Source organism: Sminthopsis crassicaudata, chromosome 1 (assembly GCF_048593235.1).
Source record: "Sminthopsis crassicaudata isolate SCR6 chromosome 1, ASM4859323v1, whole genome shotgun sequence".
Classification (NCBI taxonomy): Eukaryota; Metazoa; Chordata; class Mammalia; order Dasyuromorphia; family Dasyuridae; genus Sminthopsis; species Sminthopsis crassicaudata.
The window spans coordinates 707,974,893-708,046,981 of NC_133617.1; the positions used below are offsets into that span (position 1 = coordinate 707,974,893).

At 34.6% G+C, this 72,089-nt stretch overlaps 1 pseudogene; it reads left to right on the forward strand.

The window, feature by feature from the left end:
* The first annotated feature begins 24,034 nt into the window (after positions 1 to 24,034).
* LOC141552272 (large ribosomal subunit protein eL8 pseudogene) lies at positions 24,035 to 42,065 on the forward strand (annotated as a pseudogene).
* The last annotated feature ends 30,024 nt before the right edge of the window (positions 42,066 to 72,089 follow it).

Sequence of the window (72,089 nt, forward strand, 5' to 3'; positions counted from 1 at the left end):
CTTTCTAAAACTAAATTGCCCAATGGTTACCAATCAGCATTGGTTTAGGGGGTTTCCTTATCAGGAATACCTATATCACATATTTGGTCCCCCAAAATAAAATCAATGCTTTTGAACATAGATCGTGCCTACAAGAGACAAGTGTCATCTATCATAGATTTATCCTAAGTCAACTCTCCTGAGCTCAGTATTCATTGTTTATATAGCCTCTGGGAAACAAAACACAGTCTTTGGATATAAGTTATCTTTAGTTCAAATGATCTCAATTTCTCAGAGTGCTCTGGCAGGATATACAGGGTCAGAGGTTTTAAAAGTCTTGGGCTGTCAATAAACAGAAGGTGTTTCTGAAGTAAAACTGGGAGCAATAAGAACAAAACAAAGGAAGGAGATAAGTGAGAGGTAAAGAATATGAATTAGAAAGGTACTAGAAACTTAAAATGTGAACCAAATGAGAGTACTTTCCAGAGTGCTGACCATTGATTAGTTTTTTCTCAAGTCTTGGTATGTTGAATTTCTATTTTCCTGTTTCCTTCTCTCTTTCTCAAGAGAAAAATAATATGATTTTTCAATGGAATGCAAGTCTATTGCTTCTACTTCTTGGTATTTTCTTATACACTGAATCACTGTGTGATGTTGTCACTTGAATTAATTAGTCCATTCCCCAATCCTCCTAAGAGAACTAGTATCACCAAAAAACACTATTTTTTTAATACTAAAGAATAGTTGGAACTAAACCATGTAATCAGTCTTTTAAAAAGCTTCTAGCTTTCATAGTTGATAGGTAAAGCTAATAACCAGAAGCCAGTATGCCCAATAGCTAATGTAAATTTTGATTAACATCAAAACCATGTTAATATATCACAAAACACACCAAGAACACATTTTAATACATTTAATTGTCGAGATTTTTGTGTGGCATTGCACAAATTTCATCACCTTTACTAACCTGTTTCCTAAGCTCTCAAATGAAGGGCTTTGACTAACCCATTTCCACATTCTTTCTCAATTCAACTTATTTCAGTATAAATGCAGAAAAATAAGTATGTTTTTTAAAAAATCCTACTGTATTAATATTTATGGCTAAAAGAACTAAGAAATGAAAATGAAACTGTACAGAAGATTTATAATAAAGCATGCTTCTTATCTGTTAGCAGAAAGGTGATTGCTTAAAGATGCAGATTTTTTAAGACATGCTCAATGTATAAATTTGTGTAATTTGATTATAACATATTTATGTCAAGGGAAAGTCTTTATTTTGTTATAGGATAAGAGTTGAGAAGAATAGGTAGGAAGTAGTGATGAGGCGAAAAGTGAAAAAAAAATTAAAGTGCATTAAAGAAACATTAAAAATACACAGCAGAGAGAAGGAAGTTCAATATGGGATACAGAAAAAAAGGGGTAGTATTGGAATTAATGTGATAAATTTAAAACACATTTAATAACCAGTTAGAAATTATGGAAATTAAATTTTCATATATAATCCTCTTTTTTGTTCTTTGTAATTTGAAATGTCCATTTGGGAGTATTTCTTAAGTTCTTAATAAAAAAAGAAAGAAAAGAAAAAAACAAAAATGAAAGAACTAAGTACTACATAAATTGAATGGGATTCTGTTTTAAACAAAAGCAAATAACAATGCCAAAAAAAAAAAAAACTTTGAGAACACTAGTCTCAGTAGGTTTAAAGAATCTGCCTATCTTATACATACCCCAACAACCACCAATTGTAAATAATCACTATGGAATAACAGAGAAGTTTCTGAATTTAGAGTTAAAAGACCTAGGACAAAATTCTGGTTATACATTTACCTGCATCACTTTTGGTTTCTTTTTTTTTTTCTTTGAGCCTCAAATTTCTCATCTCTAAGAGAGCCAGTGATTCTATGATCTTTGGCATATTTTGTTGCCTTTATCTGGAACTGTCCCATCATCCATCTTACCATAAAGTTCCAACCTATTGTTCAAGGCACAGCCTGTTTCATGAAGCTTTTGTCCTCCTCCCCTCATCACTTTAATCTAGTTGATAATAATCAACCTCCTTTAATATTCAAGAGTGCATCGTCCCTCTCTTAGTTATTATTGTCTGCCTAATATGGTAGTTAGTGAATATAACTTAATCTCTCTTAATAGTTTTTAAGCTCCTTAAGGATATAGACCAAGTCTTATTTATCCTTTTGTTCCACATAGGATCTAGCAAATTTTGAAAATAATGGATGCTCAATTAATAATGAATAAATGAATATAAACAGTACCCAGCACTATACTCATAAAAGGCCATTAATAAAAAAAAAAAAAGTAGGCTGTTTGTGAGGATTTTGATTTGTTACAGTGACATTGATTTTCCCTTTTATTAATGGTAAGAGATTTGATGAGAAGAAACATAAGATTTTTATTAATTGAATACTGAATTTAAGTAAATAAATACTCTTGAATAGTACTTCTAATTTTTTTTTTATTGGTGTCAATAATAATCATGTTTGTTGCCCTGTTCTTCAAGAATGGTGAGACTAAAGTTGTAAAAGATATTTGCTTTCAAGTAAACTGAATCTCAAGTTCTGGTTCTTAAATTATAATATTTCCATAATAATAGAGCATGTAAGCCTCCCAGGGAAAACACCCAGCCATGAGAAATATAACTCCTGATGATACATTGAAAAACAAGGCCAAGTGGAGTAAAATGTTATTATACAATATGAAAGGGTTCCATAGTGATAGGATAACACAGCATACATCTTGTAACATATATGTGTATTTATCTTTCTGAACAGATTGAATTTGCAACATTAACACTGTAGAATTGTTTCCTTGATAGATTACATTGTTCATATGTGGAATGCCTCAACATTTTAACTTTTGGCCCTGAAGCAAAGCTGATGTAGTGACTCCTATCATCAAAATAAGAAATATATGCTGGGCATGGGGTAGGACAGACAGATGGCTTCAGCAGGATAATAACCCATCTACCACTGAACTATTTAATTTTTATATCAACACATTTAGTGAGGGCACTTTGCCATGAAAGTCTTCTCTACCATATTCTCAATGGAATTTTACTGTTTGTGAACAGGCAAGAAAAATGGAATTTCTTGTTTATATATTCCTTTCTGGTATTGATATTCTTAAACCCAAAGGCAATTCTTAAATGCTAAATCATCAGTTTCTTTTTGCTTTGTGAGTCTCAAAACTTGATTTTTAAAATAATTTTTAAATTAAATTTTAATAATTTGTATCAGTTCTGATACCCTTAATAAGTCTATACTTCGGAATGAAGCCTTTGGTGAATTCATATGTAATAAAAGGAATTGTTTCTAATAAGACTCAAGATGAATCTTAACAAATTTACTATTTTGCTTATGTTTTTTTAATGAAGAGGGAATTATTTTTTCTTGTTTGTTATTGTTATTGTTTCTAACTTGGTTTGAATGATTAAATATTAGAATCCTAAATCTAAAAAAAAAATTCACAAATATTGAGACAGAATAGGAAGGGGAGAATTTGTCTGTCAGTACCAGATAGTGTCAATACCAGTATAGATTAGAAGAGGAAACTCTTGAATTGTAAGAAGCTCTGAAAATATTTATTTAGTTATTATCTAATGCCAGCAGGGGTATAATTAACTCTGGGCTACTTAATGAGTCTTATAGTATCTAAAAGCTACCTGGTGATATCTGAATTGGTACCATAAGAGCAAGGAATATGTAATTGAGGAGAAAGGTGGGAAGGATTTACTATTCAATAAGCTTCACTAGATATTGTGATCCCGGATTCTCAGAGCCCTTTATTTCTGTGCCAGAGTCATGAATTTCAATGTGGTGGCTCTTTCTTGAAAATGCCAAGGTGACTGACAGAGATATGTAATGTTCTCCCCCTCCCCCTATCTTTAGGCACTGAGAATGCAAGGAGACACCAGTAATGATTTATAGAATAGCAAGATGAACATCCACAGTCCTAGTTGTTTGGTGTTTGCCATAAGTTTCTAAATAAAACCATTCCCTTTTGCTTTCAGGATTGCCTCCTTTGGAGCTTGTAGCCTCTGATAAAATAGAAGAATGAGATTCAACAGTAACCTTCCATCCAGAGGTATAATTATGGTAGATAGCTAGTATTTTCCACAAGGGTCCCAAAACTAGATGGCTCTAAATTAACACTTGAGATCTATCATGATCCTTAGTAATAACAGTGTTTAGCACCTGGTTGTTATTGTTCAGTCATTTTTAGTCATGGCTGACTCTTCATCACTCCATTTATAGTTTTCTTGACAAAGATGTAGGATTAATTTGCAACTACTTTCTCCAGCTCATTTTGCAGATAAGAAAACTGAGGCAAACAGGATTAAGTGACTTACCTAGGGTCACACAGTTAGAGGCTATCTGAGGCTAGATTTGAACTCAGGATGATGGGTCTTTCTGACTCCAAGCCTCGCACTCTAGCTGGTGTGTCACCTAGCTACCCCTGGGAGGTCTCTACTACTACAAGGAAATTATAGGTGTGAATCAAAAAGCAAGCTCACAGTCCATTGACTTGATCCTTCTTTAACCAAAGATTCATAGAATTATTGACCTCAGGGAATCTTAGTAAGGATCAATTTCAACTCCATACTTAATCAATTTATATTTAGAAGTAGCCCTAGAAAATTTGAATAATTTTACCATGATTACTGAATTAAGTAATTATAAAATGATATTTAAAAATATGGAGTCGGGGCAGCTAGGTGGCCCAGTGGATAGAGCAATTCAGGAGGACCCGAGTTCAAATCTGCTCTCAAGACACTTAACACTTCCTAGCTATGTGACCCTGGGCAAGTCACTTAACCCACAGCCTCAGGGGAAAAAAAAATAAATAAAAATAAAGTTAAAATAAAATAAAAATAAAAATACGGAGGCCTGGTTCAAAACCCAGGGTTTTTACACTATACTACATTGTTTCCTCATTTGCTTTTTTATATTTTGACTTATCTTTCTTACTTCTCATTCTGCCTTATGCTGTTTTCTTTTAACTTCCAATTTGATTCCAACCAAAGGTCATTATTATGAATGAGACAGATAAGTTTGACAATCAATATCAACTAATCAATAATCAATAACATTTTTAAGTACCTACTATCTTCCAGGAACTGAATTAAATACAAATTAAAAGCTTGATGATTAAGTGACAATACCAAATTACTTGGGGAGTGAAATTCTGTTTATGAGCATAGATCTTCAGGGTACACCAAAATGGATTTGAACCAACTAAACTACTCCCATTTCCTTCTCTACTTTAATTTTGTGTTGGTCTCTTCCATGCTGTTATCAGCCAAATCCAGAGAAGGAAGATCTGAGTCTTATTTTTACTTCACACATTTTCTAGCTCATCTAATGCAACCCCCTTTTTCTATAGATGTATACATGGGGCAAGGACTTTTACTTATCCTGATAAGGACTGATTCTGAGCCCTTCAGAGGAACTAGACTGGACCTTTGCAATTTGGTACCCGAACAGGGACCAATAAGATCCTGATTCCAGTGGAAAAGCCCCACATTGGGCCCCAATATGTAAAGCCCTGTTGTCACCAGAAACTGCTGATCACTCTCTGGGAGATCTGCTGTCTCAACTCAATCTCTCAGCCAGATTCTTCTTCCTATAGAGAGCCAACTCTGACCTATAGTAGAGACACCTCTTCCTCCAGAGAGCCACCCCAGGTCTGGCCCAAACAAGACTCTCAATCTCTCGAGTGCTGCCCTCTTTTATCCTCCCAGAGAATGGGCGTGGGATAATGCAAGGGCTTGTGGGAAGATTACTTTTACCAATGAACTTGCTCCTCCTAAACATGTAAGCTCCTTCCCAGGAGTTCACAGAGGTAAAACTCTCCTAAAGGCCGGAACTAAAGAATTGTTAAGTACTGACTTAGCACTTAGTAAGAACCTATCATCTCATTATCTCATTAGCACTTAGTAAGAACCTAACATCTAACCCTTTCTTTTGATTTAGAACATAAGGTGGTCATGACCTTGAAACACAAATCCATCAATATGGGAGGCATTACACATAATTACATAGATTACATAAACACATAGTAACATAGTAACATAATATATGCTAGAAGTATGTAACAAATAACATGATCAAATAATCATAAATTGAGAATTTGTAAATGTCCATAAGTCCATTGTCCATTAGTCTCATCTTATGTTAGGAAATCCAATGATTCCTGCTGGTTTTAAATTTCTTTAACAGTCTTCTTATTAGCCATGCTCTTTCAGTGTCAGATGTTTCTTAGATTTTCTCCTTTATTTTGAGGTCTTTCTATTTTTCTGTCTCTCTCCAGGCGCTTGTTGCCACCTATCTGTTTCCTTCTATCTGTTAAAATACAAGCAAACCCTCTCTCCCAGGCAGTTAACCTATTTAATTTCCTTCTATTTACCACTTTCTAAATCTCTTCTCATCATCTGGCAATTACATTGGAGTTGTTTGCACTGGACACAGCCCTGTTGGTTTAAAAGGCCTATATTCTCCCCAAGTGTAATCCATTTTTGCAATCTGATTGCCTTTTGGCTGACTTATCAGGTAATCCCTTTCTGCCATGTGATTGCTTTTCTGCTGGTTGATCAAATCAGAATCCTGACCTTCTAAAGGCTCTTTGGGTGTAATATCAGCTGCCATCATGCCCCAAGTCCTTTTTGCCTGGGGCCCTGGACCTGGGCCCCTCATCCCGTTTCCCTGAATTATTCTACACTCTGATGCCCAATGGAGTCCTCTGTTGCATTTTGGACATGGGGTTTTAGGTCTTCTCTCACCCTGTCTTCTCACTCTATCTCCATATTTACACTGAGCTCTTTGATGTCCAATTTTTCCACATTGGAAACATCGACAAATTTCTCTAGAAGTCCCTTGCCAAGAGGGACCCTGTCTTTCCATGTTCACAATAGTCTGGGTGTAAAAAGCATTTGTTCCCACTGTAGCATAGCATCTTATGATTTCCTTTAAAGGAGCATCTTTGTCTAATCCCCATATAATTCTTTTGCAAATCTCATTGGCATTTTCCTTAGCCAGATGTCTGGTCATTATTTCTGTAGCTGCATTTTCTCCAATAGGTCTTTTGACAGTAGTTTGCAAACGTCCCACAAAATCTGCAAAAGGTTCATTGGATCCTTGCTCTATTTTAGTGAAAGCCTCTCCCTGATCTTTCTGTCCAGAGAGGACACCCCAAGCTTTTATTGCAGCCTTAGCAATTTGCTCATACACTGTCATGGTATAATTAATCTGTTCTGAATTCTCTCCATACCAACCTTCACCAGCTAAGTGCTCAAAAGTGAATTGTGTGTTAACTCCTATTTCCAAATTGCATCTGACGTAGATTTTACATAATTCATGAAACTCCGCAAGCCATAACAAATTTTGTCCAGGTTCTAGACATGTCCTTCTATGGATTTCCAATCATTCGGGGTTAGGACTTCATAAGACAAACCATCTAGTAACATATTAACATAAGCTGATATAGCCCCATAAAGGGTAAAACCTTTTTTCAAATCTTTAATTTTATTCAAATCTAAAGGTGTATATCTTCTCTTTTTTTGACCTACAGAGGCAATATCTTCAAACACAGGATATGCATGTATAAAATCACTTATATCCTGTCCTTCTCTCTTAGCTTTAACCAATGACTTTTCTAATCTTGTCATAGGCTGCTTAATAAGAGATTCTGTTTGTATTTCTGCGTCTTCCCCTCCTCCTTCTTGCTCCACCTCTAAAGGGTTAATTGAGGGAGGAGATGGGAAATGCTCCTGTTGCTCAGAATTGTACTTAACTTCATTGTTATCTGATTCATCCTTTTCACCTAGTTTAGTTGACACCTCCCCATTTTTCTCCTTCTCTTCCTTTAGAATAACATTTTTTAAAGCCATTTGGATTAAATTGTAGGTATGAAGTGTATCTTTGGAAATTGAGTTTGGTTTGGAATTATAGTGTTGACCTAATTGCTGTCCTACATGGGGCCAACAAGATCCTGATTCCAGTGGAAAAGCCCCACATTGGGAGCCAATATGTAAAGTCCTGTTGTCTCCAGAAACTGCAGATTGCTTTCTGGGAGGAGATCTGCTGTCTCAACTCAATCTCTCAGCCAGACTCTCCTTCTTCCAGAGAGCTGCTCCAACTCTGGCCTAGAGTAGACTCTTCTTCCTCCAGAGAACCAGTTCACAGGGGTAAAACTCCCCTAAAGGCTGGAACTAGAGAATTGTTAAGTACCGATTTAGCACTTAGTAAGAACCTATCATCTCATTATCTCATTAGCACTTAGTAAGAACCTAACACATTATAATCTGGTTAAGTGGAAGACTTAGAATTTTATGGTCATTTTAGGGAATTGAAATTGGAAGGAATCTTTGAAACCACCTAGTCCAGCCCCTTTCCCATTTTACAATCAGGAAAACTGAAACTCACTGAGTTAAGGAACTTTCCCAACATCATTTACTTACTAAGTGACAGAATCATGATTCAAATACAGATAAGTTGTCTTTAAATTGCCCTTTCTCTTTTCAACATAATAATGTCCACAAGCCTTCTGGCATCCTAGCTAGTATTCTTTTTAGAAAAAAAAAAGTGCCTCTTGAGTGTTTGCTATAGTACCATGTGCTAGGGGCTACTTTAGAGAGTCTGTCCTGATTCTGATTCTGATTCAGGGAGAAGTGCCTCATAGAAAAGTCAGTGCATTGTGGGGGGATGAAAGGGAGGCAGGGAGACATTGTGTTAGCTTAGTTAGAAGTCTTTGAATTCTCTATATTTCTGTGAAATGTCAACAACAATAATTTCAGAGCCTGTTCTGTTGCAATTTTAATAACTTTGGGTAATTCTGAACCTTCTGCAGATCTGAATCATTTAGCTCTAAAGAAAGAGTTCTTTGGAAAAAGGATGAATCCACCTACTTGCACAATTTAAGTCTGACCTAATTGAACATGGGCAGCATTTAGTGAAAGGAGACATGTTCAGACTCACCAGCCTCTCTGTTAATTATGTGGAAATAATCTTTCCTGGAGGTGCCTTTTTTATTTTTACCAGTTCTTATTGTACAAACCAATGAATAATGAAAAACAAAGCTCCCAACACACACACACACACACACACACACACATACTATATACACTAAGATGTCATTAAGAAGCCAATACTACCTCTGAGAAATTTTTATTGAGAATTAGGGGACAGGTGTGGGGGGTAAGATATGCAAGTAAATGGAGAGGAGGGAAAAGAGTGATAAATAAATTTTTCAAAAAGGAAAAAAAAAACATAAAATTCTAGATACAGCATTTTAAAAAAGAAATTAGGGAGGGAGTGCAGCTAAATGCTGGCTAGTAATTAACATGAAAGATAAGGTGAACAGTATCAACCAAATATTACAAAGTAAATGATCAACATGAAAGTTAAATTGAAAACAGGAAGAAAAGGAAGACTACAAGCAATAAGGTCACTGACTCAGACCAAATTTCTTTCTTTCTTTTTTTTTTTTTTTTTTTTTTTTTTTTTTAATAATAGTTTTTATTTACCAGATATATGCATGGGTAATTTTACAACATTGACAATTGCCAAACCTTTTGTTCTAATTTTTCCCCTCCTTCCCCCCCCCCAGATGGCAGGTTGACCAAAACATGTTAAATATGTTAAAGTATAAATTAAATACAATATACATATACATGTCCAAACAGTTGTTTTGTTGTACAAAAAGAATTGGACTTTGAAATAGTGTACAATTAGCCTGTGAAGGAAATCTGAAATGCAGGCAGACAAAAATAGAGGGATTAGGAATTCTATGTAGTGGTTCATAGTCATCTCCCAGAGTTCTTTTGCTGGGTGTAGCTGGTTCAGTTCATTACTTCCTTATTGGAACTGATTTAGTTCAACTCATTGTTGAAAATGGCCACATCCATCAGAATTGATTATCATATAGTATTGTTGTTGAAGTATACAACAATATCCTGGTCCTACCCATTTTACTCAGCATCAGTTCATGTAAGTCTCTCCAGGCCTTTCTGAAATCATCCTGTTGGTCATTTCTTACAGAACAATAATATTTCCATAATATTCATATACCACAATTTATTCAGCCAATCTCCAATAGATGAGCATCCATGTAGTTTCTAATTTCTGGCCACTACAAAGAGAGTTGCCACAAACATTCTTTTTTTTTTTTTTTTTTTTTTTTTTTTTTCTGAGGCTGGGATTAAGTGACTTGCCCAGGGTCACACAGCTAGGAAGTGTTAAGTGTCCAAGACCAGATTTGAACTCAGGTCCTCCTGAATTCAGGGCTGGTGCTCTATTCACTGCACCACCTAGCTGCCCCCTGCCACAAACATTCTTGCAAATACAGGTCCCTTTCCCTTCTTTAAAATCTTTTTGGGATATAAGCCCAGTAGTAACACTGCTGGGTCAAAGGGTATGCACAGTTTGATAACTTTTTGAGTATAGTTCCAAATCGCTCTCCAGAATGGTTGGATGTATTCATAACTCCACCAACAATGTATCAGTGTCCCTGTTTTCCCATATCCCTTCCAACATTCTGCATTATCTTTTGCTGTCATTCTAGCCAATCTGACAGGTGTATAGTGGTATCTCAGAGTTGTCAGACCAAATTTCAATATATGATAAGATTTATCTACACTTACTACATACCTGACACTGTACTAGGAATGTTACAATTATTACCTTATTTGTTACTCAACAACGACCCTGAAAGTTAAAGGCTATTATCCCCATTTCACAAATGAGGAAAATAAGCCAAGCAAAAGTTGTGACAAACCTAGGTTCACATAAATATAATAATTGTTTTGGTCTTAATTTGAACTCATGTCTTTGATTCTAGGTTTAGCACTGTGTCTAGGACACACCTAGCATTTGCTGATTTCCTGGAAGCTGCCAAATCTTTCCAGCATCACCTTCACTATTCTATTCCTTTCAATGCAAGGTTAGATCTTCTTTCTCATTCTAAAATTCATTTACTTTTATTTACATTCTTTACATCAAATCATCCCATCCATTCTGAGCAGGATTCCCTCTTGCCCTTAGATCTGAATGAATGTTTTACATAGTTTTTCAAGTGAAGTTGGACACTAGATTTCTCAGTTTCTTTATTTGCCAAATGGGGACGATTACATCCCCTAATTCACCTGATTGTTGCAACTCACTTGAGATAAAATGTGTAAAAGAATTCTAAGAATATAAATCACTATGTAAATTCTGGTTTATAATTATGTGTGTATGTATTTATACATGCATATATGTTAATATAAAAATACATATCTATTTTAAAAACAAGTTTATTTATTTTAGCCAAGACTGTCCATTTCATTCATTTGAGTAATTCCTGATATAAAAATCAAGAGAATGTTATTATTTTCCCTGGAGAGTTGACCATGTGACTAGCTTATGGTCACATAGTTGGTATTGCTAAAAAGTATATCTAGACCTGTTTGACTCCAAGGCCAGTCTTCTGATCTACTACTCCAGTCTGCTATGTTTATTTATCTAAACACAATAATACAAATAAATTCTTTCTTTCTTTCTTTTTTTTTTTTTTTGAGGCTGGGGTTAAGTGACTTGCCCAGGGTCACACAGCTAGGAAGTATTAAGTGTCTGAGATCAGATTTGAACTCTGGTCCTCCTGAATTCAAGGCTAGTGCTCTATCCACTGTGCCACCTAGCCACTCCCTATAAATAAACATAATATAAAATATATTATATCTTTAATTGTCAGCTCATCACAAATGCATGGAGTTTGTCAGAATAACTGAATGAAACTGATTTCCTTCATGAGGTAATGTACATTGAAATAGCATCTCTGTTGGCTATACTTCTCTCTCTCTCCTCTCTCTCTCTCTCTCTCTCTCTCTCTCTCTCTCTCTCTCTCTCTCTCTCTCTCTCTCTCTCTCTCTCTCTTTCTATTCTACATTCTCTAATGTACTTTTGGATGGAAACATTTATTCCTAAGAATCTACCAACATCCAAATCTTGATTTTTCTCCAAACCTTGATACTTTGATACTTCAATTTCTGTCTCTTCCCCAAAACTCTACTGAAGCATGGTAGCTTTATATATTATGGGAGTGCAATTTCAGCTCTTAGATATAGCTTCTCTCCAGGAGAAAGTATACTTTACATATAGGGAATGCAAGCAAACTTTTACATGGTATGGTTTCTTTGAAAATAGGAAAGATAATGGGGCAGAGCCAAGGTAATGAAGAGTATATGCAGCTTTCTGTGACCTCCTCTGACCTTCTCTCAAACAAAAAAGCAGATTAATCCTCTAAATTGATTTTGGAGTGACAGAACACATAAATTTCCACTGAGGAAGAACTTCAAAAAAGATCTGTTTCAATCAGGCAGGGGGAGAAGCTGCTGAGCTTAGACCATAACACAGACTCTGGGACAGGAAGCTGGGTGAAGAACCAGGGTATTACTGAGTCCAGCAACAATGTACTGTTAGGGGAATCTACTGTGAGGCTCTTAGGCTACTCTATCCTTATTGCAAACAGTGATTTAGCAGATTTGCTGTGAGACATCCAAAAGCCAATACAAAAGGCAAATTGAGAGACTCTGAGGTCAGGAAGAACATGGACCAGCTATGCTTACCCAACTCTGGAAGTCAGTCAAAAGACTTGCACCACAGCAAGCTAAAAAAACTCTATCACCCCTTTGCCTTAAGAGTAGACCTCAACCTTAAGAAAATGAGCAAAAAAGTGAAAGAGAACAGACCCCCAAACCTTGAAGAACTTAAAGGCAAGCCAACTCCAGATGAATCTCCAAAGGTTGATATGAGCTGGTCCCCATTTCATAAGGCTCTCTAGGAACAATTCAAAAAGTATCTTACAAAAGAGTTAGAAGAAAAATGGGAAAAGAAAATGACATTTTTTCAAGAGGATATGGAAAAGGAAAACTGGAAATTATCTGAAGAAAACTTCTTAAAAATAGACATGATGAAATGGAAAAATGATGTTACTCTGTGAGAAATGCTGAAAAGTTGGGTTTCCCCAGTTTTGCAAGTTTTGATGTAATGTGGCCTTAGTAGCTAACACTAACCAAAAGGTTTTCAGAATATGAGAGGTTAAGGAAAGTTAGGATTAACAGAACAATAAAGTGATCAATTGAAGCTTTGAGCAAACAAAGCATTGGGGAGTTAGGAAGCACAGGTGGATTCAGCCAATCAGAAAGATTCTTATGGTTTTGAGAAAACTATGAACTTAAGATAATAGCCCATGCAGCCCAAACTAGTTGGGGTCAATGACAGGACATGATCAAACCACTACTGCACCTGCTTAATAGGGTAACTGAATATTAAACAACACACCCCACAAGAGGAGTTTTCTGCTATTTTTGAACATGGGATGTATGATGGAGGAATATGTTTTATACATATTAAGGAGAAACATGTAGCATAATAGAAAGTCTAACCCAAAGAAATGGACCAATCCACTTTCTGAAGTGAGGGGCTTGGCCACACAAGCAAATATAAAGGTTCCCCCACTTCTGTACTCAGTGCTCTCTCTTCCAAAAGAGGAATGGGGCCCACTGCTGGCCAGAAATGTAAAAATGATTCCTTAAGATTGCTCTTTAATAAATTTTCCTTGATATCTGATTTTCAGTGTGAAGTGTTATTTCTAATAACTCCTTACAAAATAGATATGAAAAAGAAACCAATTCATTGAAAAACAAAATCTGTGAAATGGAAAAAATGCATTGGACAAAACACTTCATAAAAAAGTTCAATTGACCAAATGCAAAAGGAGATTAAAAAAAATCTGAAGAAAATAATTCACTAGAAATTAGAATTGAATAAATGGAAGTGAATGAATCAATGAGACTTCAATAATAAGTCAAACAAAACCAAAAAGAAAAAGTAAAATACAAGAAAATATAAAATTACTCATTGGCAAAACAACTGACCCAGAAAACAGCCCTAGGAGAGATAAGCTAAGAATTATTGGACTTCCTGAAAACCATGATGAACAAAAAAGCCTAGATATCAGACTCCAAAATAAAAACTCCAAGGAACTTCATAGATAAATTTCAGAATTATCAAATCAAGGAGAAAATATTGCAAGCAGCCAGAAGGGAATGATTCAAATATTGAGGAGCCACAATCAGGATTACCCAGGATCTTGCAGCTTCCACTTTAATAAGGGCATGGAATCTAATATTCCAAAAGGCAAAGGAACTTGGATTGCAGCCAAGAATCAATTATCCAGCAAAATTGAACATCATCTTGAGGGGAAAAGATGGACATTCAATGAAACAGATGAATTTCATCTATTTCTGATGAAAATACCAGAACGGAATAGAAAATTGGATCTTCAAATACAGAATTCAAGAGAAGCATAAAAAAAGTAAAAAAGGAAAGAAAAAATAACTTTTTTAAGTTAAAAAGCTTATATCCCTATATGGGAAGATGATATTTTTAACTCTTGAGATCTGAATCTATGTTGTGGATATACTTAGAGGGTGTAGGTATAATTTGATTTTATTGTGATGATTTAAAAAAAAAAGAAATTAGAGGAAGAATGGTGATTCTACTGGAAGAAGAGGAAAATGGAGTCAAAATGGTATAAATTATATCTCATGAGGAGACAAAAAAGACCTATTGCAATTGAGTGAAAGAGAAGAAGGGGATGAACATTGTACAAATCTTACTCTCATCAGATTTGTCTCAAAGAGAGATTATCAAACACATTTAGCTTCACAAGAAGGAGAAGGAATGAATTTGGGTTGTGGCCAAAGAAGAACTGGAAATCATTATTGAAGAAATAATAGATAATGTTGATTATATTAAGTCAAAAAGTTTTTATAGAAACAAAACTAATGCAGACAAGATTAGAAGGGAAACAATAAATTTGGAAAACATTTATACATTCAAAGGTTCTAATAATGGCCTCATTTTTAAAATACATAGAGAATTCAAGTCTCTCACCAATTGATAAATTGTCAAAGTATAATAACAGATAATTTTTAGATGAAGAAATTAACACCATTTCTAGTCATATGAAAAGGTGCTCTAAGTCATTATTGATTAGAGAAATGCAAATTAAGACCACTCTCCGGTACCATTCTATGTCTCTCAGCTTGGCTAAGATGACAGGATAGGACAATGACAAATGTTGGAAGGGATATGGGAAAAGTGGGCCACTAATACATTGTTGGTGGAGTTGTGAACTGAACCATTCTGGAGAGCAATCTGGAACTATGGCCAAAGGACTATCAAACTTTGCATACCTTTCCATCCAGCAGTGTTTCTGTTGGGTTTATATCCCAAAGAGAGCTTTAAGGAGGGGAAAAGACCTACATGTGCAAAAGTGTTTGTGGTGGCAGTCCTTTGTGTAGTGTCAAGGAACTGGAAACTGAGTGACTGCCCATCAGTTGGAGAATGGTGAACAAGTTATGGTAAATGAATGTCATGAAATATCATTTTTCTCTAAGAAATAATCAGCACAATGATTTCAGAGAGGCCTGGAGAGACTTACAAGAAGTGATGCTAAATGAAATGAGCAGAATCAGATCATTATACATGGCAACAACAATATTATAAGATGATAAATTCTGATGGACATGGCTGTATGACATGATGGACATGGTTCTCATCAACAATGAGGTAATTCAGACTAGTTCCAATGGTCTTGTGATGAAGAAAGCCATCTATACCCAGAGAGAGGACCATGGGAACTGAATGTGAAAACTGAATATGAATGAGTATTTTCACTCTTTTTGTTGTTGTTTGCTTGCATTTTTGTTGTCTTTCTTATTTTTTTTCCTTTTTGATTTGATTTTTCTTGTGCAGCATGATAATTGTGGAAATATATAGAGAGGAATTGTACATATTTAACATATATTGGATCACTTGCCGACTCGGGGAGGGAGGAAGGAAAAAAAGAGAAAAAAAATTAGAACACAGGGTTTTGTTGGGGTGAATGTCAAAAATTATCTAAAAATTATATATTTTGAAAATAAAAAGCTTTAATTAAAAAAAAGAGAGAGAACTATCTAGCCACAATAGGCAAACTGGATCATGTAATTGTACAAAGTCAGCCACTGGTACAGTCAGTTTGCATGATACACTGACCTTTGAAATTTGGGTAGCTGTACAACTAGGAGATGGCTATCACTAAAATGTTCTCAGCCATGCACACTAATTTGATCTCACTATTATTCTGTAACTAGGGAGAAGCTGAAATAGCATTAACTTCATTTCCTCATTGTCTCTTCACTGAAAGCATATACTAATCAGTACTATCTTGCACTTATATATAAACTGTTTATTCCTGCCTCTAAAAGAAGCAGACTATTTGGATTTTTGACCTTGTGCTAAATAAAATCCTTTGAACTTAGAACTTTGTTTTCCTTAGTTTGCCTCATTGATCAAGTTTTTTTTTTTTTTACAGACTATGAAAGATGAATAGAATTTTATTGGATAAGGAAAGAAAACAATTTTGGACTTTAGGGAGTAGTATGTAGAAAATCTTGAAGTTACAAGACATATCAATAGAAAAATGAGTGACCGATTAGTAGAGTATTAATGTAAGGAGTATTTAGAAGACAGATAGATCCCGATCATAGAAGTGCTGAAATATAAAACTTGATTTTGGAATATACTTTATAAGGATCTAAAGCTATTAAAGGTTTGTGATCAGAGAAGTAGCATCATCATATTAATATTTTAAGAACATTAATGATAACTGATATTTCCATGGTATTTTACTTGGCATAGGAATTTGTGAATCATTTCTTAATTGAGCTTCAAAACAATCTTGTGATATTATTTACACACAGCATCAACTCTCTTGTACCTATAAGCAAACAGAGTTCAGAGATGGTCACTCAGTTTACAAGTTTTGAAGGTGAGATTTGAACCAAGATATTTTTGGTGTCAAATCCAATGCTCTTTCTACTTTGTCCTTGAAAATTAGTCTATGCTCAGGAAAAAATATGCCTTACAACTTTTTAGGTTTGAAAATTGCCATTCTTTATAGTTGACATTTGATTACCCCTTCTATGTTTTATTTGCACGGGCTGTACTATAAAACTCTAATGTACTTACTCATCACTAATTGTTTATCAAATTCTTCCTTCAAGGGTCAGATTAAATGCCATCTTCTATAAGATGCCAAAACTTAATTCCACCTCTCACCCTCAACTCAAATCAATCTTTATAATTTTTTTTCTGCACAAAAACGGTATTATTTTCTGTTTCATTGAATGCGAACTCTTGAAGGGTAGGATCTGATAATTTTTGTCATTGTCCTCTCAGTGCCTTATACTGGCGATGACATACAATAAGGATTTAACAAATGCTAATATTTTCTCATTTTCTTGTTTTGTTTGGGGAATTAAGACATCTAATGAGGTACTTCAGGGTTGGCATTCCACAAACTTGTATTACTCCAACTGAGATAGTTGAGCATTTTAAGCAAATTTAACTCCCTTGTGTTTTTATTCCATTTTAGCTCTTCTTTTCCCCAAAAGATAATTAATGGAATTTTATGACTGATTCTACAATATACACACAAAATTCTTTCTACCTAATACAAATTAAATTTATAAACAAGTAAGTGCCCAAAGCCATTATTTTGAAATTATCATTAAGGATTCTTTAATATTGTAGAGGGATTTGACACATTTATCATTTGCTTGAGTAGCTAAGTAGGAGAATGATTTAGACCTGAAATGAGGAAGACTCATCTTCCTGAATTCATCTTCCTGAGGTTACTAGCTGTATTACTCTGGAGAAGTCACTTAACTCTGTTTATCTCAGTGTTCTAATTTGTAAAATGGCAAACCATTCCACTATCTCTCCAAGAAAACCCCAAATGGGGTCATAAATAGTTAGACATGACTGAACATTAACAATTTGTACAAATCAAGGCAACAAAACTTCTATGAAGAATTAAAAAGAGCCCTAAATATGCTATCAAAGGACCTGGGTTCCAGCCTCAACTCTTTCACTTATTAGAGGGAGTCTCGAGCAAAGTCTTTAACTTTTTTTTTTTTTTAATTTCAGCTTCTTCAGCTACTGAAATTAAAGTTTGAGCTCCATGACCACTGAAATTACTATATGACATTTTCTTATTATATTTGTGCTCCTCTGAATCTGGTGAAACAGATTGCAGAAAATCAGATTCTTGTAAACATTTTTTATACAATAGCATCCACTTAGATTTGGAAAGGCCTTAGGAGGAAATTCAATCTAAATCTCATTTCCCAGATTAAAAAAAAAATCTGAGGACTATAGATATATAGTTTCTATTAAAACATCATGCTATTAAGGAAGAGAACTAGGTTTCCAACTTAGTTGCAAGTTCTTAGTTAAAACCTGGAATGACTACAGATTCATTGCATTTTCTTTTATTTTTCAGTCATATCTAACTCTTCATGATTTCATTTGGTGTTTTCTTGGCAAAGATATTGGAGTTATTTGCTGTTTCCTTTTTCAGTTCATTTTACACATGAGGAACTTGAAGCAAACAGGGTTAAGTTATTTGCTTAGGTCACATAACTAGTATCTACAGTCAGATTTGAACTTAGAAACTCTTACCAATTTCAAGCTCAGCACAATATGCACTCAACAACCTAATTGCCATCATTGCTTTTTCTACTATACCAAACTGAAGAAAAAAATTAATAGAGGAAAGCAGAAAAGCTAATGAAAAATAATCTAATCCATAAGCCTTTCAAAAACAAAGAATAATCTAAGGAAATCTAGCAGAAAAAAATAATTATAGAATCTTAGAATTGAAGAGACAAGAGATGTCTTCTGCTTTCCACTTCCATTCCCACCTATTTAAGTCTATTTGGTTATTCATTCTTTGCTTATATACCTCCTCATATTGTCGTTAACTTAATACTTATGGATAATTATGGTTGTTAAACAAAAAGTTCTCCATGGAGCCATAATTATCTTCTCTGTAATTTGCAATCTACTGATATTAGATCTGCTCCCTGAAAAAAGTCAGAACACTTATGATATCTCATCTATTGGCAATACTAACAATGATAATGAACAAAACCCCACATTTTATTTTACCACTTTTAAGACACATAGAATTCTTTCCCCATAACAAGCCTGTGAGATAAATGGCTCCAAAAATATTATGCCAATTTTACAGATAAAGGAAGTGAGGCCTGGGAAAGTTAAAAAACTTCTCAATTAGTCAAATGGCTTTGCAAATGACAAATGCTTTGCCAATGTTCCCAGCTGATTGGACTGGTTTCTTTCTGTATTGAACTCTATTTTTCCCCAAGCTCTTCTTCTCCTTGATTCTTTCAAATAGCATGTTGACTTTCCTTCATTCCCCTGGATATCATTCTCACTGTGACTTACATAAAGCATTTATAGATATGATCTCCTTCTCTGTCCTGAGCCAAATGTGTTTGCCATCCTGTATTCTAACAGCTGTTTCTAGGTCTTATAGTCATCATCTCTATACCTGTTCTTGTCTCTCTGCTGCTTGCTAGGAGGCAGATTGACCCTTTGTATGCTGGAAACAGGTGCTGAACACCAAGATTTTGAATCTTAAACTTTCAACCTTTGATGGATATTAAAATGATTTTGTGATTTACCTAAAATCTAGACGCAGAATTCAAATTCACACTCAGGTATGGTCATACTAAAACCAGTACCAGGAATGATTTCAAAAGACCAAAGGAGACATATTAAACTCAGTTGCCCAATGAGATATACATTTTATAGATGAATAATATAAGATTTATTTGTAATAGAGGGTTTTTGTTGTTAGTTGTGGGAATAATGGTAAGCTTTTTAAAAATAGTTTTGTTGTTGTTAAGGGAATAGAGTTAGGACAGAGAAGATATTTAGCAATAGGATTTTCAAAATAAAAAGAGAAATAATTATTTAAGCATTTTTAATACACAGAATAGAACAGAAAGAAAGCCAAAAGAAATCATAGACAAAGTCAGCTTTAACATTTACATGTAGGATATATTATATTCTTTAAAAGAATATCAAGCATACTTTAGACACATTTGCAGTTTTATGTATGATCATCTCTTTTTTACTGTATTTACAGAAGTTTATATTCTACTTGATGTTTGATATAATGTTCTGTTTTCTCTAAATTGCGATCATTCTCTGAGAGGAGATCTCTTGGGGGACTTCTGGAAAGGCAGCCTTAGTTTTAGTTGCAGTTCAATAATCCCAAAATGCAGCCAGGAGTTAAAGTCCAGATCCTATATTATGTCCTTCAAAGTCTTGAATCTTTCCCTGGGGTCCAGCTAGCTTTAATAACTCTTGTCAGAATGTCTCTAGCCAGCTTCAGTCTTTAGCTCCCTCTGAATCCAAAGTCTCCAGCCAGCAAGAAGATAGACATGGGAATGAATCAGACTCTGCCTCCAAGAGTGTGGGATTGTGGGTTTCCCAGAATTCAATCTTAGATGTGAATCTCCTGGAAGTCCATGAGCAGGCTTTTCCTTTAGACTTGTGAATCTGCTGGGCTTGCGAATCCACTGAATCCTAGCTCTGAATCTCCTCCAGCTTCCTCGAAGTTCTCCCCTTGACTCATTCCAGATTCCTTCCAGACTCACTGACCCCACTCGATGTTGGCTCCTTATATCATCCCAGAAAATGGGCTTGTGGATACTCCATGGGCTTGTGGGAATTCCTTAAGGACCCAATGAGTAAACTCCTTTAAAGGTGTAAACTACTTTAAAGGTTTGAACTCCTTTAAAGGTGTGAACTTTGAACTAGAGAATTGTTAAGTACCAATTTAGCACCTTGTAAGAATCCTAACAGTTTGATAGGATAAAAGAAACAAAAGAAAAAAGAGAAAAAAAGGAATGAAGGAATGATGGAATAAAGAAAGGAGAGACAGAGGGAGGAAGGAAAAAAGAAAGAACAAAAGAATGAAACCATACAGATGTTTGCTATAAGAAGGGAACATTTTGTGTAAATTATAAACTCTAGTGGGGCTATCTTTTCAATCATTGTATAACTGCTAATGGAAATCAACAACAACAACAACAACAACAACAACAATAACAACAACAACAACAAAAACAACAACAACAACAACAAAACATAAGAAAGAAGGGAAAAGAGAAAGAAAAGAAATCCAGTGTTCTTTTTAATATATTATAGAGATGTGTCTATTCTTTTCAGTTTCCTTATGACAAAATTGATAGTTCTTAGGATTAATTAGTATTAATTAATAGAGTCACAATACAAACAGATAGATGTGAAAATGACTTTCCAATCATTGGAAATCTTCAACAGATATTATTGTCAGTCTTATAAGTATGTTTTGTCTCTACCATTTGAATGTAAGCTCATAAGGACAGAAAATTGTTTCTTCTTTTCCCTTTATATCTCCAGTGCTTAGCACTGGCAAATAATATTTTATAAATACTCATTGATTTATGGATTATCCCTTACAATTGCACAAACAATCCCTTCAAAGCACAAACACAATCACATTAGCAGTTATACAGTGATTGAAAAGATAGTCCCACCAGAATTTGTAATTCCCACAAAAATGTTCCTTTCTTATAGTAAGCATCAGCACAGTTTTTCTTCCATCAGTCCTATACATTTATGTGATTGAAAAAAGAGAACATAGTGAATAAAGAAAATAATACTCAATATGACTTTAAATGTTGTTGGTGATTCTTATGAAAACATAGATAATAAACTCTGATCATTGGGGTCATCCATGGTTTAATGAGGCTTCTATTGTGGGGTTGGCTTTTGGGTTATCCTCAAATAGACTGCACAGGAAATAGAAAATTTTCAAATTGCACAGATGTCCCAGCCTGATAAATTAATTATTGAACAGTCACTACCCAGTGCTGTTGACATGTATGTAGCTTGACAAGTCTGCTATAACTTTCAACCTTCTAGGAAACTAATTCTATAAGGGAATTGCTTTTGATAGAAGTGGAGGGGTGGATTCAGCCAGGTGACAGCCATGTCATTGCAATCAATATAAGAACTAAAAAAAATCAAATATTAATGAAAGATGGATCTGGCCGTGCCCAGAATCAGTAGGTTTTTTACTGCCATTTTACTCCTACTGTCCGCTTTCCAGTCACGGTTGAGCATTAGCTCAGGGACACTAAACTCAAGGTGACATTTCTCATTTCAATTATTTCCTGAACCGCCATTCTCCTCCCCCTCCCACCTCTTGTCAAGAAACTCAGGCAACATAATAAAATACTCTATCAAATATGGAGTTGGGGCTTGAGTAAGTAAGCAAGTCGAGAGCCTTGTTGATCTTTCTGAATGCAGAACACAACACTTCCTAATTTGAAAAGCCAGCAGGAGACAGTGTAGGGCATATCAGCCTATGCAAAAACATCATCAGTATAATTTAACCTAAAAAGTGCAGGCTCTTTTATTGAACAAATTAGCTGCTAATTATTTGCATATAGGCAGCTCTAAACATAAAAATTTCACAGTCTGGTTATTGGTATGACACCCTTGGTTCTCCAAGGTATTTGTGGTCATTTACCAAGTACATTTACTAGAATAGGTAAGGATCTAGCATTTGATTGCCTATTTTACAAAGTAGCAGAACCATGGGAGAGGAAACTGTTTAAGATTGTGTAGGCAAAACAATCAGTTAATTAGCTCCTCGATTGACCTGACCATTCTATGTTGAACAGCTGGATCAAATTACTGATTTTCCAGTTGAATTGACTTGGTTAATTTCATCAAGAAAGTTGAACTAATCCTAAATATTTGCAACATGCCTATAGAGACTTTGATGTGTCACTTCTTGTTCTATGTGACAATTTCAAAGACTAGTAAAACTCATACTTTTAGTAATCTTGGTAAGTGTGAGATACCTTGGGTTCACATTATTCAGTGGGAAATCAAGAAAAGTTTTATTTTATCCTAATGTTTGACAATTTGTAAAATGTTTTGATTAATTATGATACCTTTTACAAAGATTTAGGAACATTGTGTTGTTAGACTAATTTTCATGTTGGCCTTGTTTATACCATCATTTGTTTCACAACTAGGGAGTTGTGGGTAGTTATAACATTGCAATAGATGGAAGGTCCTGATGGTCAGAAAACGTATTTTTCCTTGAACTGCAGAAGATGATTGCTGAATATATAGCCAGCTTTTATCAGAAAGTGATTATGCTTTAAAACTCTGTGAAATAAAAATCATTGTCTCTCATGATGTGAAGTGTGTACAGTCTTTTTATCACATTTCGTTAACATTCAAGCAGCCAAAGCTTTTATTTTTATAGAAAAGGGGGCATTTTAAAGTTATCATTTTGCCGCTGCCTTGCTGGAGGCCAATATCACTATTGCTTTAAATTTTATTCCAAGCTAATTTTTCTGATAAATTTTTTGGAGACTCAATTTACTTGATTGGACCTCTTATCCCTTCAGCTTTAGTATATGGAAACTCCAATGATAGTTTATGTCCTCTCTGTTTTATTTTCATTTCTCAATTTTCATTAATGTTTACAAGCTCTATTGAAAAAATATTCCAAGAGTTCAAATCTTATCCCAAAATATAAATTGAAACACTTGCTCCCAATTGATTTGTGATGTGTGTTCTAGTATCTAGAGAGTTGGCTGGCTTTGAAGTCAGGAAAACCTCAGTTAAAGTCTGGCTTGTGATATATACAGATTGTGTGACCCTTCTCAAAGCACTTAGTTGATTAAGTATCTCAGACAACTTTCTAAATTGTAGCAAAGAGGTTGATCTGTGTAAGACATTCTCTATACCAATAACATCCTATATCCAGTCCAATCCATAACTGTAAAATGGATAAAGGCCTAAGAGCTTTTGTAATTTACTACTCTTCTGTAGTTATAATCCCTTTATTCCTTAGAATTGAGATGTTAGAGAACAAATTGATTATTTCAGTCTCCCAAATGCCATCATAAAAAATCCAGATACTTGTAACCAAAGTGCCTTTGGGGTTTAATTCTTTCATTTTATTGTCTTTGATTGATTTTGTCCTGTCTAGGACTTCTTACCCTGATAGACATTAAGTATAATTTAAGAATTGAGCACATAGAATTGCTGAAAAAAGATGAATTTGGTTATCTACAATGGGTCACATTCTGGCTCTTCAGGGAATCAATGGTCTCATCACCGTGGTTATTCCTGTAATGCTGCAGAGCATGTGTCATACATATCTTCTTAGTTGATATGACTTCTATCTATTTATTTCCTTAAGGGTTTCAAGGGACTTATGATGGAAATCTTGATATTTTGTAGATATTTAGGAATACATATGGTATGCCTTGATGATTGGTTATATTCATTGGTTATTTCTTAGTCTCGATATTAAATAAAAGACCTATCTGTTACATACATATGTGTATACATAGATATAATTACATACATGATGGTATCATCCATGATAACTTCTTTAAATGTTTTTCAGTCTTATGATCATTATCCTTTGTCCTTTGAGTAATCGCTGACTTCATTTCTTTACTACTCTTTTGAGTTCCCTCTTAACTTTTTGAAGATTCTTCACTGATCTCATTCTTCAGATCAGCAGGTATGTCCGGACCTCTAATTAGGCAGAACTTTAGAATACTGTCCTAGGTATCCTCTCTTTCTAGGAGATTTTATATTTCATTGACACCAGGTGCCAGATCTCCTATGGATCTTACAATAAAGATTTATTATCAAATATATGTATCTATATACTTCATTCCCCTGATATCATGCCCCATGGATACCCAATCCCATACACCATCCATCATCCTTCCAGACTAGCTCTCACAATCATTATCTAAGAAAACAGCTCCTTCAAAGAAGAAGCTACCATTTTCACCAACTGTTAACCAATTGGTACATACAGGTAGACCAATGAGTCCAAATAAAGTAGAAACACATGCTGGGGGAGAAACAAATTACAGCACGTGATAGACAAGTAAAATCACCATCATCACCTTAATCTCTATATTTCTCAGATCTTGATGGAAACAGTGCAAGATCCTGAACCCAAGAGCCTTGGGAATTATAATGCTTTCCAAACCAATGTCCACTGTTTTAATTCTGGGAAGCAACTTATGTGGATGTACTATGTGGCAATTCTGAACACTCAGAAAGAAAAGTTCTTGCCATTGAAGATTTTGGCATTGTCACATGGTTCAACATCAGAAATGAATATCATTTTATCAGTCAAAATGACATTAGAGAAGTCATTAATATCTGCTATAGTACTGTATCCTAAGAATAAGGAAGAATGTAAAGGAAGGAGAAGGGAGTAGAGAGAATAAGCATTTATTAGGCACCAAATATGTGCCAGTAATATGTATACTAAGCTCATAATAATTATTAATTAATTTGCTCCATGGGATCTCAAATGATATACACTTGAAATCTTTCATATGCATTATGTTCTGCATTACAGTGTGAGCTCCTTGAGGGCAGGAACTACACTGAAACTTTTCTTAATTTGTTTTAATTATAATTGTCTGTTTATCTATGGGTTCAGTATATGATTTGATAATTTGTGTATAGCCACATAGATGATTGCTTTGTAGCATTTGAAAATTTCTTTTATTTTCTTCAGATTCTTTTTCTGGATCAGATCTTTTTTTGTTGTTGTGGTTTTTTGCTCATTTTTCTGTTTTCCAGACTTTCTCATTAAAAAACAAACAAACAAACAAACAAATCCGAGCTCTGCTTCTAGGGTGAAAGAAATATTGTCTGGGTCTTCTTGTGCCAATGGCTATAGTCCCTTGCTTATTATCTGATGTTGCCCTGATGTTGACCTGATGCCCATGGGGTAACCCATGGCTGGACTGGTGATGCTGGTGTAGGTGCTGCACTGAGGAGATGGGGTAGGGGTGGTTGACATTGGTAAAGGCTATATCTGGTGCTGAACTGGTGTCATTAGTGATAGTGTCTGGTTTATCATGATTCTGGCTAAGTTGTTTCTTCACTTCCCCAGGGCTCCCCTGAAGCATGTGGTCATCTACCACTGGAGCTGCCTGTTTGCCCAGTGGCTTACTGAAGCTTGCTGGGTTTGTGTTGATGGCTGCCTGTTTGCTTAGGCACTAGAAGAGTTGGCATCTAACTGCTTGGAGCTGTGTTAAAGCTCATGGAGGTCTGGCCACTCCAGGATGCCTGTTTGCCCAGGGATACACTAAAGTAGATGGTGGTTCCCTGAGCTAGAGTGAGCTGTTTCTCTTGGCATGAAAGGAGTTCTGGTGTTGATGTTAGTCTGTTGTACAATATTAGGGCTCAGGATTTTCTGCTGTTTTATTGAGGTAAGGCCTGCTGCCTGTTAGCTGGAAAACTTTCTGTCCTGGACTGTTCTCCCTTTTCTCTGAATGAGATGGACGCCTCCTGCCAATCTTCCAAATTCCTTGGGCTATAAGGATGGTTCTTGATGGTTCTTCTGCTTCAGGATCCATCTTGGGGTGTTATTTTATGGTTGCCTGAAGATAAACATGAGAGAATTACAGTGATTCACTGCTTACTCCATTATCTTGGCTCCCAGAAATCCACTTGCCGTTTCTAAAACTAATCTTCAGCGCTAATTCTTTCCCCAAGTTCCATGCATATATTTCCAAATAATAGTTGGTTTCTCTTTGGATATCCATCAAACTCCACAACTTTGAAAGCAAATTCATCAAGTTCCCTTGGCCTAGAAACAGTCTACTACTTCCCTTTATATTTCTTTCAATTGTCCCAATAGTATCACAGTCTTGAATCCTTTGAATTTTTTGATTCTTCCATATTCCCTTTAATTCCTTTAAATTTATGAATGAGAAAACAGAAGGGGAATAAGAATTGGAAAGAAATCTGGGGAAGGTGTGGAATGGCTAGGGTTAGGGTTCCCATCCCCTTCATACCATAAAAACATTCATTCCCAATAGGGAAGAAAGAATCAAACTATAATAGCCTTATGGTTTGTAAGCATTAGTTCTACCAGGAAGAAAATAAACAATCTTCCTCTAACTAAACCATTTAAGAGCTGTGATAATTTGAGCTCAGATACCCCTCATCTGCACATCCACTACCATCAACATCTCTCCATGAAATTGATTGGAATCTATCTTCTTTTCTAATTTAATGTATTTCTTATTGCCTTGATTTAATTTACCTTTAAGAAAAGAAAATAAGTTAAGCACTGCCTTTAGTTAAACTCTTAGGAAACCTAAAGTTGAATAGGTCTTTTTCTGTACTTTGAAGGAGGCCAAAGGAATTAGCTTGCTTGTCAAATGGATAGCATATGTCTCCTCAGCCTTTATCAGGATCCAAGTCACATTTTCTGTGTCACTTTCTATATATCACAGTAGTTTCCCTTTCCAGATAGAAGACATGGAAAAGGGGAAATTCTCAGTCCTGAACAGGAAACCAAGCAGGTAATCAAGAAATCAAATATGCACATGGAATGGAGACTCAGAGTACAGCAAGTTCAACGTGGCAGATAATTTGCTTCCCACACTCTGCTTTACTGACTGCACAATAAAATACATTTCAATCTGAATTGCCTTCTAACTCCAATCAGCTTTAATTTAATAATACATATTCAGCAGAAGTAAACATTTCAGATGACAGGGAAAGGAGGATAGCTGTACCTGTATTTATATTGATATGAGTCCCTAAATATAGTCTTTACCAGTGACTGGAAGAGAAATGAGAAATGATGCTCCCCCACCCAAAACCATTTTCACATAAAATATTTTCCCACTTCTGGGCAATTTTCATAACACTGCAAACTAGAAAACCAGAATCTTTCTCTTTTTTTCTTTTTTATAAATAAGCCTTATTAAATTATTTTTTCTATACTCTCCTCAAATCAACCTTCCCTGACAATGAAAAACAATTAAGCTACAAAAGCAAATACATGCCTTTGAGTCAGTCAATAAGTATTTATAAAGCTCCTAGCTTAACTACTGAAGACACAAAGAAGAGATAAAACTTCAGCCCTCACTGAGCACACTATCTAATGCAGGAGAAAATAAATAAACAAATATGAACAATTGGGGTAAATAGGAAAGAAATGCAAAATAGTACTAGAATTAAGAGGGATTGGAAGATGGAATTTTAGTTGGGACCTACCTGAAAGAAATTAGGGAAGCCAGGATGAGGATAAAAAACATTCCAGACATGAAGGCAACAAGAAAAAAATACTTAGAATCCAAAGAAACATTGTGTTCTTTGAGGATTAGCAAGAAGTCCACTATCTTTAGATAAAATAATACTTGGAGGAGATTGAAGTATAAGAGAAGTGAAAAGTTTTGAAGTTGGGATGACTTAAAAAACCAAATAGGATTTTATATTAGATCTTGAAGGTGATAGAGTCACTGCAATTTATTGAGCAAGACAGTAACATAGTCAGACCTGAGCTGAATAGAGCACAGATTGTAGTGGGTAGAGACTTGAGGCAAAAAAACTCACTAGCAATCTATTACAATAGTCTAGGCATGAGACGATGGGAGCTTTAAACAGGATAGTGACAGTATCAGAGGAAAGAAGAAGGCATACTGGAGATTGTTGAAGCATTCTTCACAGCTTCCATAATCTCTCTTAGATGAGAGAAAGAGAGTGTGTTTCATTATTTGTTCTCTGGGACCAAGATTGTATATTATACTTATTCAGAATTTTGATTTTTTTTCAGTTTTGTGTGAGTTTGTGCATAGGATGTCTCCTTTCAATTCCCATTACTAGTCACTTTATATAATTTTTGATTCTTCATTCTGAATAAGTTCATAAAAATTTCTCAGTGTTTCTATGAATTCCTTCTAGTCATCTTTTCATTTTGATGACTTCCTAAAATGTAGTCTTGTCAAAATCAACTCCATCATCATTCCTTCTCTAGTTATGAGCAAGCAGAGCTGTGATTGTAATTGAGAGATCTTGCCATGTCTGACATTCTGAACTCCAGGGAGCAAAAAACAAAGGTACTGCAGCACTTATCCTGTGTAAAGTTTTTTTTTTTTTTTTTTTTTTCATAAACTTGCCCATGACATATCTCCACATTGCAAAAGTGCATTCAGTTCAACAAAGAAACCAAACTGGAATTTCTATATGTATTTACATATCTGCCCAGGATTGTGATGACCACATTAGTACCCTGGATACCTTAGAATCACCTGGAGTCAGGATAAGCAAACATCCTTGGTCATTATTCTTGGTCTTAAGCAGTAGAAATGAAGGGGATGGATGCAAGATCTCTGTGACCTCACCTCTTCATCTCCCACCCAGAGGTGATCCAGGCTAGTCTTTTTTTTTTTTTTCCCCTGAGGCTGGGGGGTTAAGTGACTTGCCCAGGGTCACACAGCTAGGAAGTGGTAAGTGTCTGAGACCAGATCGGAACTCAGGTCCTCCTGAATATAGGGCTGGTGCTCTATCCACTGTGCCACCTAGCTGCCCCCTATCCTGGCTAGTCTTACTCTACCCCTAGTCCCTCCTACAATTCTCTGTATATATCAAATGATTGGACCAGCACAGAATAATAGGAAGAGCCATTTTTCAAGCATATTCTTATAGAGTATTGTCCAACCAGTAATTAGCCGTAAGTGCTCTACTGTTCCCACCTTAGTGCATTAACTCAAGAGTTTCAGCCCTTTACACATAAAAAATAAAAAAAAAAAGTTAGAAGAGAAAACTGTTGAAGATCAATGATGTCTCTTTTTTTCCACAAGAAAGTGATACTTTTTGTTAGAACTGTTTGGGAATAGACCCTTTGAAAATATTGTTTGAACATTGTAAATCCATTCATATTTAATTATTTAAAAAGTATACATTAAAAATGATATTGTGAAATTGTCAGTTATCTTTACATAGTTAACACATTTAACTTTAACTTAAGGATGACCTTTAAATGTCCTAATATGATCTTCAACAGTTTTCTCTTCTAACTTTTTTTTTTTGCAGTTTCTTTTTCTTGAAGGAGAATGTGTTTGTAGATATTAACTTTGTCTTTTTATATATAATCTAATAATATAGACTTTTAAAATTTAAAAATAACATCATATGGATTATCTTATTTGATCTTCACAACAACTATTCAAGGTATTTTCTAATATTATCTTAATTTTATAGATAAAGAAACTGAAGCTCAGAAATTTTAAGTGACTTGTCCAGGTTCAAAGAGCTAGAAAATATTTGAGGAAGCATTTGAGATCATGTCTTTTTGACTCCAAGGCTAGAATTCTATCCATTACTCCATCTAGCTGAGTAACGGCCTCCAAAACTCAAGTTCCAAATCTTTAATTTTTTATTTCTACCTTGACACACAATAAGAATTTCAGACTTAAATCTGACTGACATTTTGATATTATTGGACAAATTATCCATGAGACAAAGAATATGTTGTCATTATCATTGGTATTATTAATCATAAAATAACATGGTACTAAGGGAGATCTAGTCTAATTATGACTTCAATGTTCAGCTGCTTAGATTATTAGTAGATTCTTGGATCCTCAGATGACTGCCAAGTATTTAGTGAGGAACCAACTTGAAATTTCAAGGAGCAGAATATGTGCATAATTTTAGGAGCTGTGATCAGTGTCTGACATACTTTCTATCTTTCTTTTTTATCATGACAATCAATAATATCCCTTACACAGGGTATTGCAGAGTATCACTATTCTATTTTTATAACTTTTTATTTTTCCAAATACATGTAAAGACAGTTTTCAACATTCACCTTTGCAAAACTATGTGTTCTAAAATTTTCTCTCTTCTTCCCTCCTGTTCCCTCCCCTCTCCTCCCACAGATGACAAGCAATCCAATATAGGTGTAATATATGCAACTCTTCTAAAACTTTACATATTTGTCGTGTTGCATAAGAAAAATCAGATCAAAAGATGAAAGAAAAAGAACCAAGCAGACAAACAGCAACAAGAAAAAGTAAAAACAATATACTTTGATTCACATTCAGTATCCACAGTTCTCTTCCTGGATACAGATGGCTCTTTCCATCACAAGTTTATTGGAATTGTTTTGAATCACCTCACTGTTGAAAAGGGCCAAGTCCACCATTGTTGATCATCATGTAATCTTGTTGCTCTCATGGTTCTACCCACGAGAATCACTACTTGATAGAGTTATTAAAAAGAGTGGAGCAAATATATGGAGGGGATAAAGGGCTAGGAACTTTAAAGAGCAGAGGACCTGCAGGGAACATACCTAGAATGACTGCTTTGCCTTTTTCTTTGTGCTTTTTTTTGTATTATTAGGAGATCTGTCCTGAACTAAGTACATTGGAACTAAAAACCACTGAAAGTGCAAGCTTTAAAACAAATCAATGATCATTTCTCTCTATGAATCTTATAAATTGAAATGTGTTGTCATTTATATAGTAGCTTTTGGACATATGAAGCATATTTGGTGTTATATGAATCTCATAATGACTGCAAAATAGGTACAAAAACTTTATCATCCCCATTTTATTTATGAAACTCATAAAGGATGGATTACTTGCCCAGCATCTCACAGCTCTTAAATGTCCATCAGGAGATTTGATCCCAGGTCCCTTATAACTTCATATTCAATATTGCTTTCCACACTACTATTCTGAGGGAAGATAAGTATGTATGTATGTATGTATGTATGTATGTATGTATGTATATGTATACATATATATATATATATATATATATATATATATATATATATATATATATATATATATATATATGGATATGGTACACACATTCCATTAGATACTAATGATATTAGGGAAGAGAAAAAAAATTCTACCAATTTTTCCCTCTGGGTATTGGTTTTTCTCACTCTTGTGAGAAATGTGCTTATAATGTAACACAACATTAGTGTTTATAATGCAACTTTCAATACATCAGGAAAATTCTCTCTATTTCTCCCTCCTCATGCCTGTATATTCTTAATTATAAATCAAGGATAACTGGACTACTAGATCTACAAATGAGAGAGCCCAGTCATTTTTTTTTATTCATTTTTTCCAAATTATCCCCTCCCTCCCTCCACTCCCTCCCCCTGATGACAGGTAATCCCATACATTTTACATGTGTTACAATATAACCTAGATACAATATATGTGTGTAAATACCATTTTCTTGTTGCACAATAAGCATTAGATTCCGAAGGTACATATAACCTGGGTAGATAGACAGTAATGCTAACAATTTACATTCACTTCCCAGTGTTCCTTCTCTGGGTGTAGTTATTTCTGTCCATCATTGATCAACTGGAAGTAAGTTGGATCTTCTTTATGTTGAAGATTTCCACTTCCATCAGAATACATCCTCATACAGTATTGTTGTTGAAGTGTATAATGATCTTCTGGTTCTGCTCATTTCACTCAGCAACAGTTGATTTAAGTCTCTCCAGGCCTCTCTGTATTCCTCCTGCTGGTCATTTCTTACAGAGCAATAATATTCCATAACCTTCATATACCAGAATTTACCCAACTATTCTCCAATTGATGGGCACCCATTCAACTTCCAGTTTCTAGCTACAACAAAAAGAGCTGCCACAAACATTTTGGCACATACAGGTCCCTTTCCGCTCTTTAGTATTTCTTTGGGATATAATCCCAATAACAGCAATACTGGGTCAAAGGGTATGCACAGCTTGATAACTTTTTGGGCATAGTTCCAAATTGCTCTCCAGAATGGCTGGATTCTTTCACAACGACACCAACATTGTATCAGTGTCCCAGTTTTCCCACATCCCCTCCAACATTCATCATTATTTGTTCCTGTCATCTTAGCCAATCTGACAGGTCTGTAGTGGTATCTCAGAGTTGTCTTAATTTGCATTTCTCTGATCAGTAGTGATTTGGAACACTCTTTCATATGAGTGGAAATAGTTTCAATTTCATCATCTGAGAATTGTCTGTTAATATCCCTTGAGCATTTATCAATTGGAGAATTGTTTGGTTTCCTATAAATTAGGGTCAGTTCTCTATATATTTTGGAAATGAGACCTTTGTCAGAATCTTTACTTTTAAAAATATTTTCCCAATTTGTTACTTCCCTTCTAATCTTGTTTGCATTAGTATTGTTTGTACAGAAACTTTTTAGTTTGATGTAATCAAAATCTTCTATTTTGTGATCAATAATGATCTCTAGTTCTCCTCTGGTCATAAATTCCTTCCTCCTCCACAGGTCTGAGAGGTAGACTATTCTCTGTTCCTCTAATCTATGTATTATCTCATTCTTTATGCCTAAATAATGGACCCATTTTGATCTTATCTTGGTATATGGTGTTAAGTGTGGATCCATATCTAATTTCTGCCATACTAATTTCAAGTTTTCCCAACAGTTTTTTCCGAATAATCAATTTTTGTCCCTAATGTTGGTATCTTTGGGTTTGTCAAAGATTAGATTGCTATAGATATACCCTTTTTTGTCCTTTGTATCTAATTTGTTCCACTGATCTACCGTTCTATTTTTTAGCCAGTACCAAATGGTTTTGGTGACTGCTGCTATATAATATAGCTTTAGATCAGGTACACTTAGACCACCTTCCTCTGACTTTTTTTTCATTAGTTCCCTTGCAATTCTCGAACTTTTATTCTTCCATATGAATTTTGTTGTTATTTTTTCTAGGTCCTTAAAATAGTTTCTTGGGAGTCTGATTGGTATAGCACTAAATAAATAGATTAGTTTGGGGAGTATTGTCATCTTTATTATATTCACTCAGCCTATCCAAGAGCACTGAATGTCTTTCCAATTATTTAAATCTGACTTTATTTTTTTTGGCAAATGTTTTGTAATTTTTCTCATATAATTCCTGACTATTCTTTGGTAGATGGATTCCCAAATACTTTATATTCTCAACATTTGTTTGGAATGGAATTTCTCTTTGTATCTCTTGCTGTTGCATTTTGTTGGTGATATATAAGAATGCTGAGGATTTATGTGGATTTATTTTGTATCCTGCCACTTTGCTAAAATTCTGAATTATTTCTAATAGCTTTTTAGCAGAGTCTTTGGAGTTCTCTAAGTATACCATCATGTCATCCTCATTTCCTACTCTAATTCCTTGAATCTCTTTCTCGGCTCTTATTGCCCAGGCTAGCGTTTCTAGTACTATATTGAATAGTAATGGTGATAGTGGGCAACCTTGTTTCACTCCTGATCTTACTGGGAAAGGTTGCAGTTTATTTCTATTGCATATTATGCTTACTGACAGTCTTAAATATATGCTCCTGATTATTCTAAGGAATAATCCATTTATTCCTATACTCTCAAGAGTTTTTAGTAGGAATAGATGTTGGATTTTGTCAAATGCTTTTTCTGCATCTATTGAGATGATCATATGTTTTTTATTAATTTGATTATTAATATGGTCAATTATAGTTTTCCTAATATTAAACCAGCCCTGCATTCCTGGTATGAATCCTACTTGATCATAGTGTATTATCCTGGGGATGATTTTCTGAAGTCTTTTTGCTAATATCTTATTTAAGATTTTAGCATCAATATTCATTAAGGAGATTGGTCTATAATTTTCTTTCTCAGTTTTCGATCGACCTGGTTTAGGTATCAGTACCATGTCTGTGTCATAAAAGGAGTTTGGTAGGACTCCTTCATCCCCTATTTTTTCAAATAGTTTATATAGCATTGGGGCTAATTGTTCTTTGAATGTTTGGTAGAATTCACATGTAAATCCATCTGGCCCTGGGGATATTTTCCTGGGGAGTTGATTAATAGCTTGTTCTATTTCTTTTTCTGAAATGGGACTACTTAAGCAATTTATTTCCTCCTCTGTTAATCTAGGAAGCCTATATTTTTGGAGGAAGTCATCCATTTCACTTAAGTTATCAAATTTATTGGCATAAAGTTGGGCAAAGTAACTCCTTATTATTTCTCTAATTTCCTCTTCATTGGTGGAAAGATCCCCCTTTTCATTTGTAAGACTAACAATTGGATTTTCCTCTTTCTTTTTTCTGATCAAATTTACAAAAGGCTTATCTATTTTGTTGGCTTTTTCATAAAACCAACTCTTGGTTTTATTTATTAATTCAATTGTTTTTTTACTTCCAATATTATTGATTTCTCCTTTTAATTTTTGTATTTCAAGTTTAATTTTTGGTTGGGGGTTTTTAATTTGGTCTTTTTCTTGCCTTTTAAGTTGCAAGCCCAATTCGTTAATCTTCTCTTTCTCTATTTTCTTCAAATAAGCCACTAAAGATATAAAATTTCCCCTTATTACTGCTTTAGCTGCATCCCACAGATTTTGATATGATGTCTCATCATTGTCATTATCTTGGGTGAAATTATTAATTGTTTCTATAATTTGCTCTTTTACCCAGTCATTCTTTAAGATGAGATTATTCAGTTTCTAATTACTTTTTGGTCTATTTACCCCTAAATTTTTACTGAATGTAGCTTTTATTGCATTGTGGTCTGAGAAGAAGGCATTTATTATTACTGCCTTCCTACATTTAATTTTGAGATCTTTATGGCCTAATATATGGTCAATTTTTGTATAGGATCCATGAACTGCTGAGAAGAAAGTATATTCCTTTCTATTGCCATTCAGTTTTCTCCAAAGGTCTATCATACCTAGTTTTTCTAATGCTCTATTTACTTTTTAAATTTCTTTCTTATTTGTTTTGTGGTTTGATTTGTCTAAATCTGAGAGTGCAAGGTTGAGATCTCCCACTATTATAGTTTTACTGTCTATTTCTTCTTGCAACTCTCTTAACTTTTCCTTTAGAAAGTTAGATGCTATACCACTTGGTGCATATATGTTTATTATCGATATGGCTTCATTATTTATGCTACCTTTCAGCCGGATATAGTTTCCTTCCTTATCTCTTTTAACTAGATCAACTTCTGCTTTTGCTTGATCTGAGATAAGGATAGCTACCCCTGCTTTTTTGGCTTTATCTGAAGCATAATAGATTCTGCTCCAACCTTTTACCTTTACTCTTTATGTATCTCCCTGCTTTAAGTGTATTTCCTGTAAACAACATATTGTAGGGTTCTGATTTTTGATCCAGTCTGCTGTCCGTCTCCATTTGATGGGAGCGTTCATCCCATTCACATTTACAGTTAAAATTACTAATTCTGTATTTCCTGCCTTCATATTATCCCCAGATTATGATTTTCCCTTGATCCCCCTGAACCCCTTCCCCAATATTTAATTTATATACCCCCCTTGTGATGCACAGCCCTCCTTTTTTTTTTTTTAGTATCCCTCTCCCTTCCCTCCATGTCCCTTCCCTTATTTTCCTTTTCCTTTTCCCTTTTCCTCTCCCCCCTTTTAATGAGGTGAGAGAGAATTCTCTAAAAAACAAATATGACAGTTATTTACTCTTTGAGCCTCTTCTGATGAGAGTAAGATTTACACAATGATTCTCCCCCTCTCTAAATTCCCTCAGATATGGTGTATTTTCTATGCCTCTTCCTGGGATGTAGTTTCCCTCTTTTTATCACACCCTCCCCTTTTTCTGATACTACCCCCTTCCCTTTACTACACCCCCTCCTTTTTTTTTTCTTTTATATCAGTAAAATCAAATTATCCATGTGTACTTTCTATATACCCATAACAGAGATATAGTTCTCAAGGGTTCTGTGTACCTTTTTCTGTTTCTCTTCAGTCTTGTGGATGTATATCCAATTTTTTGTTTAAGTCTGGTTTTTTTTCTTAGAAACATATGGAATTCCTCTATTTCATTGAATGACCATCTTCTTCCATGGAAAAAGATGCTAAATTTAGCTGGGTAGTTTATTCTTGGTTGCAATTCTTGATCTTTTGCCTTTCGGAATATCAGGTTCCAGGCCCTTCTATCTTTTAATGTGGAGGCAGCCTGATCTTGTGTGACCCTTATTGTGGCACCTTGATATTTAAATTGTTTTTTTCTAGCTGCTTGCAGGATTTTCTCCTTTGTGTGGTAATTCTGCAGCTTAGCCACAATATTCTGTGGTGTTCTTTTTTTAGGGTCTATTTCAGAAGGAGTTCGATGAATTCTTTCAACATCTACTTTCCCCTCTGTTTCTATTATCTCTGGACAGTTCTCTTTGATAATTTCCTGTAAAATAGAATCTAGGCTCTTTTTTAGGTCATAGTTTTCACAATGATCTGCAGATTATCTCTCCTAGATCTATTTTCCAGGTCTATAGATTTTCCCAGTAAGTATTTGACGTTATTCTCCAGCTTTTAATTTTGTTTGTTTTGTTTGACTGATTCTTGGGTTCTCAATGAATCATTCGTTTCTACTTGTTCCATCCTGAATTTTAAGGAGTTATTTTCTTCATTCACAGTTTTTAGTTCTTTTTGTAAATGCCCAATTTCGTTTTTAAATGAGTTATTTTGCTCTGTTGAATTTTTTTCCATTTCCCTAATTTTTTTTGAGAATTATTTTCTTTTTCCAATTCAGAAATTCTATTTTCTTGAGACTTTTTTATCTTCTCCAATTCAGAAATCCTCTTTTCTTGAGACTTTTTTATCTTCTCAAATTCAGAAATGCTACTTTCCTGTGATTTTTTTACCTTTTCTAATTCACTAATTTTGTTTCCCTGCATCTCCTGTGAATTCTTTATATTTTCCAACTCCTATTTCATAGCTTCTTTCCTTTCCCCATTTTTCTTCAAACTCTCTTAACTTTTTAATAGCCTCTTCAAGGAGAGAGTTATGTGATGGGGGGCAGGAATCATTCCCCTTTAGGTTGTTATCTGCTGACTCTCTGCTGTTAACTTCCTCGGGTTTGGATACCCGCTCTTTCTCTGTGTAGAAGGAATCTATAGTTTTTCTTGGCTTTTTACTCATACTTTAAAAATCTTTTGGGGTCTTTCCCTGGGGTAGGAAATTATTTATTTTTTTTTTTGCCAGCTTCCTCCCAGACCGGATGGATGCAGCGGCCCCTGCACCTGAGCTAAGAGAGAGCTCTGGGAGAGAGTTCCCCACCCTCTCCCTGGAAGTGCCTCAGAGGTGATCAGCACTGCTGTGCTTTGAGGGCGCTGTGTTCTAGTGGCTTCCCTGAGGTTTGAGACTGAACAGTAAAGGCAACTCAAAGCCTAGCCTATGCGTTCTGGTGGGGAGTGGATGTCAGCAGCAGGTGATGTGAAAAGCCCCTGCGCTCAAACTGGAAGTGTCTGCCAGAAACCGCGATCCCTAGTTCAAAGGTTCATCTTCTCTGGGACTTCCCGGGCCTGAGTTCCAAAGCCTCCAGTGGAGCCAGGCTCTATGAGTTACCGCCCCGCCCACTTTTCAATCTCTTAACTACCCCCAGGTGAAAGCCTGGATTGCCTATGTCGGCCACACCCACAGTGCCCAGATCTGCTGAGTCACCCCCAGGATCCAGTAAGATCTAATCTGGTTTTAAATTAAGTTGGCTTGATTTTTCTTCTGAACTGCTGTATTATAAGCAGAGAAGAACTAACAGCCTGTACCAGATTCCTCTATCTCAGTGGCTTCTCTGATCCCAGAGCCCTTCCCAGCGCGATCGGCGCAGTGTGCCAGCACCCAACCATCTGAGCTGGCCTCTCTTCTTCCTCCCCTGGGAGCTGACCTTTCCTGTTGAAACTCCAGATTCTCTTCAGCTGGTAAGTCGTTCTTCCAGTACTTGTGGATTCTATCAGTCCAGCGCTATTTCTGAGGCTGATTATATCTAGTTGGTTGTGAGGGAAGAAAGGAGCCTACACAGTCGCTTGTATCTTCTCCGCCATCTTGGCTCCGCCCCCCTGAGACCAGTCATTGAGACAAAACTTTCTATTTTATAAATATTCTAATTTCATCTTAGGCATGTTACTTGATCTCTGTTGACCTCAGTTTTCGTATTTATAAAAATAATATAAATATGGAAACTGAGGTCCACAGAAGTTGTGACATGCCTAAGATGACAGAAAATAAATGGCAGAAGTGAAATTTGGATCTATTACTTCTGATTTAATTTTTACCTGTTGCATAGTAGATATATAGAAACAAGTTTTCTTATTTCTTTTTACCACAATGAAATATGCAAATTTACAAAATAAAATAGATTTCTGTGCTTAAGAAAGACAGAAGTTAAATGCTTGATCACATCTAAAGAGGATTAGAGAAAATTTTGTGAATTAAATGATGTATTAGAACTCCATTTTGAAATAGGGCTAGAAGTCTAACAGGTAGAATTAAGAACACTGGACACGAAAACTATTCCCTATGGAGATATATGTAAGGACATTTTCCAAAACTCTTTGAGATCTGAGAATCTCCAAGATTAGCACAACTGCTCTTATCCAACAAGAATGTGTGTAAAGATCCATGGAATCCTTATACTTTTGAGAAATGTGAGCATTGAAAAGAATAAAGGGGAAATGTAGAGGGACTAAAGTGACTATTGATATATAGGGATGTCTCCCTGTGCAATGAAATTTTTCCCTTTCCCTCTCCAATGCTGATTTTTCATCTTTTAGTTAGAAGTCATGTCCAGATATTGACATTGTCCCTACATTTGGTGAAGAAAGACACTTGGTCCAATACAATGTTGGTGCCTTCTGAATGTTTTTGACAGATCTCTTTCTTCTGTGGGAGTTATATCCCTTTGGTAAACATCAATAACTTCCAGATCCTTGAGAGGCAATATCTTAGTGATAAGCAATAGTGTCTTTCAAACAGGGAGTTAGCCATGGGCAAATTTTTATTCTATACCAGTATTTACCATTTATCTTAACTGAATGTTTGATTGATTGGAAGGCTAAAAAGATCAGGACTTATCTGTATCTGAACGAATTTTACGGAGTTAAGTGATAGCTTAGCTTTAATCTGAGAGTGTTTGTTATCAATATATTTTCCTGCTGCTTTTCTGCCTTTCTATTTTAAGTTATATAATGTTAAATTATAATGGCAAAAATTGATAACTCAAGATTAAAAGATTTGGTCTTTATGAGAAAGAAAGGAAATGGTATTTTTGGTGCATGAACTATTTGTTAAATAGAAGATAAACCAATTAAAATTTGGAAGTAAAGAGTTTTACAAATAAATAACCTTGAAAATGACAGGCTATCCCTCTGTAATGGAGAAAAGAAGAGAGTATACAGATGCTGAAAGGGAAAGTAGGGATTTAAAGACAATTTTTTTCCCAAATCCAATAACATGCCAAAGGAAATTCTTCAGAAAGATAAAAAACACATTATAGAAAATGGCAGAGTAATAACTTTGTATATATTCCTTGAAATAATGGATCAGGAGTAATCACTCGAAAGTGATTCAAAAATAATGAGAATTAGAAAACACTATGATGGAAATTAGGATTAAAATTAGGGCAAAAATTAGCACTCTCATAAAAGAATTTAATAAATTAAATGTGAGAATAGGCAATTTAGGGTATGTGATCAAGATTCTCTCTAAACTGTAGAGACTCAGAAAAAGATAACAGTAGATGTGAATCTAAACATGATATATAGATGTGGAAGGGAAAAAAATTAGTAAAAGAGCCAAAAGGCTGCAGTATTAAAATAGCTTCAATATGAATCAATGTAACTGACCTTGAAAACTGTATTTCCACAGAAAATTTGAGGATTATAAAATTTCCTAGAGAAAACAAAAACAAATAAAGTACTAATTGATAGAATTCAAAGCTTATAATAGAGAAATCCAAAGTCATAGCGGGATTGAGGAAAATGGGCAAAAACTGAACATTAATCAAAGGAGATAAATGATTTGTGTGATAGAAGAATGTTTAACTTGAAATTCATTAAATCCCACTTTGAGAAGATAGGTGAAATGGTACTTTTGGAAACTTGATACACATTAAATAAATGGAGGGAAAGGAGTATAAAAACAGTGAAAGGAAAATATTTTGTATGAGGAGAAGTAGTACACTCTCATGCAAAGTGAAGAGAAGTATAGAAATTAATTAAATAGAGAAAACAAAAGAGGTCCAATCACAGAATTTATTTGGGGAAATGGATATTTAAAGAGACTTTCTGATAATAATGATGGTGATTCCCAGGAGCACATAGAACAGAAAGTTTATGGTCCATGCTATGGTCAATAAAAAATAACAGTTTAGTGTTTTAGAGATATAAAGGACTTTATAGTAATTCCCTAACTCTGTAGACCTAGAATAAATCCCTCTCACAAATTAAACCCTCCAGAGAGGCTGCCAAGATTTAGATACTCTGTGTTTCTACATCAACTCAAAAGAATAATTCTTAAGGAAGTATTAATGTTTTTACTTTTACTAGTCAGAGAAAACATAAAGTCATTCAAAGGAAAGGTATTTTATAAAATTGCATAATAAGAAAAGAAATAGTAGACTATATCTTTTCATAATTATGAGACTTCGTCTCTAGCACACACTCATAAAATTAATGATAAGAATGTATATAACTAGACAAAGAATGTAGTTGAAATATACAGACGAGACTCACAAGTCTCCTTTTTTCCTTTCTCATTCTGCCAGTGAAGATGTCAAAAGAGAAGAAAGCCAAGGGGAAGAAGTGTCTCTGGCCCCTGCTGTTTTAAAGAAGCAAGAGGCTTAAAAAGTGGTTAATTCTTTGTTTGAGAAGCTGCCAAAGAACTTTGGCATTGGTCAGGACATCCTGACCCTCAAAAAGGACCTTACTCTATTTGTTAAATGGCTTTGATACATCAGACTTCAATGTAATCCTTTACAAATATTTGAAAGTGCCACCAGCAATTGGCCAGTTCATCCAGGCTTTGGATCGTCACATACATCAACTGCTTAAACTGGCTCACAAGTACAGACTTGAGACAAAGCAAGAAAAGAAGCAGAGGGTGCTGGCTAAGGCTGAAAAAAAGCTGTAGGCAAAAGAAATATCCTCACTAAGAGACCACCTGTCCTCAGAGCAGGCAATTTTCTACCCAAGAAAGCATAGTTGGTAGTGATTGCACATGATGTGGAGCCCACTGAGCTAGTGGTCTTCCTACCTGCCTTGTACAGGAAAATGGGGTTCCTTATTGTATTATCAAAGATAAAGCCAGATTGGTTGCTTAGTTAGCTGAAAGACTTGCACAAGCATTGCTTTCACACAGGTTAACCTGAAGGTAAAGGAGCCCTAGCTAAGCCAGTAGAAGCCATCAAAACCAATTACAATGACAGATATGAAGAGATCTGTTGTCACTGGAGTGGCAATGTCTTGGGTCCAAAATCAGTGACTCCTATTGCCAAACTGGAAAAGGTAAAAGCTAAGGAACTTTCAACCAAATTGGTTTAAATGTACATTTGATTTTTATAAAAATAAAAATATAAACAAAATAAAAAAAAAGAAATATACATACAAAAAACCATGCACACTGTGAATAAGGGTGTTCAGAGCTCAGTCATAAAGGTAGGGGCAACTCAGTCTTCTGAAGCTTTACCATCAATAATTTTTCTTTACATGGCATCTTGAGGCTTGCACTGGGCTTTCTTCCTATGAGGATCATGAAATACATACATATGTATATGTATGTATTTCATGATCCTCATGTCTGTATATATATATATATATATATATATATATATATATATATATATATATATATATATATATATATATATATATATATATATATATGTCTGTATACACACACACACACACACACACACACTCATTAGACTTTGTTCCCTATGGTCTCATGTGGCTGCTGCTGAATTATACTATGCTACTTTCTGCAAAGGTCCCAGCTAGCTCCTCTGAAGGGCTCAGAATAAGTCCTTAAATGCGAAGGTCTGGGCTAGCTCCTCTGAAGGGCTCAGAATAACTCCTTGTCAGGATAAGCAAAAGTCCTTGCCCCACATTGGGAGCCAAAATGTAATGTTCTGTTGTCTCCAGAAACTGCTGATCGCTCTCTGGGAGGAGATCTGCTATCTCAACTCAATCCCAGACTAGACTCTTCTTCCTCCAGAGATCCGTCTCAACTCTGTCCTAGAATAAACTAACTTCTCCAAGCCCAATGTTGTCTCTTTTATCCTCTCAGAGAATGTGCATGTGAGAACTCAAGGGCTTATGGGAAAATTACTTCAACCAATGAACTTGCTCCTTTTAAAGGTTGTGTAAACTCCTTTTCATATGTAAACTCCTCCTCAGAAGTTCAAAGGGGTAAACTCCCCTTAAAGTTGGGGAACCAAAGGTGTGAACTAGAGAATTGTTAAGTACCGACTTAGCACTTAGTAAGAACCTAACAGGTTTCCTTTTCAATTGTTGTATGGTTCCATTGGACATAAGGCTATATGGCACCTCAAGTTCTGGTTGCAGTGGTAATGATGAACTAAAATGAGAACATCTACATCAGATAAAGAATGAAATCTGATATATATCTTTTAGCTAAGTCTAGAACCTTAAACTTTGACTAATTTTGAGAGAATGGGAGGGAAGGCTAACAGCACTTTTTCATCCCCTTTCCTCCCTCCCTCTCTCTCTCCCTCCTTCCCTTTCCTTTCTCTTCTGTCTCTTTATCTTTATCTCTCTCTTTCTCTCCTCCCCTCCTATTTACTTCATATGACTCAGATATCTTCCCCAACTATCTGATCCTTCACACTACCATTTCAAATGAAGATGTGGCTCTTCTTGCCAAGATATAGAAAAATCTATATCTACAAGATAACATTTTTGCCTGGCATATTTTCTCTAGGATATTTAATCTTTATTATTCATACTTTCCCACTTATCTTCAGTCTCTCACTATCTGCTAACTGCTTCTCTACTACTTAAAAATATGCTTATTTATCTTCTCAATGCTCAAAACTCCTTCACTATTGTCATTACTATCATCTTACTTCTCGTTCTCTTTTAGCTGAACTGCTTGAGAAGATTATCTAGAATTGCTTCCATTTCCTTCCATTTCACTCTTTTCTTAACTTTCCGAGTTCTATTGTCAAATTTCATTCCCTTTTGAAATGCAAAACCTCTGGGAAATGAGTGTAAACTGGGAGCACTGTATTTTTTTTTTTTTTTTGGTTTTGTTTTGTTTCTCTTCCCAGATTATTTTTACCTTCCGAATACAATCCTTCCTTTGCAACAACAACAACAAAAAAATTCGGTTCTGCACATATATATTGTACCTAGGATATACTATAAGATATTTAATATGTATGGGAATACCTGCCAGGTAGGGGAGGGGGTGGAGGGAAGGAGGGGAAAACTTGGAACAGAAGGGAGTACAAGGGATAATGTTGTAAAAAAAAAAAAAAATTACCTATGCATATGTACTGTCAAAGAAAATGTTATAATTATAAAAATTAATAAAAAAAGAAAAAAGAAAAAAAGAAAAAGGAAAAAAAATGCAAAACCTTCTTGACCTCTCTACAAATTTTGTCAGTGGCCATCAAACTCTTCACTTTCATATGCTCTATTCTCTGGGGGTTTTGTGACATCATTCTCTCTGACCTCTCCTTCACAAAGTCTCCTTGGCTTGCTCTTTAGCCAGGTCAACCTGGCTATTGTTGGATATCTCACAAGTCTTTTTCCTAGGTCTTCTTTTCTTCTTTTTATATATTGTTTTTCACATTGAAATCATCATCTCCCATGAATCAATTATCATCTATATATAGGCAACTTTCAGACCAATTTATTCAGCCCTAACTTTTCTCAGGCTGCTTTCTTTAATTGCCCATTGGACACAACTAAGCAGTAATCCCATAAACATCTTAGATGCAATATGTGCAAAACTAAACTCATTATTCACTCTCCAAACCCACAACTAAATTGACAACCCTTCTTAATTGTCCTATTACTGTCAAGGATGCCAGTCTCATAATCTATGTCATCCTAGGTACCTGTCTCACTCACCCCCAAACCTAATCTGTTTTACTTTCATACCTTCTCTCATATATAGTCCCATCTCTCCTATGACAATACCTAATCCTAGCCTAGAATACAATACTACATTGCATTAAACACATTTAATGTATTTGATTGAACTAACTGAATTGGTAAAGAAAAATGCAATTTGTGAGCTGAGAAGTTATGCTCACCTTGTTCTATTCAATAAATTCAGTGGCTCCAAAGAAAAAAATCTGCACAACTTTTAAAGCCTTTGCAATCCTGACCATTCCTATTTTTAAGTTAATATATGTTTAATATACAATACTTTATGAATCATATTAGGAGGAAAATTGGAGCAAAAAGGAAAAGCCATGGGAGAAATTAAAAACAAACAAACAAACAAACAGAAAAAGAAGGTCATAGCAGGTGTTGATTTAAATTCAGTCTCCATAGTATTTTTTTTCTGGATGCAGATGTCATTTTCTTTCCAAAGTCTAGAGGGATTTCTTTGGATCACTGAACTACTATGAAGAGCCAAGTCTTTCATAATTGATCAGTGCACATTCTTGTTGTTTCCTGGTTTTCCTTGTTTCACTCAGCATCAGTTTTTGTCTTTCTTATATCAGATTGTTCATCAGTTTTTATAGAACAATAATTTTCCTCTCTTCATGTACTGCAACTTGTTCAGCCATTCCCCAATTGATAGGTATCTACTCATTTTCCAATTCTTTGATACCACAAAAAAAAGCTGCTTATAAATATTTTTGCACATATGGGTCCTTTTTCCTCTGTTATGATTTTCTTAGGATACAGACCCTATAAGGGCACTGCTAGGTCAAAGAGTATGCTCACTTTTAACCCTTTAGCCCAATTCCAAATTTTGCTCTTTAGAATGGTTGGATCATTTCACAATTCCAGCAACAATGCATTAATATCCCAATGTTCCCATATCCTGTTCAACATATTTTTCTGTCAACTTAGCCAATCTGAGAGGTATGGGGTGGTACCTCAGAGTTGTACTTTCCTTCCTTATTTCTTATTAATAGATCTATTTTTACTTTTGCTTATCTGAGATCAGAATTGACTGTAGCTGAAGCATAATAAATTCTGTTTCAGTTTTTTACCTTTAGTTTTATGTGTCTGGGTCAAATGTATTTCTTCTAAACAAGACAGTGTATGATTTTTTTTTTAATCCACTCTGGTATTTGCTTCTGTTTTATGGGAGAGTTCACATTCACATTCACGATTATGATTGTCATATTTTCCTTCATCCTATTTTCTGCCTTGCCTATAGTTTTATTCTCTCTTTCTAGCCTGTCCTTAGTTGTGTTTTTTAATCCACCCTACCCACTACCTTACCTTCTATTACCCTCTCCCCTTCTTTTACCTTTTTTTTCCCTAGTGTTTCTGCCCTTCCTTCTAGTCAGCTGCTCCTATTTCTTTCCACTTTCTCCTTCTACTTCTTTATAAGTTTAAATAAATTTCTATACCCAACTGAATGATTGTTATTCCTTCTTAGAACCAAAACTGATAAGATCAAGCTTCAGACAATGCTCATCCCCCTTCCATCTTTCCCTGGATTGTAATAGGTCTTTTGCCCCTGTTCATGTGAACTAATTGTCTCATTTTTACCTACTTTATATTTAAACTATTTGGGGTGTGTTTGGTAAAGAAATTTCAATTTAAGTTGTAGGCAAACCAAACAAATTTGAGGAACAGAGGTTGGCAGGTTTTTCCATTTCAGTTTTTTGTTTTCTGAATTTTTGTTGTTTGTCTGAGATATCAGATAGTCACCTTAATCTTCCAGTGGACTCACAAAGCCTGTGGATTTAAAGGATAAGTAAGCTTTTTTTCAGCTGAGGCAGGTAATATAAAGGACAGCAGCTGTAGGTAGAAATACTTTTGCAACCTTGCCCATTCAGGCTTATCAAAGGTGAAATAATGCTCAGAATCAGATCACTTTCCTATAATCTTGTTCTGAAAAAATATGATCTGCAAAGAGAGTCATTTGTCAGATTGATTTATCTGTGGAATTGTAAAAGTAGACATTTACTATCTACATTTTGACTGCAATTTGTGGGTATATTAGAAACCATTATAGGTGTGCTATTTAAATTCTTTAAAAAAAAAAAAAGGAGAAGCAAGATAAATACATAGATTCCTTTGTAAAAGACTAAGCATGATTGAGAAATATAAGGAAGAAGAATATTCTCTCAGATGATATAAAATCTTACTAGGAGTAATAGACTTTCATTAAAGTTGTTGCTACACAAAGTGAACAGTTGAAGCAATCTTCCAGAAAATTCAACTTTTAAAAATATCCTTTTGAAGAAAACAAAGACATTTGGAATCTGACTTCTACAGACCATTTGTCTAGATTACTTTGATTAAATTGCTTAAGTAACTAATTCTTTGCTTGGCCTAAGTCAATTAAAATTTATTTGAGAAGATATAGGCTATAGTCTCAGTATTATTACCACTATCTGGACAAAATTGGAAAACTGAAAGCTAAAGAATGCAGTATGGTAGAGAGGAAAGAAGACTGGGTTTGCATTCAAAGAGCCTGAGGTTAAATGCTTTGAATGCTACCTTTGTCATTTACCACTTGTGTGACCTTGGATAAGTCATTGTAACTTTATTCTCCAAAGGTAAAATTCAGGGATTGAACTCAATGGATGTTCTGTAAGATCCTTTTAGAAAGATCCCATTTAGCTTTGAGATGTTCTATTTGAAAAATGACAAAATAGCCAGTGTAATTAAATTTCTAAATTAAGTAGGTTTGTTACAGCCTACTTAATTAGTTAGAATTAGTTAGAAGTAGATTAGTCAAATTTGGCATAGGAGGCATGGTGAAGTCACCCAGAACATTAGAAAGTTTTTTCATCTGACTTGAATAAGTGATTGTTGAGGTTTGTGGTGAATATGTCATTGATGTCCCATAAACACCTTCTGTCTCTCTTAGAAGCAACTGGCAGAAGTGTCTGTGAATATAACTGTTACATTTCTGAACACTTAGGTAGTGTCAGGCACCTAGTAAGTATTTAATATCTATTGATTTACATTCAGTTGAATAGACACATGATGTGAGAGTTTTTCCCCTTCCTTCCTTCTCTCTTTTGCTACTTCCTTTTCTCAAAGCTTAAGGCCCAGAATTGTCACACAGCCCTAATTTGCTATTCATCCATCCACTTAATTGTGCACTTGTCTTCCCTGGAGATCTCTCAGCCATTGTCTTTTTTGTTTATCATCGTTAATTTTTCCTGACCATTTTTTAAAGTACGAAAAAAAGTCAGTTCATTTATATAGAGAATGATATGATAGTAGAAATGCAGATTTCCAAGAAATCCATGCTCTTATCTTAAATCTTTGGGCTCAATATTTACTTTTTCTCTGAAAATGAAACATGGTACAATTCAGGAAAAGCATAAATACATACATATTCATATCCATTAATAAATTCCTATTTTTTACTTTCAAGTAGAAAAATTGAGATTATATTCTGACCCCCTTTATATTTTAGCACATTCATTGTATTTTTTTTCAAGTAGATTTGTTTTTTCCACAAAATTAGAATATTTGAGATGGACTTACCCTCAATATTTTTTGCTTGATAAAGTCAGTCATTGAAATATATATCTGATTGAGTTCAATCCACACTTATTAAGCACCTACCTAATGCAACAATGATGTTGATCTTTCAGACCAGTAACTCTTCAAGCCTCTAAATGATAAACATTTTAAGTACAACTCTGAAAGGAAGGGTAAGCATTGTCCTCCAAAAAAAACACTAATGTTCTTTATTGAAGTGTAGGCCACCAAAAACAAGGACCATTATGGTTTGACCAATTCAACTTAAAACAAATTTTTTTGTCCTGTGTTATCATGTCTGATGGTGATTTAAGGGCATTTTCCTCCTCACACTTCTTTAGCTCCTATTTTTCAAGTTCTGATTCCCAAAAATGCATTATAATTCAAATGGGATTGAAATTGTTTGGCTGGGAGGATGAGGTAATAAAAAAATAACCTAATGGGATTTTTGAGCAAAAGTATATCCTCTAGGCTGAGGGAGTCCACTTCAGAGAATTCTAAAAGTTCAGGGGATGATGGGAACCTGTGCTAATGGCTCATAAAGTGCTTGGAGATCTTGAGAGGAAGGACCCATAGAGGCACAAAAATAAAATTAAAGTGGTAGTTTCTTTGAATTATAATGAGATGCTAGGTAGGGAAGGCTATAATATAATCACTCTTGAAAAGCACTTTGCAAAGAAAGTGCTATCTAAGTGCTTAATAATAAACTATTTTTCTTTAGTGGTGGTGCTTCAAGGAAAATGAATGTGTGCTATTTTCTAAGCCTTGTGCTTGATTCACTTAATGGTAAAACAATGCCTAAGTAGATTCTTCTTTGCTGTTAAAAGCCTGCACCTGAACAGAAATTACCATTTTCAAATGGAAAAAAAATAATAAATGATGTGTTAAATGACTAGGAACATGTCAGAATAAGATCTGAAATAATGTTTGCTCCCTGCTTCCCACTCAGCTCCAGGAGAATGGGTCTTGTGAAAGGTTTTCTCTCTCCAAGAACATTTCAACTTAGAAATAAAAAGGTCACTAAGGAAGTCCCTTTTGACCATATAGGGAAAGTAATATGATACAACAGAAAGAATATTGAAGTTATAGTTAGGAAACCTGGGTTCACTCCTACTAATTATTGTGGGGTTTTAGATAAATCACTTTAATACTCAAATTATTGGCTTCCTCTTCACTGGAAAGGAGACTTTGGATTAGAAACTCTGTGAAGGCCCAGAAACCAGTTTGATCATGACACCAGAATTTGAGGATGATAAAGAAGGTGGGAATCCTACAGACTATTACATATAAATGTTAAATAAAGAAATTGGGTATATTTAGTATAGAGAAGAGAAGGCTTTGGAAGTCATTATAAATATCTCCAAGTATCTGAAAAGTATCTGAAAATCTGTCAGCTAGAAGAAAAAATTAGACATGTGCTTGCACCTCCCAAAATTAAGAATAATTATTAAAAATTCATTAAAATCTTTTTTTAAAATTATCATTGTTTCATAATAGAATGACTTATCTTGGAAGGAGCTAAACTCTTTATTTATGAGTATTTTTTTTAGGGAAAAAGTGTTATCACAATGGGGATATTTTGAAAAGAACAAGTTGAGCTCATGTCAGTTGCTTTAAGAAGATTTCTTATTGTCAGTCAATTTTAACTGGTTACCTTAGTTATTATCTCTTATAAAAGTTGTTTTGCATTTATTTTTACATGTCCTATATTGAATTACTGGTGAGCATGTAGTATTCCTTCTTTCATTAGAATATAAGCCCTTGAGAGTAAGGAGTGTTTCACACTTATTTATATCTTCAGCATTTAGCATAGTGTATGTGCTAATTAAGTAAAATTAAAAATTTTAATAATTACAAAGTGTTTGCTCATTGTGAATTTGATGGATAGGATTAGTCCAGATGATGACTGAAAGCTTTTCCAAGACAGATATTGACAATGGTTATAATGATTTTCCAAGCCTTCTCTTCTCCAACATAAATATCCCTAATTCTCTTCATCTAATATCCTTATAGAATGGTTTGTAGAGCTCCCATCTTCTTGTTCATCCTCCATCTATCCATCTAACATTCTGATGGAAATAGGGTTGGAGAAAAACAGAGCTATTCTGCTTCTTTTGAGGAGAAACAAACAAATTTGAAAATCCATTGTAAAATGAATATCAAAGAAAGCATATTCACTGTTTTTTTTAAAGTCCATCTGTTTGGAAAGTCAGAGGAGGAGATTTTTTTTTAAAGTCTGTTTTTAGTTTGTTTGTAATAAAGATGTCCACCATGAAATCTGGTGAGTAAATGTCTCTCATTATGCAAAAACCTTAAACAGCAAATTCTGTGGTTAGCTCCAAACACAGTGATAATTGGCCAAGATTGTAGGTTTGTTCCCTATACAGTTTAGTCAACTTTGCTTTCTTCCATAGCCATAAATCTTTCTGACACCAGATTAGGTACTGCATATGAACCTTTTAAAAGGAACTAGGGATAAATATATATATATATATATATATATATATATACATACATATATATATGTATATATATATTTTTTTTCCTGTGAATTGTCACATGTCCTAATAGGCATGGCGTTAGATTTTCACTAGTAATTGAAGAAACTACTATGTGCTAAATACTTTACCAATATTATCTCCTCTGATCCTAAATATCTGAAGCCATATTTATACTCATCTTTCTGAATTCAAGACGAATAGTCTATATTCCATGTCACTTACCTGCAAATTGTAGTTCAGTCCCATCTCAAAGTATAAAAATCAGCACAAAGATAATTTTCAACAAGACAAAAAGTTTGGAAAAGTTAAAGTGAATTAAAAAAATATTTTCCTTCCTTCCTTCCTTCCTTCCTTCCTTCCTTCCTTCCTTCCTTCCTTCCTTCCTTCCTTCCTTCCTTCCTTCCTCCTTCCTTCCTTCCTTCCTTCCTTCCTTCCTTCCTTCCTTCCTTCCTTCCTTCCTTCCTTCCTTCCTTCCTTCCTTCCTTCCTTTCCTTCCTTCCTTCCTTTCTCCTATCTTCCTTCCCTTCTTCCCTCTCTTACTCCCTTTCTCTCTCTCTCTGGAAGTTAAACCACCAAAGCATATTTATCACTGGCATTGGTACAATTTACAAAATTCTGTTTAAAGAAATAAAGAACATATTCAATAACTATAGGGATATTAACTGCTCATGATTGTTTTATACAATATAATAAAAATTATATTAACTAAATAAAACTAATACATTGAATGCTTTTGTACTAATTAAACTATTTCACATGAATAGACAATATAATGCCACCATTCTTTTGTAGGAAGAAAAGATCTAGAATATCAGAGGAAGTGATGAAAAAAGTAAGAATGAAGAGAAAACAGCATTACCAGATGTCAAACTATGTTTTAAGGCAATAATCTTTTGAAATAATTTAGTACTGATTATGACAAATAAACAACTGAAAGTATATCAATGGAGCATACAAGAAAAATAAGAATCAGAAATCATTTAACTCAATTATCTCGTGTTCCATAAACTTCAAAATATAAATTACATAGAAAAGAAGTCTCTGACAAAATTGGTAGGGAAAGTGAAAAAGCAATGTTAGAATTTAGGATTAAATCAATATCTTATACTATAAACACATTTATTAGTTTTATCTTAGTAAACATTTTTTTTTTTGCTTTCTTCATTTAGGGTGGTTTTTTGTGGATAACTATTTCAGCCTATTTAATACCAAAAATATATACTTTAAAAGTTATGAGCCAACAGCTTGAAAAATAGGCCCTTAAGTCAGTTTTATAGTTCAAACTGTGAAAATAATTCAAGAAAAAAAATAAATCAAATTCTTTTTAATGTAGAGAGGGAGATTAATTACTACAGTTGCTCAAGGATGGTTATGACTGTCACTGCTAACTAGTTGCTAAGCTTAGTTGTTTCCATGCTGCTGAAGATATACATGCATTAAGTTTTCAATCCTTTAAATTTTGGCACTGTAGGGAAAAGACTGTCTTCTTTCCCTAGTTAAAGATGTGAATAAGATAGATACTGAATCCATATTTGTATATATGCAAATCAATATATTTATATGTAATAACATAGAAAATGAAAGAGAGAGAAGGGTATAAAGCAAGTTTGTAGATCAATATTACATGTTTTTAATTTTCAAACATGTATGCATTTCAATCACAGTACACATATTGGCCACATTTGAGTACAAAATTGAAATAAGATATATTTGATAACAAAGATTGTAATATGTTTTCATCTAATTATTCAGATGAACATATGTGAGCACATCATAAATTTGCATTTATATCAATAATTATTAGCATTTTTGTAAATTTTTTTTGGTATTTCTTCTAGCCAGATAGTATTAACAACTATTGGAGATCAATCAATCAGAAATTTCCATAAGGGATGAAATAAAGGGGATAGGTAAGAAATATTTCTCTCTATAAAACAAACGCAAGTACTTTATGAATGGAAATAATGTGTTTATCATTGGATTTGTGACAAGAATATGTCACTCAGCATTCAATAAAATATAAAAAAGGATATATTACTCCTGCTACCTACACACCAATCCCCACTAGATACAGACAAGTGTAATCAATGTTTTCACTTAAGCTTTTGAATTTATTGCCTCTACTGCACCAAAGTTGAATTGTAATCTTACTTTTTATTTATTTTTAAGCGGCAAAAAATCTACAAAGGCAAAGTGAACCATTCCCTCCTGGGTTTAGACTCAAAGGAGGACCATATATTTAGAAACTTCCTGTTTCTGTAGAATTATTGAAGAGAGTGCTATTTGAAGGTCCAATTCGTGCTGTTTGATGTAGTACCTTCAATAAGAAAATGTAAACTTAGGTGTATCCAGGGCTCTTTCAAAATCTTTTAGAAGAAAGAGGGAGTTGTGTGCTGGAGTGTGAATTGTTTGTTCTTTTGTTTAAAGAAAGGAATGCTGCTTCTTTGGAGTAAAAATGAACAATTCCAGCCACAAGAAACCTAAAATTGTGGTTGAGTCTGTCACATTCCTTATGGAAACAGTTTCAAAAGTCAATCTTTTTCCTTTTTTTATTCTTACATTCAACTATCCTCCTATCTCTGAACAGAAGATTTGTTTTCCACTTTGTGAAGATTAAGACCATTAACTGTTAACTCCCATCCCTCCCTCCCACTCTCCATTAATTTAAACTGCCCCTATCATGACTCATGTTCTGCTCTTTAGTTCAGCCTTAGAGGATGAACAGGTCTTCTCCTTTCCAGGAGTAATCTTATTTTTATGCTTCTGATGTCATCACCTCCCTAGACAGTGATTAGATTCTGGGCCTGGAGACGGGAAGGAAACCTGAGTTTAATCTGCCTTCAGACAGTCATTACATGTGTGATCCTGGAAAGGTCATTTAAACTCTCAATTTCCTTAATAACAACATCCATCTTGCAGGGTTAGTATGTTTAAATGAGATTATATCTCACCATGCTCCTCTTCAGATATCTTCCCCACACCTCTGCTCTCTACTCCCACATTTCAACTCCATTTTATGTCTTTTTTTTAAATTATTATTGAATATAAGCTCATTAATAGTAACAATTATCTTTCTTTTTGCTTATATTTATCTTTCATATTTATTTATTGCTTATTATATATATACACATTGCTTGGTGCTTAGTATTTAATAAAAGCTTATTTCTTATATCTATACCTTTCCTGGTAACTTCTCCCCTATTTTTGCTGTCATTATCTATTAGAATATAAGCTTATTTTATGAATCATGTTGGAAGTGAAAAATCAAAGCAAAAAGGAAAAACCATGGGAGAGATAAAAAAAGGGAAAAAAACAAAACAAAACAGTGAACATAACATATTGATTTACATTGTTTTCTTAGTTGGTTTTTCTGGATGCTGATGGCATTTTCTGTCCAAACTCTATTGGGATTTATTTACATAGAATATTGTAAGCTTCTTTAGGGTAGAGAAATTTTCTTTTGTAACTTTGTTCTCCTAGCATTTTGTACCTCAATGCTTGACAAATAATAATTGCTTAATCTATGCCTTTTAAAATTATTCATTCTTTTTCTATCATTATGACTTAAACTAGAAGACTCTTACCATCTTGGTCATATGTCTCATTATTCTAGTATCTTGACTAAATTAGAGTTTTACAATTCAAACCATGGAACATCAAAAATCTTTTCTGGGGCAAATATTTTCTTTCATTGGGTAGAAAACTGAAGCTCAAAAATGTTGAACTGATTTGTCTAATATGCAATAGCCAGTTGGCAGAAGAACTAGAACTCAAAATCAAGGTTTTTTTCAAAAGTTTTATTCAGCTATTTCTTACTACCTCCCCAAGGAGGCTACAGAGTTTGATTTGGTAACTATTTCTTTTTCTGTTATTCTTCATATATTTTACTTTGAAATGTGTTTAAGAAGAGCAAATTCTGAGGTAAGCCAATTCTCTTAAATTTGAAAGGGAAAGAAGTAACATATACTTCCATACATGTATACATAAATGCACACATATAGGTGTGGTATAATAATATGCTGACACATTTTAACATATTGTTGATTCTTTTTAGGCTATAGACTTCAGAAATTCAATTGAACATCTCCTATTAACCACAGATCTAAGCATCATATTAAAGAGTCATAAATTCAAAGCCAGAAAAGACCTTTAAGATCATCATAGCCAAACCTTTCATTTTAAAGAGAACAGCTAGAGTCAAGACAGTGAAATTAAATTGGAATAGAATCAGGTCTAATTAGTTAAAATCAGAGACAGCTAGATGGTACAGTAGATAGAATATTAGCCCTGAAATCTGGAGAATCTGAGTTCAAATATGGTCTCAGGTATTTAACACTTATTATTTGACCCTGGGCAAAACACTTAATTTCAATTGCCTCATGTAAAAAAAAGATATGTATATAAGAGATATATGGAGGAAATCAGCATATTAAAAGTATCTCCCCCTAAATACCAGAATTGTTTGAACAATACTGATGACATTAGAATGGGTAGAAGGTGGTTCAAATAATAGAGCACTAAGCTTGGAATAAGGAAAATCCATCTTTATGAGTTCAAATCTGGCCTCAAACACTTTCCAACTATGCAAACTTGGGAAATCACTTAGCCATATCTACCTCAGTTTCCTCATCTATAAAATGGGCTGTAGAAGGAAATGGCAAACTATTCCAGTATCTTTGCCAAGAAAACCCCAAATGGGGACATGAAAAGTCAAACACAATTGAAGCAATTGAAGAATATGGTTGACATTAGAATATATATCTGGCTTCTCAAAATAAGTACTTTTTATTGACCATCAATAAAATTTCTGTTATCTATGTCTTAAAACATATACTATTTTCACTTCATATGAAAGCATCAATGCTAGAACTCTGTCTTCCCAGAAATCAGCTGGAGTCACGATCACCAAACATCTTTATTCTTGATCTTTTACAAAGGTCAATGTCAAGGGATTAAATCTAGCAATCTCCCCACATACCTTCCTAGCTCCAATGCCAGGAGAGACAGAGCTTGAGCATCTCAATTTCCTCTTCCTCCTCCTACTCCTCCCCCACACATCACTTCCCCCTCTTTGTCCCATCAATCAAGTCAGCACAGAATAGCTGGGGAGGGTCAACCTTCAAACAAGTTAATAGGGAACCTTCCAATTGGCAATTAGTCTCACATGCTTCATTATCCAAGTTCATTTGCTCAGTTCTAGCCCTTTACACATCAAGGTATGGGCAAAAAACAGACACAGCTTTGTGTAGTAAATAACATATTCACTGTCATGTAATAATGAAAAGATAAAAAGACTACAAGATTCTATTGTGGTTACTTGTTGACTATTTAAAAAGTAAGAGATTTATTTATTTTCAAGATAATTGAGATTAAGTAACTTGCTCAGGGTCACAGGGTCTCAGTGTAACATGTCTGAGGGTAGATTTGAACTCAAGTCTCCTTATCTCCAGGGCTAGTGTTTTATCCATGGTGTCATTTGGCTACCCCAATGGGATTTATTAAAGATAAATCTCACCCTAGGGGCTCTCTTCCAACTTGAAAATCTTCCACATACAGATCAAGAGGATGGTTTTAAATCTGTACTTCCTGTTTCCCCCATGTTAATGAACAATAAGGGGAGAAGTATTGAGATAATTTATATTGCAAAGGTAAATTCTGTCTATATTGGTATTCTCGTGTATATGCAAACTACTAGAAGCCATAGATTTATTTATTTATTTTTTTAATGTGAAATGATTCAATCATATAGAAAAGGGTTTTACCCTTTTATCTCATTATCAGTGTAATTCTCTTTAGGACTAATAAATTTGCCAAAAAATAAGAGACACATTCTTATATTTCTGTTAAATCTCCTATAATTAGATTAGATGTGTGATTTTATATTTTGGAATCTTTTGCATCCTGACTCTATCAACCAAGTATTTGTTTTTTCCACTTTCTATTGTAAACAAATCTAATCAATATTGCATCAAAAGCTCTTATAAAGTCATTGATAAAACATTAACTAATACAACTTCAATGATGGAGTCCTAGAAATACAATGATAGACTACTTTGCAAATTGATTAGTCCACTAACGACTTATTTTTGAGTTTTATTGTCCCATCAGTTCCAACTCCAATGAACTATTCTGACATTTTGACCTCATGTCATTTTCTACAATAATTTCACCCTTCTTTTCCCCAAATGTTTGGCTTAAATAAAAATTATATATATATATATATATATATATATATATTCATTGAATTATGCTGAATAATTAGGTTTTTAGCACTGTCCAAAAAAAGGAAACTAATTTATTGTGGCATATTTATGTTTGGCCTTTCTTATCACTGCTTATCTTTCCAAATGTTCCCAAACTTTTTCTTTAATAATATAATCTAGATTTTTACCAGTAATCAAAACTCAACTCACTGACCAATAATTTGTACATTTTTCTCTATTTTCTTTAAAATGATCATTTAAGAGATCCAGGGCGGAGCCAAGATGGCGGAGAAGAAACACACTACTCAGTGAACGTCCTCACTCCCTCACAACCAATTAGATAAATTAAGTCTCAAAATTAGCTCAGGACTGATAGATACCACAAGGACTGGAAGCACGACTTACCAGCTGAAGAGAATCTGGAGTTTCAACAGGAAAGGTCAGTTCTCAGGGGAGGAATAAGAAAGACCAGCACAGACGGTGGGGTAGGAGCACACTGCGCCCATTGCGCTGGGAGGGGCTCTGGGATCAGAGAAGCCACTGAGGTAAAGGAATCTGGCACAGGCTGTTAGCTCTTCTCTGCTAATTATTTAGCAGTTCAGAAGAGAAAGCCAAAATATTTTAAAACTCAGATTAGATTCCCCCCCCCCCACCCTGGGGGTGACTCGGCAGACTCGGCACCAGGGGGTGTGGCCTCAGCTACCTCCTGAGAATAGTTAAGAGACTGACAAGTGGGTGGATACGGCCCAAGGCAACACACACGGCCTAGCTTAGCTGGAGGGAGTGGAACTCAGCTCCAGGAAGTCCCAGAGAAGCGGAACCTTTGAACTAGGGACCGCGGTTTCTGGCAGACACTTCCAGTTTGAGCGCAGGGGCTTCTCACGTCACCTGCTGCAGACATCCACTCCCCACCCGGACACATAGGCTGAGCTTCTTGCTGTCTTCACTATTCTACGCCCTCAAAGCACAGCAGTGCTAATCACCTCTGAGTCGCTTCCAGGGAGGGGGTGAGGAACTCTCTCCCAGAGCTCTCTCTTAGCGCGGGCGCAGGGGCCGCTGCATCCATCCGGTCTGGGAGGAAGCTGGTAAAGAAGTAAATAATTTCCTACCCCAGGGACAGACCCCAAAACATTTTTTAAGTATGAGCAAAAAAGCTAGAAAAACTATAGATTCCTTCTATACAGAGAAAGAGCGGGTACCCAACCCCGAGGAAGTTAACAGCAAAGATTCAGAAGATAACAACCTAAAGGGGAACGATTCCTGCCCCCCACCACATAACTCTCTCCTAGAAGAAGCTCTTAAGAAATTGAGGGAGATCGAAGAAAAATGGGGCAAGGAAAGGGAAGTTATGATAGAGAATAACAACGTCCTGAAATTGGAGTTGGAAAAAATAAAGAATTCACAGGAGATGCAGGGAAACAAAATTAGTGAATTAGAAAAGGTTAAAAAAACACAGGAAAGTAGGATTTCTGAATTGGAAAAGATAAAAAAGTCTCAAGAAAATAGAATTTCTGAATTGGAAAAAGAAAATAATTCTCAAAAAAAAAAATTAGGGAAATGGAAAAAAATTCAATAGAGCAAAATAATTCATTTAAAAACGAAATTGGGCATTTACAAAAAGAACTAAAAACTGTGAAAGAAGAAAATAACTCCTTAAAAGTCAGGATGGAACAAATAGAAATGAATGATTCACAGAGAACCCAAGAATCAGTCAAACAAAACAAAAAAAATGAGAAGCTGGAGAACAACGTCAAATACTTACTGGGAAAATCTATAGACCTGGAAAATAGATCTAGGAGAGATAATCTGCGGATTATTGGACTTCCAGAAAACTATGACCAAAAAAAGAGCCTAGATTCTATTTTACAGGAAATTATCAAAGAGAACTGTCCAGAGATAATAGAAACAGAAGGGAAAGTAGATGTGGAAAGAATTCATCGAACTCCTTCTGAAATAGACCCTAAAAAAAGAACACCACGGAATATTGTGGCTAAGCTGCAGAATTACCACACAAAGGAGAAAATCCTGCAAGCAGCTAGAAAAAAACAATTTAAATACCAAGGTGCCACAATAAGGGTCACCCAAGATCTGGCTGCCTCCACATTAAAAGATAGAAGGGCCTGGAACCTGATATTCCGTAAGGCAAAAGATCAAGGACTGCAACCAAGAATGAACTACCCAGCTAAGTTTAGCATCTTTTTCCATGGAAGAAGATGGTCATTCAATGAAACAGAGGAATTCTATATGTTTCTAAGAAAAAAACCAGACTTAAACAAAAAATTTGATCTACATCCACAAGACTGAAGAGAAAGAGAAAAAGGTACACAGAACCCTTGAGAACTGTAACTCTGTTGTGGGTATATAAAAAATACTCAAGGATAATTTGATTTTACTGATATAAAAGAAAAAAAGGGGGGTGTAGTAAAGGGAAGGAGGTCGGTTCAGAAAAAGGGGAAGGAGTGATAAAAAGAGGGAAACTACATCTCAGGAAGAGACATAGAAAATACACCATATCTGAGGGAACTTAGTGAGGGGGAGAATCATTGTGTGAATCTTACTCTCATCAGAAGAGGCTCAAAGAGTAAATAATTAACATATTTGTTTTTCAGAGAATTTTCTCTCACCTCATTAAAAGGGGGGAGAGGAAAAGGGAAAAGGAAAAGGGGAATAAGTGAAGGGACTTGGAGGGAGGGGGGAGGGATCCTAAAAAAAAAAAAAAAAAAAAAGAGGGAGGGTTGCGCGTCACAAGGGGGGTCTGTAAATTAAAATGATCATTTAATCCTTTCCAATCCTATAATACTTAACATCTTTCCTTTAAATGATCACTGGCAGTGGTTTAGAAGTTACTTCTGTCAGTCCCCCTCCCCCCATTTTCTAAGCTCGAATTCATTTCCAGTTCTTTTGGCTTTATACAACTATACTCTTATTATTCCCTCATATTTGTCTTGATTTTGACTTCTTTAATCTGTTTTTTTTCCTGATCTTTATTGTCCAAATACCATTCTATCTGTCAGAAAAATGAGAAGAATTGAGCAGATCTACCTTCTAGACTTCACAGTTTCTTTTTTATCATCCTATGTTCCTTGAATATTGGTCATTTTATTCTTTGATCTTCTTAACTCATATGTCTTTACTTTAGACATGTTTTGCCCTGCTTTAGCTTACTTACCACCTCTCCTATCAATATCTACATCTGTCTCTCTACATTGAATCAGAGGAAGTAAGTGCCAGAAGAATTGTTATCAATAATTAAATTTAAAAGAAAAACAGAAATAATTTTGACGATGAAGAAATCATGAAACAACCAAGTGCTTCAATGAGTTTTCTAAATATAGATGGTTTGATTAAAAGAGCACAGGATCATCAGAAATCTTGATTATGATTTCTACCTCAGATACTTACTAGTGATGTGACCATAAAAAAGTTGCTTAAGTTTGGCTATAATAAGGAAATAATGATAACTACAGAAACTGCTAAGCACCATGGCAAGACTCAAGTAAGATCATGTATCTAATATATAAAGATTTAAGTCTATAAAAAATGTCAACTATTATTTTAACTAACTCCTCATTTTTTAGTTCCCCTTTCCTGCATACCAATAGGTTCTGAATGAACATTTACATTTGACATGTTAGAGGGTTTTCCCCTTTAACATAAAAACTGAAATCTGATATATTTAGTCAAGGGGCAACAAATCAAGAGTCATATCCTATAAGTTAGTATATCTGATAGCAGTAAAAAAATGAATCTCTAGCTGGGTGGCCAAGGTAACTAGATGCTAACTATAATGATGAAAATTGTAGCAAAGAACAATTCATTATTCTTTATTGTTATGGAAATTGGGGGACAAGATATCAAATTTGATTAGATGAAGGCTACTCTTTGTAATCCCATCTTTAGCAACTATGCCTAGTGGGAACTGGCATGCCATCTTCCAAGTGGGTCTTATGCCAACAAACAGATGGCTTTGAATAGAGTCTGCCAGAGAGCAAGTGTTTGCATCATGTTTTTTCATGCAGCTATATTCTTCTAAAAGGCCCATCAGAACACTGTATCATGCACAGTTTTCAAGTTGTATCCAAAGAAGAGAGAGGAAAACACTCTTTGGGAAAGATATAGTGTTCTTATAATGGCAGATGCCAAGCAACCAACACACTGCTTATATAGCTTTGTAGATAAGTTAATAATACTGTAAATTCAGAAATATTCCCTATTATCTGAAAGTATTTAATTTCTATTTCTGAGTAGGAGCTTCTGAAAAGATAGTTATGGGGATGAGACATTCCTTTTATTCACCAGTCTCTCATAAGAATTTTTACCAGCTATTGTGAGGTTTAAAAAAAAAAAAAAAAGGCATTGGATATCCAATGCTCATATTTTTTTTCTTCCAGTTTCATTATAACTATTGATTACAGTCATCCACTGTTGAATTGCCTGCTACCTGTAAAAAGAGAGCAAGCATAGTTGCTAATGGTTGCTTTAATTAGTCTTATACAAGTCTTTTGTGAAAATTAAAAAAAAAAAAAACATTATTTCACTTTGATCCAGAAAGTAATAGTTCCTCTTTTATTTTTTCCTAGTAAATGTATTTATTTTTAATATACACAACTTTATGAATTATATTGGGAGAGAAAAATCAGAGCAAAAGGGGAAAAAAAATTGGAAAGAGAAAACAAAACAGAAAAAAGAAGTGCACATAACATGTGTTGTTGATTTACATTCAAACCCCTTGATTCTTTTTGTGAATACAGATGGCATTTTGGATCACTGAATCACTGAGAAGAATCAAGTTTTTCATAATTGATTATTGCACATTCTTGATGTTACTGTGTACAATATATTTCTGGTTTTGCTTGTTTAGCTCAGCATCAGTTCATGCAAATCTTTCCAGGCTTTTTAAAAATTGGCTTGTTCATTTTTTATAGAACAATAATATTCTATTATCTTCATATAACATAATTTGTTCAGCCATTCCCCAATTGATGGACACTCATTTTCAAATTTTTTTGCTACCAGAAAAAGAGTTGCTACAAATATTTTTGCATATGTGGATCCTTTTCCCTCCTTTAAGATTTTCTTGGGATATAGACACAGTAATGGCACTGCTGAATCAAAGAGTACATACAATTTTATAGCACTTTGGGTATAGTTACAAATTACTCTCCAGAATGGTTGGATCATTTCACAATTTATGAACAATGTATTAGTGTCCTGGTTTTCCCACACTCCCTCCAACATTTATCATTATATTGTCCTCCAATCTGAGAGGTGTGAGGTGGTACCTCAGAGTTGTTTTGATTTGCATTTTTCTAATCAATAGTGATTTAGATAATTTTTTCATTATCTATAGATGGCTTTAATTTCATCATCTGAAAATTGTCTGTTCATATCCTTTGAAGTTCTTAATTCACCTTCTGGAATGTAAAGGGAAACTGGAACACATTCAGAGTACAATTTCTGAATACATCACCAGGTGGCATTCTAAGCTCATTCTCCCTACACATGATGGAGCAATTAAATTCTGGTCTCACATAATTTCCCCCCTAATCTAAGGGGTTTTATAATTCCCATACAAATTCATTATTAGCTTGGGTGATTTTCTCATTTCTACAGTAGTCCAATATTCTCTACAACTTCACATAACCAGAAAGTATTACTCATTCATATATAAATTACTTAATTTTTTTTTCTTGAAGAAGAAAGAAATTTTAAAATGTTTAAATCCTAGTCAATTCAATGCTCCTAGCAAACTTTGGTATTTCACATACCTCTACCCATTTTGTATCTTAAATATTTCAAAAATTGAATTAGTAGAGGATCATCTCCCTCCTCTTAAGCACTTTGTTCTGAAATTAAAGGGTATGCACTGATATTAATCTTAGCTCACTTGTATTTACTATTACTCACTCTATTCATGGTTTCTTCAGTGAGATTAAACCTTAGCTAGATACTTTATAAAATTAGCACTGAGAGTCACTACAAGTTGCCTTTTGGGGGGCACTTCTAATAGAACTTTGAAGTGTTTCTTCATCTTCTTCCTCTAGCATCTTACCTGAAAAACCACATATTATGACATTGAAACAATCTGAGATATTTCTTTTTATGTTAAATTCTCTAGAAATTTTACTTTCATATTTCTCATTTTCATTAGTTAATTTCACAAGCCCTGTACATTTTTGTGTAGAAGTCATCAAGCCTCTTTTTTTTTACATGAAGACACTGAAACACAGAAATTAAATGACTTTTTCAGGATCATACTTATACCACTATTAAGTGTCTGAGGTTAAAGTTCAGTCATGGTCTTTCTGACTTCAAGTCCAACTTTCTATGTTCAATATACCATTTTGCCTTTGGTTTTTTTAGCCAAACCTAGAGATAGAAGAAAAATGGGAGGAGAGGAGGGAAGCAGAGCATGCTGATCAAGTGGAACATACAAATGGATATTATGAGAAAATATTTTAAAAAAGGAGAAACCTAAGCCTAATTTAACATTATTGCTAAAGGAAGAAAACAAACCTACCTTTATACCACGTTTATCTTTCTCCATGAAACCATGTGATCAGGCAGTTAAATTTTATTACAATTACACCCCCATGTCACTTTATTTTCTATCTACTTGACTGCATAACATCATAGTCAGAAGCTACTTGAAGAACAATGAGTTCATTTGCCATGAAATGCTTTCTTTGAGGGTCTCTGAACCATTTGACAGGTTTGTTTACTCACTTCAATTGAGAATAGTGGCTCTATCAAAGTTTTAGTATTAAATATTTTCCCTTGCCTGATGCCCCCTGCCAATAATGTAGGAGTGAATCTTTCTCTCTTCAGTATAGTTTACTACCAACTAACAGTAAATAGACGCCTTGATACACACATTCTCTTAGTAACAAATATGATATGGCAAGAATTTATAATTTTTTCTTGATAAATTTTGTTTTAAGCCAACAGGCAAACCCAAACAAACTCAGATGAAACACTCATTCTTCAAAAAGAGCAAAACAAAGAATCATAAAAGATACGTAACTGATAGACTTTCAAACTGTATAGTTCAGTCAGTTAACTTTGGAAAGAAGGAAGGAATGAAGAGAGGGAAGAAAGGGAAAAGGAAGGGGAAAAGGAAGGATGGAGGTGAGGAGAAAGGTGGAGAAGGAAAGAGGAACAGTGGAAAGAATGGAAAAAAAGGAAAGAAGGGAGGGAATAAGAGAGGAAGGAAAGAAAGGAAAACTGAGGGAGGGAGAGAAGAAGAAATGGAGAAAAGAAGGAAGAAGAGAAAAAAAGAAGCTGTATTTTAATATTATTAAATGTTATTTGATTTTACATTATATTTGACATAATTTTTAAAATTTTGCTTTTGTATAAACATTTAATGTCTTTGTTGCATCAATGTTTATACATTTTTGGTTATGCTTTCTTCACTCTGTATTCCTTCCCATATTTATAAAAAATACTTTCACTATCTTTCCAAATCAGTTTTATATTTCCCTTCATGCATGTTATGCTACAGCCAAACTGGCCTGATTCCTTTTCCTTATAGTGGAAATAAATGTGTAAACTTAGCATGAGCAATTCAATTTTATTTCATTTTCATTTCAGCTATGTGTTGTACTACAAGTTATTTTTCTGTAATAAGATAATTGCTTACATATATTTGGGCACTGACATGAGTCTCTTTCAATCTGATAAGCAATTGAAATTAAAGCTTTGCTTCATAGTTTCCTTGTGCCATAGGTATAGGAAATTCATTATCAATTATAACTTAGATTTAAATACCCTTAGCCATAAACAGAAAATCTTTCTGCTTTTGGATGACCACTGGAACTGACTCTTACATTCCTGAACTCAGAGATTTGAACCCTCTGTGTTGGCTCAATAGGGCTAATTGATGGAGACACTTGCCAAGACACTATTTTGGGGTTGATACCTGAGCTCTAGTTGTAGAGGGAAACTTATGAGAACAGCCATGAAATTTTCTTACAAAAATCTTTAGGCATCCATTTGGTGGTTTGTTCCTAGTGGGGTTGATATTTGTATTGTTCAATAGGCAATATAGTTTGGTTACATGCATTAATTAGTGTAACCTTATGTGAACCAATAAGCATATATAACAGAAAATCAGTTAGGCATATACACACTCTCTCTTATGCCTGGAAAGTGCTTTCTTCTCAGTTTCACTTCACTCTTGAGTTTCATCCAAGGCCTATCTCACAGGATCATCAAATTAGAGTTTGAATGTTTCAGTTCTTTATTTTATAGCTGAGAAAACTAAAGACCTGGACAAATAAAGTAATTTACTCAAAGTCACATGGATGACAAATATCAGTGGTAAAATTTCAAAGTCTCCTAAATCTAGAGATATTTTTCTTTCCCTTGTATGCATATAAGGTCTTTCTAAGTGATCCCTCTCTCCACTTGTTAATACTCTGCAGAAGAGAAATAGTTTAATAAGACATACTTAAGGACAATTATTTACATGGTTATGTACAAAATTGATTGGAAAAATGAAAGACTAGAAGCTGGAATCATACTACTAGAAGGCAAAGAGATTTGCAAGCATAAATTTACTAATTTTTAAAGGAAAAATATAAGAAATTCAGAGGTGGATTTTAATTCCAACAATGATGGCAAACAACACATTTCTAAAATAAATATTTCCAAATCAGTTTATTATAGTTCAGGCTTTAGACAAAAACAATTAAATGTCTGGCTCTAAACCATAGTCAACATATTACTCATTCCTCCCGATAAAATCAGTGGTGAAACAGCATTGCCCATTATCACCACTAGTATTCAACATTGTACTAGAAATGTTGGCTTTAGCAATAAGGAAAAATTAAAGAAATTAGAATAGGCAATATGGAAATAAAACTATCATTCTTTGCTGATGATTTGAATCCTAGCATACGTCTACTTGAAATAATTAACAGCTTTAGCAAAGTTGCAGGATATAAAATAAACCCACCCAAATCATCAGCATTTCTCTAAATTACTGACAAAACCCAGGAAGCAAGAAATAAAGAAAATTCCATATAAAATTACCGTAGACAAAAGAATATCAGGGTCTACTTGCAAAGACAAAATACTTTCCACACAAATAAAGTCAGATCTAAACAAATGGAAAAAAATATCAATTGCTCAAAGGGAGGCTGAGCTATTATAATAATATGACAATTCTGCCTAAATTGGTCTACTTTTTAGTGCCATACCAATCAAAGTGCCAAAAAAAAATTATAAAACGAGAAACAATAATAACAAAATTCATCTGGAAGAGCAAAAGAGCAAGAGTATCAAAGGTATTAATGGCAAAAATACAAACAATGGTAGCTTAGTAGTAGCAGACCTAAAACTAACTCTGTGTGTATGTGTGTATGTGTGTGTGTGTATATATATACAAAAATTGCTGGGAAAACTAGAAAGTGATATTTCAGAAATTTGCCATAGCCCAAATCTCACACCCCATCCCAAAATGAGGTCAAAATGGATACCTGATTTGGAAGTAAAAGATGGTACACTAATCTTAAAGGAGGAAAAGGGGCCCACATGTGCAAAAATGTTTGTGGCAGCTCTTTTTGTAGTGGCAAGAACCTGGAATTCATCAGTTGGAGAATGGCTGAAGAAGTTATAGGATATGAATATTATGGAATATTATTGTTATATAAGAAATGATCAGGAGGAGGATTTTAAAGAAACCTGGAGAGACTGACATGAACTGATGGCAAGTGAGTAGAATCAGGAGATCATTGTACATGGCAACAGCAATATTATACAATGATTAATTCTGATGTACATAACTCTCTTAACAGTGAGATAATTCAGACCAGTTTCAAGGTCTTGTGATAAAAAAAAAAAAAAAAAAAAAAAAAAAAAAAAAGCCATCTACACCCAGAGAGAGGACTGTGGGAACTGAGTGTGGTTTGCAACAAAGCATTCTCACTCTTTTTGTTGTTGTTTCCTTCCATTTTATTTTCTTCATCATTTCCTTTTCTCATTTGATTTGATTTTTCTTATACAGCAAGATAATTGTATAAATATTTATGCATATATTGGATTTAATATATATTTCTACCATGCTTAACACGTATTAAATTACTTGCCATTTAGGGGAGAGGGGTAGTAGAGGGGGGAAAATTGGAACACAAAATTTTGCAAGGGCTAATGTTCAGAATTATCTATGCATATGTTTTGAAAAATAAAACCCTCTAATAAAAATATGATACCTGGGGGCAACTAGGTAGCATAGTAGATAGAGCACCAGCCTTGAATTCAGGAGGACCTGAGTTCAAATCTGGTCTCAGACACTTAACACTTCCTAGCTGTGTGACCCTGGGAAAGTCACTTAACCCCAGCCTCAGGGGGAAAAAAAAAAAAGAAGATGATACCCTAAGTATCTATTGATTAGAAAAACACAAATTAAAATAACTCTAAGATATCACCTCACACCTCTCAGATTGGCTAGGATGACAGAAAAAGATAATGATAAATGTTGAAGGGGCATGTGGGAAAAACAGGACACTAATGCATTGTCTGTGGGGGTTGTGAAATGAGACCAACCATTCTGGAGAGGCAATTTGGGAACTATGACCAAAAGTCTATAAAACTGTGCATATCATTTGACTGAGCAATGCCATTGCTGGGTCTATATCCCAAGGAAATCATAAAGGAGAGAAAATGACCCACATGTGTAAAACTATTTGTAGCTTTTTTTTTTTTTTTTTTTTTTTTTTTTTACTATGGTCACAAAGGATTAGAATGGGATGGGATTCCCCATCAATTGTGGGATGGCTAAATAAGTTGTGGTGTATGAAGGTAATGTAATATTATTTTTTTAGAAAAATGATGAACAAGTTAATCTTAGAAAGGCTTAGAAATCTTAGAAAGGCTTAGAAAGATTTATATGAACTTATATGAGTGAAACAAACAAGACAAGTAATACTTTGTATACAATAACAGCAAGAATGTGTAATGATAAACTGTGAAAAACTTGGTTCTTTTCAATAGTTCAGTGATCCAAGGCAATGCCAGGAGATTTTGTACAAGAAATGCCATTTACATCCAGAAAAATAAGTATGCAGGTTGAATGTATATCAATACATGCTATGTTCACTTTCTTTTTCTGTTTTTAATCTCCCGTGGTTTTTCCCTTTTGGTGTGATTTTTCTTTACCAACATGATTCATAAAGCAATATGTAGCTAAAAAAAAAAAAAAATAGAAGAAAGAATTTACCAGTAAAAAATAAACTGCTACTACTTCTAACCCATTTCTTTACTGTGATGCAATCAGTGAATAAGAGAAAGTGAAGTTGAAACATAATAAATGGAAATCTAAGTAAATCTTTGAGGATGTGTCATTTTTAAAATTAACCTAAAGGCTGTTATTACAATGTGCTTTTGGTACATTGTGTAATCGGTTTGTAGCAGAGGAGTAAAACAAATAATATTTGTTAAATGGTAGATAGAATTTTTAAATTTGGACATTTAAATCTAGAATGTTTAACAACAACAACAAAAAAATACACTTTAATTTTACATTTATCCCTGAAAGTCAATGTTAAATATATTAACATTTTCTCTCCATGTCTGTTCATTTCAGTGTGTAGTCTCATAGAACATTAGAGCTCAAAGAGACCTTGTTATTATTGTTGTTCAGTTATTTCATTGATTTCTGAATCTTCATTAATCCATCCCCAGTTTTCTTGGCAAAGATCCTGCAGTGGTTTGCCATTTCCTTCACCATATCATTTTATAGATTGAGAAACTGAGAAAAATATGGTCACAGTTAATAAGTGTCTGAGCCTGAATTTCAACTTAGGTCTTTCTGACTCCATTCTCCATTCACTGGACCTTAGAGATCATCTCTAATTTTAATTTCTTATTTTATATAGAAGGAAATTGAGGATAAGAAAATAAAAGTGCAAACCACTGCAGGATCTTTGCCAAGAAAACTGGGGATGGATTAATGAAGATTCAGAAATCAATGAAATAACTGAACAACAATAATAACAAGGACTCTTTGAGCTCTAATGTTCTATGAGACTACACACTGAAATGAACAGACATGGAGAGAAAATGTTAATATATTTATTTGGTTCAGGTTATACAAAACCTGAGAATTTGTCTTTTGCATCCTATCACTATGTCTCTATGTTAAATATCTTTTCCCATATTGTGTCTATTAACCCGTCAACCCAGCCAAATTTCCCTGTTCTAAACTCATTTAAAGAAAAGAAACCTAAATTTCCAAATTATGAATCGTTAAATTTAAATGTATTACAATTGTGATTCTTTGGTTAAGTAAAATGATTTCTAAGATCCTTTGCAATTGTCTGAAAAAAGATGGCTCATGAAAAGTTGGTCATAGTCCCAAGTGAAACATAACCTGTATATTCAATTCACTAAACATTTATTAAGTGTCTACTATATTCCAAGTTCAGCTAGGTAATTCAGTAGATAGAGTACAAGAAAACCTAAGTTCAAATCTGGCTTCAGACCAACCCTGAGCAAATTACTTTACCTTGTTTGCCTCAGTTTCTTCATCTATAAAAGGAAGTGGATGTAGAAAATGGCAAATCATTCCAGTATCTTTGCCAAGAAAATCCTAAATGGAGTCATGAAGAGTTAGACATGATTGAAATGACTGAATAACAATATATAGCCAGTGCTATGCTAAGCATTGGAGACATACATAATTAAAAGAAAGATAATCCTTGCCCTCAAAGGAACTTAGCATCTAATGGGAGAAGACAACATAAAAGAAAAAAAATGGAAAATGAAGGGGAGAACAACAAGGGGTCCTAAGTGCAGGAGTTCTAATTCTATTCCATGGACTTCAACCTAAGCAGAATTGCTTATGAAAAAGTGGAGAATGACTTGGACAGCCCAGATAACTGTCTTCTCTAAAGTTTAGCTTGGGAAAGAGTTAAATACTTCACCCTCTATTCCTCCAATCAGAGGGGAAAGAAAACTTTTGTGAGTTACTCACAAATCAGGACTGGAGGGGACCTAAAGGTAGGTGTTGCAGAATTGAAAGAATTAAATCCTCAGGATAGTAATGTCAAATTCAAATGCAAACTAGGCCATTAAACTGCATACAAGAAACCCGACCCTATGTTGACTCAAAAAACCACAAATTATTATTATCTATCTTCTATTGTGCTTCTATGTTAATCTTTCTGCAAGCCTTAATCCAAGCTTAATCCTTAAGCCTAACAATCCCAGAGGTCACTAATTAAGAAGGTGGCCAAGACTGGATAATGTTCTTTGAATGTTTTTGATTGATTTCACACAAACAATCCATGGGGATTTAGGGTACCTTTATATTCCCCTCAATAGATAAATTGACTCAGTTTTGTTAAAGAGCAGCCCCCCAAGCAGTCCAATGAGTTTATTTCTCATGGACTCCTATAGTCATCTAGCTTTATTTTACTGAATTAAAGGCTTGAATTTCCCCCTGGTTAGAAAATAAATTTGTGATAATTAGAAGAATATACATATATATTTTGATGATTCCCTTTTCTTTACTCTACCTCCCCCCCCCCCCCCAAAGATCTATACAGCCTCTGGCTTTTTAGTACTAACTTGAATCTTTGAACTCCTCCCAGAAGGACATTAATTTGGGAGTGATAAGGATACATGGATTCCCATTTGATTCATATTGTTTAAATAACTCATGAACAGTAGTCAAGGAGAGTGTCTAATGGGTCCTAGCTTCTCCACTAGTTTGAAGGATATTATTGATCTTCAGTACAGGATTCTCTATATACTCCACAACAAGAAGGGCATTTGTGAGCACATAGCACTCAAGCACTTGGTTCTTTTCTTCACAGTTGCAATCTATGGGACCAAGAAGTGCTATTATAGCCTATGATGGGAATTCTAGGTTCAGGAACTTTGACCATCCCTATGGTAATATGGATCTGGAAACTGATCAATATGGACATGTCTCCTTGAGCTGTTCTACCTCAGTTTCCTTGTACTAGTTTCCCTTATTGTCCTGACTGAGTTTCCCTGAATTATTCTATCTCAGTTTCCTTAACTGTTCTGCCTCAATCCCCTAGCTATAAAACCCCTCTGATTCATTAAGACTGAGGACCATTTGCTCTAAGGTTATAAAATTATCAATGGGAGATGAGGGACAGATCAAACTTCCTGACTCCTAGCTCCTTCTGCCCTCAAAGAAGTTATGACACTGTCCCTCTAAAATATTCCGAGAGATAAGACCATCCTGGATACTTCAACTGACATCTTTACTTCTGTTTATTCAAACATCCTGACTGACTTTTTAGTAAGACTTTATTGCCTCTCCCCATCCTGACAGAACCAAAAGGTTCTATAAAAATCTTTCCCACTCTTTTTTCTTTGTTTGAAAGATATAAAAGGGCTTGGCATTCTCCCATTCATCACTGGATACTTTGAGACAAGAGTCCTGTCCAGTCAATTAAACTCTCCAATTAATAAAATATTAAAAGCTCTCTGATCTCTATCTTGCCTTAGTTTCTCCGGCATTACAGACAAATGTGTTAGTCACTGATATTCTCAATTCAAGTGACTTTTGTTTATGACCTTCCATGAATTCTCACTACTCTTTTTTTCTTTTAAGCACTTACATGACTTGTCCAGAGTCACACAGCTAGTAAGTATGTGAGACCAGATTTGAACTTGGGTCCTCCTGACTCCAGCTGCCTTTCTCCTTGAATCTCCAGTATAGGATCCTTTCAATCAAACATCATGAGAATGCTGGCAAGTGGTATATTTCCCATACTGATAAGTTCAAAGATCCATTTCAATCATCATCTCTATGCAGACAACTCTCAAATCTATAAAGCTATATAAGCAGTTTGATGATATAAAGAATTAGATTTGGAGTCACAAAACCTGAATTTCAATTTAGTCTCAGACACTTACAAGCATATAACCCTGGTAAGTCTCTTAAACTTTCCCTGCCTCAGTTTTCTCATGGAGATGCTAATATCCCAGGGTTGTTGTAAGGATCAAATGAAAAATGTTTTGTAAAACACTTTGTAAATCAGAGCATTGTATCATCATCACCACCATTTTCATTATTTATCCTAGTCATCCTTAATCCCTCTCCTGATTCCAGAGCTATCTTTAAAAATTATCTCTCATGAATCTTTACCTCATAAGATATTTGAACTCAACATGTCTAAAATGGAAATCATGACATCCCTCCATTTTTTCCTCTAAAT